A 72,089-nucleotide genomic window follows, 5' to 3' on the forward strand; every position below is an offset into this window, starting at 1 on the left:
TCTTTGCTGAGAGGCAAACGGATCTTCATGAGCCTCTTGCTGATGCCCACAGGCAAGTCTGGCAGCTGTTTGAGCAAACTGGTCTTGATGACCAGGCCAACACCGTGGATTCTGTCTTCATTTGAGGCTCTACCTTTCCAGAAGAAGGTGTATCCAGTGGTGGGTTCACTGAGTGATCCCTCTTCTGGTAAGTGTGTTTCACTTAAGGCTGCAATGTCGATGTTATATCGCGCCAGTTCTTTACCGATTAGAGCTGTTCTTCTCTCAGGTCTTGGGGTATTCTCTCTATCAAGTAATGTCCTGATGTTCCATGCTCCTAGTAGGCATTTCTTTGTATTTTTTCTTTGATTTAAACCTCTTAAAGGGGATGACCCGCCAGCCGCGGTGTGCTGACCAGGTGTTTGTAGGGCAGGCAATGTTTGGGACACCTTTTCTAGTCCCCTCCCTTGATTAGGGTGAGCAGTGCTGTCCTAGAGAGGGCTGCTCAGTCGCCCAGGATGCTGCCGAACATCCCTGCTGCCCACAGGGCCGAGCGACCACTGGTCCGTGGGCCACCTACATGCAGGATCGTGACTACAACTGCCAGTGGTCACCTCTACCTGTTGCGTCGTCACTCCCCCATCACCGTAGGTCTTGAAGAGGGTGGACAGGGTTAGGATAGATGAGTGTGCACAAAGATACTTGTGCGTGAAAGAGATTTAAGTGGAAAAGCCGATGCACAGAGACAGTCCCACTCTCTCGGCTTTGGAAGCCTGTGTCCAGTGGCACAAAAAATTGTTCGTCTGGAGACATAAGTAAGAGTAAGTAACTCTTACTAAGGTTACCAATTCTCCCAATTAGGAACCTTTTGTCCCATGTAAACAACATAACATGGCGAAAAGTGTTGAACTTAGAGACAGGAAGGCCCAGGTTTAAATATTTCCTTTGACTGACTATGTGAACCTGGATGAGCCACAAAAATGTGGGTTCCAATTGTGGAAAGGAAACTAGACTAACAGTTTGTTTATTACAGACTGTTGCCAGTTCTGTTCCTTCTTCTTTCTTTGTAGATTGTTCCACTGTTCCAAAAATTTTCTCTTTAATCTCTGTTACATCATTATCTAATTGGATTTCTTCTTCCATCTGTTCCTTAGTTTTATTTTGTGCTTTTGGAACACCAAGTTCTATTTGCATGCAGTATCCTTCCTTTGCATTTTTCCTTTTTCCTTTCCCATTTTTCCCTTTTGATGTTACCCCATACACCTGGCTTCATAACTGACTTTGTTTGGCAGCACCTGAGACTACTTGCGAATAACGTGGCTTCACTCTTTGTTGGATGTATCTCTCCATGGTTTCTAAATTTGGTGCTTGCAATGAATTCTTGCAATTACAATCACAACATTTTGCATTTGTTTGTGTATTATTGCTGCGATACTTTACATTGCTTCTCCAAGATCTTGGTTTGTTATTAGCTTGGAATAATTGTGCCTTTAAATAACAGTCTCGAACCATGTGACCCATTTTTCACAGAGGAAACATCTGGGTAAATTTCTCCTTTGATTGCTTTGAGTGTAATTTCTTGTGGATTTGTATGACTGGAGAGTGGCTAGATTTTTTATTTCTTCAATTTCTTTATATTTACTTGAGTTATTTGCCTCCTTGTGCTTGGCTTTAAGGTCTTTTATTATTTCATCCTTTTCCTCTAGCATTTCTTTATGACCTGAAAATATGTAAGTTGCCATTTTTCTTAAATCTTCCAGACTTAGTGTTTCCCAATCTGGGCACTGAAGTTTAAAATATGATCTAATAGGTGTGTTACTGCCTTTCACAAATTGTCTCCTTATGTGTTGGAGATTTTGTTCAGTTAAATTTTCAAATCCAAGCACATTCTCTGCTACTTCAATCACTCTATCAAGGAACTTTGATGGATGTTCCTCACTTTCCTGTCTCAATCTCTCAAATTTTCCCCAAGTATCTGGTCTTTTTGAAAAACTTTTCATTGTCTCTAATAAATCTTCTCTGGCCTTTCTTAGGTAATGTAGATTTTCATTATTAGATAACTCTAAGTCTGTTCCTTCCTCTGGCCATGATGTTAAATTTGGATTTTTTTTTGTTTCATCAATGAATTGTTGTTTTTCCCTTTTTGAAAATAATTCTGAGAGAAAAATTTCAGTGTCTTGGAAATCTGGATCATAAAGCCTAATTTCTTGTTTAGATTTTTTTAAACATCTCATTGGTTCAGAAAACCAGGAAGGCATCCTTCTTTTCAGACTTTCAAGGTCAGCTGTTGTAAATGGTTTATGTGTATTAATATGAATTATGCCGCTATCTGGTTGTAGGCTTGTTTGATCTCTTAATGGCAATATTGGTATTCCACCTTCAGCCCCATCTGTATTTTCTTGCTGAACTACATTGTTATTTTTAGGTATGTCTTTTTGTGTGTTAATACCTTTGCCACATTGCTTCTCTTCAGTCAATTGCTTCATAATTTCCTTTATTTGCATTATCTCCTCCTTCATGGCTAAAATCGTCACAGCCATTTCATTATCTTTTGCTTTTTTCCCAAAAATTAGATGCACACCTATTTTTAGGGCATAGTATAATTTGGTTACTAAGAATAATGCTCCAGCATATGTTGGAATGAATGAAATCAAGCGATACATACTTATATTCAGCCATTGCAAAGTTTCATAGATGCTAAGCAGAAAATAAATATAATCTGGAATCGTGACAAAAAATAAGTCATAAAACATATACAAGAAATATGCAATTCAGGCTAGATTATCCATGATAAGTAATAGTTTCTTTGCTGTCTTGTATCTTGAAAAGCCTTTTGCAACAGAAAAAAAAATTTAAGTCTGGCCCTTTAAGAGTCGCCTCCTCCCTTCTGGAGGAGTGGTTACTTTTGGGTGTGGTATTACTAGGCAGATTAGTTGCACTCAGCGATGCTCTCAAAATGGTTACTTTTCACAGTCACACAGGCTTTTGAAATGTATGCAGGCCCAACTTCTCAAATTCTTGACAAAACAGGTTGGAAAACCTAGCTGGCTCTGCTAAAAACTGTAATATTTATTGGGAAAGGAAATAGGATTGGGGAAAATGGGGATAAATGGGAGGTTTCTATGGGGTATTTTTTTTTGCAAATAATATAATATGAGGCTGTACAACTTCCCAAGGAAGTGTCAATAATCCACTGTAGATCACACACAGGGGCTAATGATCGTGTGTCTTTAGGAAACCATAGAGCTGACATTACAGCAAAATTTGGAGCTAGAGAAGGACCTTTTTATTTATTGAATTTCTCAATAGTTGAGCAGGACAATCTAACTGATGCCTATAATGAGCAGGAAATTCAATCGTGAATAAAGAACTTAGGAGCAAAACAAATAAGAGGAATATGGTTTTCGCGACTAGGCAAGCCCATCCTACCTAAAAATGTATTTTATCACGTGTGCAATGCAATACATGCACAAGGACACTGTGGAACCCAAGCTGTGATCGATTCAGTGAGACAATTTTGGACTGCACCAGGAATATCCTCATATGCCATAAGAATTGTCAAAAATGTAAAATTTGTATGCAATTCAATCAGGGAGTTTATAAGACCAAAGGCTTAGGAGGTCATCCCTTAGCATATACTCCATTTGAATGCATACAGATAGATTTTATCAATATGCCAAAAGACAAAGAGTTTAAGTATTGCCTTGTCATCATAGACAGACTGACTAGATGGCCAGAAGTTTTTCCTTCCAAAGAGAACAACGCAGCATTTATGGTCAAAATCCTATTAAAAGAAATCATACCTAGATTTGGGATTCCCTCAAAATTTGACTCAGACCATGGAAGTCACTTTACTCAGTCAATATTAAATGAAATTTATAAAAATCTAGGAATACAAGCAACATACCACACACCATATGATCCCCCAAAGTTCAGGACAAGTGGAAAGATTAAATAAAGTCATTAAAACATTGATAGGAAAATTTTGTTCAGAAACACACCAAAAATGGACAAACATTCTGCCATTAGTTCTGTTCCATCTTAGAACACGACCCAGTGGAGATTTACACATCTCTCCATTTGAGATGCTATATGGACACGCAATTTGGCAAGGAAGGACTTGTAAACCAACTTACATTGCCATGATAGGTGGAGATTGTCAATTAACAAAATATATACAAGCTTTACAGACAAGAATAGCAGAATTGCATGAAATGGGCTTGATACAACAAACAGTACCCCTGGATTACAATTTGCACAACATCAAACCAGGAGACATAGTATACTTAAAAAAATTTCAATAGAAAATTCGCTACAGACAAAAAATGGACTGGACCACATGAAGTATTGCTTACTACCCCAACAGCTATAAAAGTTGCAGGGAAAGACTCATGGTTTCACTATTCCCACGTGAAACCAGAAAAAGTTCAACACCACTGTAATAGACATCGAAGATAATTAGACAGCAGATAGGGAAGAGAAATGGAAACAAGAACTGATTAACATAAAAAGTACACCACAAAAAAAAAATAATAGTGGAACATAATGTTCGAGACAACTTTCCAACCCAGAGGAAAAGCACCCCAGAGGAAAAGCATCAAGAAAAGATTGTAGAGACAAGAAACAAAGAGGAAAATCTGGAATGGACAGCTAAGACTTTGAACTTGTAAATTTGTTTAAATTAGAGGACAGGTGGAAAACGAGACTTATAAGTAAGATTGAGTGTGTTGAAATAATAAAACAAAAGTAATTTCACATATTAGGGAAATAGCATGCATCACTACATAACATGGAAGAAAGAAGAGATCCATCAGTCAACATGAGAAGTGGAAATCTGAAGAAACTTGATAAGTATTAATTCAACACAACACTATTAGACACAAAACACAAAATCACTAACATATTGAGAGACCTTGTTTATATAAACAAGTGTCTGAAATTGTATTTATGCAAAATGTAAATATGTATATAGTTAGTTCCATAAGGTCTTAGGCAAATAGAAAGATCAATAGATATTTCTATTTGACTGACATCGTGATGTGGAACAATGTGTATTGTTGTATTATATGTAAATAATTTTTTGTAAATAAGATATTAGTTTTAGTTAACTTAGAGTAAGTAGTATTAGCACTAAGATTCAATTTCTTGTAATGGTTTTGTTCGACATTTTTGTATTGAATTTAATGTAAAACCCCAAAATTACCCTTACCCTTACTTTCCCGCAAAGAATCCTTAGAGTAGTTTGTGTGGGGGAGGGCCAACTGGGAGTGGCAGTTGGGTCTTGTGACTAGCACTTCCCTCCAGCCGGGGGAAGCCAGGGGTCCTGGTGTTGGAGGAGAGAGGAGCTTGTTCAGCCCAGTCTGGAGTGGCATGCTCTTCTTGGTTCAGCCCAAAGACACAGGCTTCTAAAGGTTAGAATTGTCCTTGTTTGCTTTCTGTCTACTGCTAAGATTCTGAATTAGAACAACAAGAGTAGACAGGAGTGGGACAAACTCTCCACCAGCCTCTAGGGCCTGGCCCTATACTCTGAAGCTAAGGAAAAACTCCAATTCCAACTGGATTATTAAACTTTATATTTTGAATTCGCAGTCAGATAAGTGGACTATCTTTTCTGATCATAGAGGGAGCTGAACTTCAGCTCAATCATTCCAGGACAAAGAGTCCTTATCGGACCCCTGCTGTTTCCTCTCAGCAGGGGGCATCTCCATCCCTTGCCTCACCAAGCAATATTGCCTCTCTCCCCTCTCTCCTTCATATCCCCATACAAACTTCCCCATTTATCCCGTTTTCCAATCTTCCTATTTCCTTTCCCAACAAATATTTCACAATTCTGCCTTAAACACTTTTTTAAATATATCACCCTGGACAAGTCTCTTAGTCTCTTTGGACTTCACTTTCTTCATCTGAAAAATGAAAGGGATGGACTTGATGGCTTACAAAATCCCTAAATATATGATATACAAATTTATATGAGACTCAGTTTCCTCATCTATAAATGTGGTTAATAATAGTACCTACCTCATAGAGCTCTTTGGAGAAGGAAATGGCAAACCACTCCAATATCTTTGCCAAGAAACCCCCAAATGGGATCACAAAGAGTTGGATTGGACTGAAATAACTAAAAAATAACAACATAGTGCTGTTGGAAGGATCAATTGAGTAAAATGCTTTATCATACTTAAAAGCCTAGATAAATATGTGGCTGTTATCATTATGTATGCTGAAACAGAATCTGGAAGAGGAAAGAAAAAAAGACAAGGAATATAAACATACCCGTTCTTCATTAAAATAAAGGGAATTGTAACTTAAGTATTCAATCATTCAGTTTTATCTAGAGATCCATTTGCCTATCTTTTGGGAACAGGCATTAGGCAAACATAACATTTAAGACTCTTCCACTTTATGTTAAATGTATTTGTAAGGGGTCAGGTGTGGTGGAGAGCTCAGCTCTTTTAAGAAACCAAGATTTTCAGTGGGTAGAAAAGAGATCTCATAAAAAAGAAGCTTAAATCTGCTGGGAGTTAGAAGGGTCTGCTTTAATCAAGCAACCTAGAATTTATCCAAAATAGGAGCTTTACATAACAGAAATGCAAGCATCTAGGCAATGATGGCCTGATTGAAGAAAATTAGCATAAAATTTTAAAGGGCATGTAAGAAAGGGATAGTCTCTGTTATGTTCAGCTTGGGAGAGTAAAGATAAAAGAAAGACAATTTGAAACTTTTCCTGAAATCTAGCAATTTCATAGACTCAAACCTGAACATGTTAGATGACAGATTCAGGACCCCAAAACGTTTTGTTGAGATAGAAGAATGAGCCAAATCTATTAGGAGAGAGAAAAAGGAAGGAAGGAAGGAAGGAAGGAAGGAAGGAAGGAAGGAAGGAAGGAAGGAAGGAAGGAAGGAAGGAAGGAAGGAAGGAAGGAAGGAAGGAAGGAAGGAAGGAAGGAAGGAAGGAAGGAAGGAAGGAAGAGAGAGAGAGAGAGAGAGAGAGAAAGTGAGAGAGAGAGAGAGAGAGAAAGAGAGAGAGAGAAAAAAAGAAAGCAAAAGAGAAAGCAAAAGAGTGAAAGGAAGGAAGGAAGGAAGGAAGGAAGGAAGGAAGGAAGGAAGGAAGGAAGGAAGGAAGGAAGGAAAGAAGGAAGAGAACTAAGAAACTAAGAAATAAATCTAAAGTCCTACAATTGGGTTCAAAAAATAAATTTCACAAGTACAAGACAAGGAGACATAGTTAGACATCTTAGGGTTCTTGAGGTTTGTATATGAATCAGCAGTACAACATGGCAGTAGCCAATGAAACCTTCAATGATCTTAAGGAAGAGCATCCAGAATGCACAAATAGATTATCATCTTATACTTTACCGTGGTCATTTGAAGAATTGTGTTCTGTTCTCTGCACCATATTTTAGGAAAGATATAGACAAACTTGAGGGCATTCTAAGAAAGGTGGCCAAATTGTTAAGAGCACTAGAAAAATATGCAAAGATCAATTGAAATAATTGGAAATGTTCAATGTAGTGAAAAAGAGACAGCATAATAGCTGTATTTTAGTATCTAAAAGTTTGTCAACCTCTATATTGAAAATCCCTTGCCCCCTGACCTAGCTATTTTCACACCTGACCAGGTCCCATCACTGAATTACTTTCACCATCCAAGCTTCTTTCCATAACTCATGTGCTACTCTATCAAGACAAGAAGATCCACTAAAAATGCATTACCTAATTTGAAGTGGACCTAGTCTAAAGTTGGCAATCTTTCTGTTCTTTGCTAATTTATTCTCTGTCTCATTGCCCAGAATGGATTTTCTTTTTTTTATCTACCATACGACTTCTTCTCCCTACCCTCTCAACTAAGAACCTTGCTTGATATTTTACTGAAAATAGAGAAAGCTTTCATTATGATCTCCATTTTCCTACTTCTCTACAATTCAGATATTCTTGCTATCATGTCCTAATCCCTCCTTTTTTAATCTAGTCTTCTTGCCAAGCCTTTCCCCTCTCTATATACTATTTTTTAAATCGCTTACCTTCTATCCTGGAATCAATACTAAGTACAAGGCAGAAGGATGGTAAGTAATAGGTAAATAGGGTTGAGTGAAAGGGTTACAAAGCTAGGAAGCTAAATTTGAGACTAGGTTTGAACCCAGGATCTCCTATCTCTAGGTTTCACTTTCAATTCACTGAGCCACCTAGTTTGCACCCCACCCCCATGTATTCTTGATCCCATACCTTTCTATTTAGTCTAGCAAATTGACTCTAAGGTAATCCCTTTTTCTTTCATCTTCAATCTCTCCCTATCTATTGATTCTTTCTTTCCCTACTACCTACAAACAAATCCACTTCCCTATCTTTAAAAACACTTCCTTAGACTTGGCTATCTCCTCAAGTTTTCAGTTTATATCTCTTCCTCCTTTTATATCCAAACTCCTAGGAAAATAAAAAAAGTTACATTTTCTACATTTACTTTCCTTTCTTCCTTTTTTTCAATCCTGTGCAATCTGATTTTTGATCTTACCACTCAACTAAAACCTCTATTTCTGAAGTTGCTAAAAATCTCTTACTTGCTAAAAGTCTTGGCCTTTTTTTCAATATTCCTCCTTCTCAACCTCTCTTTTTAATTTGATATTGTTTGACACCTTCACATCCTAAATATTCTCTCCTTTTGGAATTCTTAGCATACTGTTCTCACTTGGTTCTCCTATGTTTCTGATTACTCCTTATGTTTCTTATTTCTTGGTTCTTCATTCATTTCATACCCCATAACTGCAGGTTAGGTGTATGTCCAAGATCTAACCTGAGCTCTTTTCTCTTGTTCTTCTATACACTCTCACTTAGTGGCCTCACTCTCTTCCATAGGCACAATTATTATTATTTCTACACAGATGACTATAGATCTAGCCTGTCTGTCCCATGCATCTTCAACTATTTATTGTATATTTGAAAGTGTATTCCTCCTAAGTATCTCAAATTTCATGTGACCAAAATAATATCCATTATCTTTTCCAGAAAAAATTCACCCTTCTTCTGAATCCTCTTCTTCCAAAATCTGGATGGCACTATCTTCTATACAGTAGACAGGTTCAAAATTCATTATCTTCAACTTCTCACTTTCTTATATCATATATCCAATCAATTACCAAATCTTCTAACTTCTAGCACTACACCTCTCATGTCTTTCCCCTTTTTCCTACCCATACAGTTACTGTCTTAGTCTAGGCTCCCATCACACACTAAATTTCAATAGCCTTCAAAGTCTCATTCTATTCCAATCCATTTTCCATTCAACTACTAACATAATTTTCTTAAATTTCAGATCTGGTCAAGTCATCAAAGTAATAACAATAACAGCTAACATTTATATAGTAAATATTTAGAGAGCAAAGAACTTTTATATCTTAAATTTTTATAGTTAAAGAGCTAAATAAGCTAAAGAGCTTTACAAATATTTACTATATATGTACTGTCCTATTGTAAAGCAAAATATAGGAGAAATTTGTAAAGCAAAGAAGGGCAAGTCCTTGTAGCCTCAGCATTTAAAACAGTGTCTGCTGTATAGTGAGAGTCTAATAAATGATTATTGATTGATTAGTTGGTTGTTTGATTGATTGAAGAAGGGATTGGGATAAAGCGGGTGAGTGTTGCAGAAGCAAAATTAGGTTTCACGTTAGAAAATCTTCCTAAAGAACTCTTCAAAAATGAAACAAACATACTACCTCAGGAGACAATGGATTTTCCCCCATTAGAAGTCTTCAAGCAAAAAACTGGATAACCTTCTTAAGAATGTTGTTAGGGGGATTCTTGAATACATGTTGGATTAAAAGGCCTCTAAACCTCATTCTGAGGTTCTACAGATAGGAATGTATATTGGAGTCTAGCCCAGCCACTTTGTATTACAGTAAAGAAACCAAGGAATAAATAGAATTTTACTTGTCCACAGTCACATAGATAGTGAATAATAGTTATGACTAAAATTATGTCTGCTAGCTCTAAGTCAATTGTTTTTTCTATTGCCTTTTACTACCTTAGTTAGAAATGAGCAGTGACTGACAGAAAAAGTCATGAGTCAGCAACAATTGACTCTTTGAAAGGGCACAAAACAAGTTCAATGGTATCATGTCCAAGATAGGAAGCAAGTCAAAGGAATGTAGCTGATGAGAACCCCTACCTCTGGAAAGTAAATCGGAATATGGTTTCAGCCAATATTTCTGCTCAGTAGCAATTTAAATTCATTAGTATGCCACATAGTATATATTTCTTTAAACCTTGCTATAAATAGATTTCTTTTAATACTGATACTTAGTTAAAATACTTTGCGATATAAATTCTTAACTAACAATACCCATCTTTTTTTTTTTCTTCCAGATATGTCTTCAGCAAATTTTAACACATTTATATTGTCTTCATCCATTTCCTCCTTCATGGAGAATTTTCTTTCCCTAAAGAGAGTAAAAGGAAATTTAATGATTAAAAAGAAATTAAACATAGGATAAGCAAGAACTTAGTAAGTTGAGTATTTGGCTATCTAAATCTGAATCCAGATTCAGAAGAATTTCATGTCAGCTTATGAAGAGAGGAAAAAAATGTTTATATAACTGCAGAACCACTGTAGGTATCCTTTTAGGAATTGTAAAGAATGAAAGTGATGCCAGTAGTCTGGAGATAGTCAATTGCTTCAACTTCTAAATATGGGAAAACGGTGATTTCCAGAAACTACAGATCAATAAGCTTTACTTTGACCTCTGGCAAAATGCCAGCACAAATTATTAGATAGATGATTTGTGAGTATTTTAAAAGAAAGCAGTTATCACTAGAAGCCAGTATGTGTTTAGAAAGAACAAATTGTGAGAGGCTGCTCCTATTCTATTTTTAAATAGTGTTATTAGAATGGTAAATCAAAATAATAGTAAAACTGTAGTACCAATGGTTTCAGTGAAGTATTTCATGGTCTTTTATGATATCCTTGTGAAATAGTAATGTATAGTTATATGTATTGGTAGACAGTTGAAGCAAAGTAATCTTTATTGATAGTTCAATATCAATTTAGAATGATGTCTCTAGTGGAAGGCCACAGGACTCTTTCCACGTAACCAAATCAGACTGAACGTTTTTAATAATAACTTGAGTGAAGATGTATAATGCATATTTAATAAATTTCTTAATAAAATAAATAGGAAGAAAAAAGCTGGCTAATGAACCAAATATGGGTAATTTAGTGGATAAAAAAATTCAAATATCTAGATAGACAAGACTAAAAGAAATCTAACAAGATGAAATATAGAAGGAAATAATTTAAAAGTCTTATAGTTTGATATTTTTTTCAAAGTCATTTGTACAAATACAGGTTGGAAATACCAGACTAAGTAATAGATCATTTTTAAAAGACCAAGGAATTTCAACTGGCCTCAAGCCCTCATGTCAGGTAAACAAGACATACTATAAAAAAAATGTGGTCATAGAATTAAGAGATCAAGGTTGTGGTCCTGGCTCTGTCCCTAGCTATGTGTCACCTTCAAAATGTCACTTAGCCTCTCTGGGTCTCAATTGCTCTATATGTAAAATAGTGGAGGTAGATTAATTTTATTTGAATGTCCCTTCTAGGATCCTAGATGTTTCAGTGTCTAGGATAAAGGAGGTAAGAGTCTCACTGCCTTTGGCATCAGTTAGATTACAGCTTTGGTACGGTGTTCCATTTGGGACACCGTATGGTCAGAATGGTGGAGGGATTAAAAACCACATGCCATGAGGAACACTTGGAAATCTGGAGACATTTAGCTTGGGGAAGATGTAAGAAGAGGTCATGGTAATAGTTTTCAAATATTTGAAAGTTTCTCATGGGGAAGAGAGGCAGATCTAATTCTATGTTTCTGTTAATGGAATAACCACCATTAGGTGGGAATTATTGGAAGATGGATTCTATCTCAATAATAGAAAGGCTTTACTAATGTTAGTTATTGCTCAGTCATTTTCCAGTTATGTTTAATTCTTTGTAATTCCAGTTGGTTTGCTTTTTTTTTCACTAAGATACTAGAGTTGCTTGCCATTTCCTTCTCCAGCTCATTTTATAGAGGAGAAACTGAGGCAAACAAGGTTAAGTGACTTGCTCAGCTCTGCCCTTCCTAATGATTAGAGCTGTCTAAAAATTTTTTTTTAAATGCTGAGTTCCCCACTACTGGAAGTGTTCAAGCATATCAAGATAACCATCTGTCAGGAATATTAGAATGGAATATTAGAATTCAGAATATTAGAAAGGACTTTTTTGCATTGAATGGAAGGTTGGAATAGATCATCTCTAAGCTTCTTTCCAACCCTGACCTTTGGCTGATTAGGACTTCCTACCTATATACATATATATAAGCTATCTCAAGGTAGCCCCTCCTTTTACTGTCCTCAAAACTTGCTTATCCTGTGTCCCCTTCCCCTCAGACTATATGACTGTGAAACTAATCCCAGGCCAGATGTTAATGGCTGATAATGACTTCACAAGCCCCTCTGTGGGATGGATGACACATTTGGCAGCTGCCTGTCTAGGCCTTGCCCCCCAAGAGTGATTGTGTCTGGAATGTGGGATGCAGGGGCAGGCAGGTGAGGGATAAAAGCTGGAGGAAGGAGATTCTTCCTGCCTAACCTTCTAGGCACACAGGGGTAGCCAGCTACCTGTCCTGCCCATGATCACGCCTTAGACTAATGTGGCAAAGAGGGAGTGGGGAGGGATGCAGGAAGAAAAATACAGGAAGCATATGGGCCCTGAGATAGAGCATATGGATGGAGTCCTCGAGTACATGGCCACCCATATGCTCTGGAGCCTGGCTTATGCAGCCTCCTTCTCCATGCCCCCTCCCCTGCATTTGGGGCCTGATTCAGGCAGCTTCTTTTCTTTTCTTCCCTCCCAGCCTGGCTCCTGCAGACCCCCTCTCCTCCTTGCCTCTGGCTGGTTCATATATCAGATGCTTCCCACCATCCAGGGGAACTGAGCCCATCCATGTGTGATTAATACATTGAACTTCCCTGCTGCCCAGAGAGACACCAGGTACAGGTGGATAAAGACGGAGCTTAATTGGCATAGAGGGGGAGGGAGCAATTGCCTTAGCTCGGCTCTATCTTTAGACTCCTATTTTCTTCATTTTATTATCAGCTTTCCTCTGAAGATAGCTCTCACCTGACAGATTTGACCTTTAAGACCAAAGTGGGACCCTGCCCCTCCTCCCCAGAACGTTCGCAAGCTGCTCAGTGACCTTGGGCAAGTCAGCTCAGTTTTTTTCCCCTATAAAAATGTGGGAGTTGGATCAGATCCCCTCGCAGGTCCCTTCCAACAGAATATATGTGAGGTGGATTAGAATGTCTCAGTCCCAAAGAGCAGAACTAAAAGGAAGGCGGAGAAGAAAAAAGAGGCAGATTGTCACTGCATAGAAGGGAGAATTTCTAAAAATTAGACCAATCCAAATGTAGGATGAACTACCATGAGAGGAAGCAGGTCCTTTCTCAATGATGATCTTCAAGCAAAGGCCTTATGGCCACTTATTGGATGTTGAAGGGAGATTCTTGGTCAGTTCTGGGTCCCTGCTCTGAAATTCTCACTCTTATGCTAACTTTTGCTGCAGCATCAGAGAGGGGTTTTCCTGGGGCCTGGCTTTCCCCCCACAGAGGTCAGGGTTCAGAAACGTGTTTCCTAGGTTTTCTGTGCTCTCTGACAAGGGCTAAGCAAGACTGAAATGACAAGAATGGGATAAAATGACAGAATATTGGAGCTGTAATGGTCTGTGGGGATGAACTAGTCTAGACCTCGCTTTTAAATACAAGGCAGCCTAGGCCCCAAGAGGTAGAGTGGCAGTTAATTCCCATAAAGACAAAAGCTAGGTATGTCTTACCTAAACTTAGAATCAAAGGTTGAGAGTTGCAAAGGACCTTATGGGAAGACATGGAGACCACCTTCACTTTTCTCTTTCTAGTACCCAGCATAGTCTTTTGCATATAACAGGGTGTCTCAATGGATAGAATTTTCAGTTTTAGGTTAAGAAGACTCATTTTTCAGAGTTCAAATCTGACCTCAGACACTTACTAGCTAGCTGTGTGACCCTGGCTAATTCGTTTAAATTTGTTTGCCTCAGTTTCCTCATCTGTAAAATGAGCTGGTAAAGAAAATGGCAAACCACTCCAGTACCTTTGCAAAAAAAAAAATCCTCAAATGGGGTTAAGAAGAGTTGGACACAATTGAAAAACACTGAACAATAGCAATTTGTTGAAATGAAGTTAGCTAAAAAAGTATAGCTAGTAAGTGGCAGAATCAAGATTTGAACCCAAGTCCTCCGAGTCCACATCCAGATATTACCACTGAATAAGGAGAGGATGAGAAAGAATAGGTTTAGATCTAAAACCTTCTAAGATGCATTCAAATCATTTTCTGATACAAATGAAATTCAAAACACAAATAACCCCAAAGATATCTAGTAATCGAAGTAAAAGTAAAAAAGTAAAAACCAAAGTAAAGTAGTAAAAGTAGTAAAAGAAGAAAAGTTTGAAAAGAACAAAGAAACAGCAATTATTTCTTCCATACTTTGATAGATTTTTATCTCATTGATTATTTAATCAATCAGTAATCATTTATTTTTCTAAAACCCTTACCTTCCATCTTAGAATCAATATTGTATATTGGTTCCAAGGCAGAAGAGTGGTAAGAGCTAGGCAATGGAGATTAAGTGACTTGCCTAGGGTCACACAGGTAGGGAGTTTCTGAGGTCAAATTTGAACCCAGGACCTCCCATCTCTAGACCTGACTCTTCATTCACTGAGCCACCCAGCTGCTCCCCCCAATCATTTATTAATCACTATGTGCTAGATGCTAGGGAAACAGACAAAAAAGTGAAATAGTTCTTGCCCTCAAAGAGTTTACACTCTGTATAGATGAGGGTACTCCCTCCAACAGTGCAAAATGTAATCCATCCATGCCTTCTCTTCTGGTGCAACTTTTGTCTATGTGCCGCCATAACTGTCACTGAGGGAGTGGGGAAAGGGAAGGTAGATCTTTCCAACATGCAAGATGCTCTCCTCTAATTCTCCTCCCTTTGCACAAATAGCCTTGAAGCGGATGACTCTTCTATTATTTGCCCTTCTGAAATGGATGGGGTCCCATACCTCTCTCAGTGAGGGCAATAACAGAACCAGTCAGCCCATCAGAAGACCAGAATGTAAGTGCAACGTGCAAATTAAGTATTAAAGAATTTCCGCAAAATCCCACAACACACTCACACATGATCAGGTTTCAATGGGCCAATAAGATGACAAGATTCATCTGTACCCTGATCTTTTCATCAGATTTGAGCTCTTCTCTAACTGAGTCAATGAAATAATAGCATGCGATTGGTTGAGAGATTTGATCATAGCTCTTGGCTCTATCAATAAAAACAGCAAACTAATTCAGAAATTAAAGCCATCCCACAGTAGGAGTACTTTATGGAGACAGACCCCTTTACCTGTACCAGAAGAAATCCCAGGTCAGAGGTGGGGGTCCGCAGGAGGAAAGGCCAAGGCTCATGCCTCACATTAATATAGCACAATTTTTCAGATGTATGAAAATGCAGCTTTTTATTTAATGTAATCATAATTATTTATTTTACATTTTGTAATTTTTTCTAACTCTTGCTTGGTCTTGAAATCTTTCCCAAAGATCTGACATGTATACTATTCTGTATTCACCTGATTTACTTATAGTTTCCTTCATTATATTCAAGTCATTCACCCATTCTGAGCTTATCTTGGTATAGGGTGTGAGGTGTTGATCTAAATCTAATCTGAATGATAACCTCTTGAAGGCAGAGACTTTTTGTTTTTGGTTTTGTTTTTTGTTTTGTTGGATGGGTCTAGAAACTTTTTTTTTACTCCAAAATTTTTAAAACCAAATAAAATAAGCATTTCCATATTGAAAGAAAAGTAAACTTGCACATAAATGAATTACACATCTCATAACTTTAGCTTATTTTTCTTTATACCCACTTAATAAATCCTGTCTACAAATGTTTCAGTTCCTCCCCAGCCTCCCCACATTGCAGAAGATATTGTCCAGGAGACTGACATGTTTGTAAAAATTAAATCTTTCAAGTTTTCACCTTTCCATACCCACTCTGTAGGTAAATGTCACCATTTATTCATCCAGTGGCTGTGTATAATATTCTCTTGGTTCTACTCATTTCATTGTTCATTATCCTATTTAGTTCTTTCAAAGTTTTTTTTTCTTTTTTTAAATAACACTTATTTTCTACCTTAGAATCAATACTGTATATTGGTTCCAAGGCAGAAAAGTGGTAAGGGCTAGGCTATAGGGATTAAGTGACTTGCCCAGGGCCACACAGAAGTGTGGCTCAATACATTGAGCTACCCAGCTGCCTCCCCGAGTTTTTTTTTTCAATCAGCCTGCTTATCACTTCTTATGACACAGTAATATTCTATCACAATCATATATCCCAATTTGTTTAACCACTACCCAATTGATGAGTATCCCCTCAATTTCCAATTTTTTGCCAGTACAAAGAGAGCTGCTATAGATATTTTGGAAAACAGATTCTTTTCCTTTTTCCCTACATGTTTCTCCTCCCCCATTTTTGTACCCATTACTCAGCACAATGTGTGGCACATAGTAGGTCCTTAATAAATGGTTGCTGCCTGCTATCTGAAGCATATAATAAATACTGGAACTTCAAGATAATTGACACAGCTCTGATTTCTAGAAGAAGGGATCAATGAGACTTTAAAGAACAATGGAAAGAAATGTGTTTGTTCTCATTTTCAAGAGAATGCTAACCACATTGGAAAGAATGCTACCTATTTATATTTGAACAGGATAGAAGTGAGTGGAATTTAGTCATCCTACCTTAGCTAGGAATTGGGCTTGAGGAACTTCCGTAGATGTGGGACAAGTCAAAGAAGGCTTATAGCTGCCTACTGTAACCGCCAAAACGTGGTTGCCAAAACTGTAAATGTTAAAACCTATAAATGCCAAACTCTAAAGGTTTTGGTCACACTGGTAAAGATAATTTTTAGTGTTTTGACTTAAAAAAAAATCTAAAAATAAGTGGTTGCCATGGGAAATTCCCAAATATGAAAATACCCAAGTCAGCTGGGATTTATGAAGATTTTAATTAATATAAATGAAGGAATTAAGGGAAGGAGAGAGAGAGAGAGAGAGAGAGAGAGAGAGAGAGAGAGAGAGAGAGAGAGAGAGAGAGAGAGAGAGAGAGAGAGAGAGAGAGAGAATAGCCAAGCAGTAGAAAAGGGGGCTAGGCCAAAATGGCCTAGGCCTGAGACTAAGGGAGAATGAGTCAGTCTTTATCACTCACCACAAGATCATCTCCAAGCTGGGTTCTTTCAATCTGAACTCCAACTAACTGACTTCCAAACCAAACTGAATTCAAATTGTAACTGAATTCAATTGCCCCTCACTACAACTCCAAACTCCAACTAACTCCATTACCTGAACTGCCTTCTCCTTTTAAAGAAATTTTCTCTTATGTCACCTCCCCTAAATTTTCACATCTACCAATCACAGTGGATGCTTTTTCCCATGACTGCCCATTCTTAGTTCTCATCTTCTTTTGTTCTCACCTTCTCTGGTTAGATTAAATCCTCTGAGTACTTCACACCTCTTCTGTTAAGCTTGCCTTTTGTAAGTTGCTTGACCTTTTAGGTACTCATTTAACCTTTATAGGTACTTAGCATCTTTTTGTATTAGATCTAAAAATAGACCTAGTTTAAGCTTCTAGTTTTACTATAAGATATGAGTTAGGGACTTTTCATTGTTTAATTAAGAGTTTTCAACTTTATATAATGTATAAATATATAATATATATATATATATATATATATATATATAAGCCCTAAGGCACTGTCTGAGTAGGGTGGAGTAATTTTAAAAGTTCTCAATACATTCCTGATCAAGTACCTCCATTGTTACAATAGGGGAAAAACTTAAGCAAATCTTCTAAGGTACAGTCTGAGCAGTTTTTAAGATTCACACTCCATAGATACTGTTGGACTCTATGAGAAGAGAGATAAATATGTGTTGATCAGTCCAAGTCATATGGCTTGGACAGTCTGATTTGTACCTATTATATGTATATGTGTATGAATATATGTCTGTGTATATATATATATGTATATATATATACGTATATATATACATATATATATATATAATGTGCGTATTGTTAAATTTAACTGTGGTTGGACTCTGAATATATAATATGTGGTCGCCAGGGATTTAAATTTCTGAATTTCAAATGAATTACTAAAGTAAAATGAATTTATGGTAGTTTATTTACAATAGAGGGAAGATATTAAGGAGAGAGAAAGAGAGAAAACTCTGGCTTCCTCTAAGCCAATTAGAAATTTCTAAGCCCCTGCCAGAGGAAGAGAGTCTCAATATGATGGGCCTTTTCCTGGAGGCTTCACGCCTCCAGAAAGGAGGGGTCACTAAGTCAGCCTTTCACTCACCAAGGATAACTGTCTTAATGAAAAGAAGTCTGAGTGTCTGTCTTCTGGTGGCTCCTCAAGTGTCTGTCTCCAGTTGCTCCTCCGAGTCCATCTCTGACTCAGAGATCCTTCATCCAACTCAAAACTTGAATCGAATATATCTCCTCTTCTGGCCTTTCGTCCTCTTTTTAAAGAATTTTTTTCTCTTGTGTCCCCTAAATTTCATGTCTACCAATCATAGCAGACACTTTTCTCCAGGACTATCCACTCTTCAGTTCTCACCTTCTTTGGTTAGATTATATCTTTTGGCGTTACTTAACACCTTTTTTGGTAAGTTCACTTTTTGTAGTTATTTAACACCTTTTTGTGGTTAAAATGGGTAGGTGTACTTAAAATACTGAGTTATCACCTTTTTGTAGATTAAAATCTAAATATAGATTGTGGATTACAATTCTAGCTTCACTATAAAGGAAGAGCTAAGTACATTCATTGTTACAATCAGGAGATAGCTAAATCCAATCTTCACAGTATACATACATATTTTTATGTGTATGCCTACACATGTATACATGTGCATCAGAGGCAGGACTAGGGGTGACCACAGTAAAATCAGGGCAATCTCAGTGGACGCAATCTAAAAAGTTAGAACAGTGGCAAAGAAGGGCAGTAAGCATCCACAGAGAGCAACATCTCAAGTGGCACTATAGAACTGTATGTCATCTAAGCTGTGAGTTTCTCAGTCTCAATGGACATGCCTTGGGGGCAGAGCCCAGAAGAAGTGGGATCCCTAGACAAGACCAAGCTGCTATGGGAAGCAGAGACATAGGCATTCAAATAGGGAGTACTTTTCAAGACATGATATCAAGCAGATGGCGCCGAGGATTTCACTGAGACCAAAACTCTTCTTGAATTTGGGATGTGAGTTGTCCAGGGAAGCTTGTACATTTCCAGTAGGATTTGAGTATATGGAAGTCTGAAGAACTGTGGAGAAAAAGTGTCAGACTGCATTGGCAAAGGGAATTCTCTCATCTGGGAGTTTCCTATGCCAGTGAAATCATAGGTCAAATCACTCCCCTATGTCTTAGCCTAAATGTAGTTTACTGGTACAAAGTTTCAGGAGCCACAACTCTATTCATGCATCTAAGAAAGCATACCCATAAGAGTATATTTGGTACCTAAATGGTGCAGTGGATAAAGTGCCAGGCCTGCAATCAGGAACACACATCTCCCTGAGTTAAAATCTAGCCTCAGACACTTACTAGCTGTGTGATCCTGGGCAAATCACTTAACCCTGCTTGCCTCAGTTTCCTCATATGTAAAATGAACTAGAAAAAGAAATGACAAAGCATTCAGTATCTTTGATAAGCAAAACCTAGATAGGATCACAGAGTCAAATACAACTGAACAAGAATATGTATGCTGATGATAAATAATTCCTCTGCTTTATTTACTTTGTTATCCTATCTTAATTAAGCACTACTGTTTAATTCCAAGTTACTGCCTGATCTGTTAGTAAAACATGTGCTGGAGAGAGGCATGAGCTGAATATCACCCCTAATTAAGTCCAAATAGAGGTTTGATATCAGAAATACGGAATAACTGTTAAAGCTTTATGAAAATTTAAGGAAGAAAAATGACTTACACCTGGGGAAGGAAAGGTCAGGTAAATCTTTATAAAGGAGGTGGCATCTGAGTTGGTCTTGAATCAAAAAGGGACTTCAGAATAAATGGAGATAGAAAAGGAAGAGGAGAAGAGAGAATGATATGATCCAAGTAAGGGAGATGGAAGAGGGCAGGATTAGAAAAGAGCAGTGGAATAACAGCATATTTGACAAGTTTGACAAACAGATTGGAGTCAGACTTTGGAAGCACTTAAATGCTAAAGCCAAGAGCTTATGCTTAATTTTGAAAGCAATAGAGTGCCAATAAAAGTGTTTGGTTTGTTATGTTTTTGTTTTTGTTTGGTGGTTGTTTTTTTTTTAGTAGAAGAGTGACATGATGGTAATGATGTATTCAGGACATTAATTGGCTAGGCTGTGGAGGAGGAATTAAAGATAGGATAGAGTAGAAGGAAAAAGAGTAGGAGACTTACCATAGTCAAGGAAAAAAGAGGGGAGGACCTAAACCAGAGGACGGGGAAGTCATTGGAGGAGTAGAAGAGAACTAGATACAAGAGTATTAGTAGAGGTCTTTTGAGGTCTAGATTTAGCAATTGTAACCTGTTCAGGCTGAGAGACAAAAGACTCAAGGATGACTCTAAATTTAGAAGCTTGGAGGTCTGGAAGGATGGTAGAGCCATGAACTTAAATGGAGAAGTAGTCACTTTGCCTATACAGTGGTCACTGTCCTCATCTGTCAAATAATGGGACTGAACTAATGTTTGTTGTTGTTCATTCATGTCTGACTCTTTGTATCCCATTTGGGAATTTCATGGCAAAGAGTGGGTTTGTCATTTTCTTCTCAAGCTCATTTTATGGAGGAGGAAGTAAGGTAAAAAGGTTAAGTGACTTTCCCAGGGTCACACAGGTAGTAAGTGTTGGAGGCCAGATTTAAATTTAGGAAGATCAGTCTTCCTGATTGCTATCCCAGTGATCTATCAATCCAAGGAGCCACCTTACCTTTAAGGTCCCTTAGAGCCCTAAACCTCTAATCTTATGATGATAGTCTGACAGAAAAGGAGACAAGTATAAGGTGTTGGGATGGGAAAGATAGAAGGAGAAGAGCTTTGCTTGTCACACCCTTCTCACCAGCTGTCATGAATGCTGTCTGCCCAGAGCCCACCGACAGACTGTCTTTCATATTAGTGGGTTTCCTCCTAATGGGTCACTCAACTGGACTAAGTGGGAAGTCTATTGGAGTCTTTCAAACTGGTATCATTTGATAAAATGCCAATTCTGTGTGGTCTTAACAATACTCTCACCCTACCTCCACCCTACCTCAATTCTCTAGAATAGTTCTCTGCTTGAATGCTAACCAATCTCTGAAAAGAGTGCTCCTAACAATGGAAATGAAATATTCAGCAAGATATAGAGATACATATAAAGAACCCAATAAAGACTATGTAAACAAACTCTTGATTCCCAGCCTATCTGTGCTGGGTGAGTTAGGGAAGGGAGGTGGTGAGTGTCTGGAGCAAGTCTTGTTAGGAGAAGTCCCTGGTTAAAAGCCAGGCCTGAATTATCACAAACAGATAGAGAATGAGTTTCTAAATCGGTCCCGGTGCCAGCTCAGCATTTCTTAGTTACCACTGAGCTCCAGTGGTTCTTTCTGCCCTAGACGGCACAAACTCAATCAGCTTTCATTGTTTACAAAGTAAATGACTTTACTTCTTTTCTTAAAAAGGTAAAACAAAGGTTTTTTTCTTCATTACTTTTGAGAGGTGACCCTGGAACAATCCAAAATGCAGGCAAAAAGAGCATTAGATATAGTCAAAAGAATTCTCTGACTTTCTATTATGGAAAAATCATTGAACTTGGTCAAAGGAATAGAGTTGTAGTCCAGTAAGTCCCACTTACTATCTCTCTTCATTTTTGTCATCTTTGAGATCAAAGACATCTCTGGGCCTCAATTTCCTCACCTGTTTAAAAAAAAAAAAAGATGTTGGACTAGTTGGCTATCAAGTTATCTTCCAGTTGTAAACAATGAATTTGTGATCCTGCCTGAGTTTCAAAACCAATTCAAGGTCTGCATGACTTAAAGAAAGTTATTTTCCTTCTCTGAGACTTAGTTTCCTTTCTGTAAAAATGAAGGAAATGAATTAGTTCTCTTACAGCTCTAAAACCTAGGAGTTAATCAATCAAAAAGTATGTGTTTTCTTTTTTTAAACCCTTTGCTTCTGTCTTAGAATCAATACTGAGTATCAGTTTCAACACAGAAGAATGGTAAGAGCTAGGCAATAGGGGTTCAGTGACTTGCCCAGGGTCATAATAGCTGAGTCCAGATTTGAACCCCAAGATTTCCCATCTCCAGGTCTGGTCCCTATCCACTGAACCACCTAGCTACCTCAAACAACGTTTACTACAAGTACGAGGCACTGCAGTCCAAACTAGTCCCTCTTCCCAGGTGCTACATGATTTTCTCCCATCAAATGGCCTGGTAAAAGAGCAGCATTTCCCTGTGTTTTATATAATACCTAGCCTCCACAAGCAGCTGGTTTAAAAGAATCCTAATTCTGCACTTGAAAAGAAGGGCAAGTGTAACTACAAGGGAAGCCAGTCTGTGATGATCCATTCCTTGTTGGGGAGAGCAAACCTAAAAAGTCTGAGAATTAGAATCCCCCTTTCCATGCCAGTTGCCCATCACATTTAGGCTTCCCCCTGCATGTGGGATATACGCACACAGGACTTATTCGTTGTCTGCTATCACAGTCTGTTATCTGCAAAGGACTCTTGTTTAAATAAGGGAGAGTGGTGATGATAACTGATTATCCAGGAATTCCGAGCTGCAAAATAAGAACCTGATCAAAGATATTGAGACAATTTGCACGGTATTTAATCTTTCCATTGCAGTTCATTACATGATCTCAGTTTCTGTAACTGGCAGAGGAATGTGCTTTGGGGGTAAAAAATAAATGATGTTATCTTGCTAAAATCATCCCTGAGGAAAGGTGAGAGGAGGAGAGCTCAAGTAGTTTAGGGCTTCTCCTGGAAAGAAGTTACACTTCCAAAGGAAGTATCTTAATGACTCCCCAAAGCTCATGAAACTATGTCTCTCTTATCATTTAAATAATTCCTGAAAGCTCACTCTTGCCAAGAATCATTCCTGGAATGAAAAGAATAGAACCCTCAGCTGCCCTGAACAACACCCATTCTGCTCAGGGGGCCTTCTCACTAAGGCAACTCTAGATGTTAAATCAGCCAACCTACATTTGATTCCCAGCTCCAATCCGGACACAGTGTGGCAACAGATTTGGGGCTAGTGAGTTCACATCACAGTTCCTAAGTGAAACAGGTAATGAATGGCCAACCTAGAGTGTCATTGTGATGGGAGTACTCTGCAAACCTTGAAGTACCAGAGAAACAGGAGCTACTGTAATGTGAAGTAATTTCTACCCTAACTGGATACTCATAAAAGGCATTACGATGAAGCAGAAGGATCATTGGCCTTCTCAAGACAGGAAGACCACATTTTGAGGTCTGCCTTTGTCACACATTAGCTAGATGAAGCTGGGCACCAGAAAGACTCTCAAACAGCAAGAATCGGAGTAGCTAGACTACATGGAGGGTTTCCCCTCACCAAGAGTTCCAGAACAGAAAAAGAATGAATCTCATCCTTTGCATATTTAACACTTTTTCAAAAAATCCTTTTATGTGTGAAGCATGAGGTTAGGCTCTTGGGATATGAAGTTGAAAAATGATCACTGTCCTTCCCTTAAGGAGCTGACAATCAATTGAAGGTTAGGGAGAAAGGATATAAAACATGAAAGCAAAGAAATGTTATCACCCATAAGCTCTGAGCACTACTCCGGGACTCTGGGCTCACAGGGAGCCAGTGGGTCTCACAGAAGGGTTTTTTTTTTATCTTTAACTAGATTTGCCTCTACATGGATTTCTCAGGAAAATATCTGAAATGTAATTTGGCTACAGCTTTGCATCTAGCTTTCCCCAAATACAAGCAATAGGATCCTCTTACTCAGAGGAACTCAGTGTGTGATATGAGGATCAAATATAGGAGACCTTTTTATTTCTCCCTCCAGAGAGTCTATCAAATGCAAAAGATATTAATATAGCAATAAAGCACACTGAAGCTGCTCATTAGATTTTCCTCAGAAGACGACTGAGCGAGTGCTAGATGGATCTTTCTCATTCACTTGAACCTACATCATCTGAGCAATTCACAGCAAAATCCCAGAGTTTATCAGCCAGATCCAGATCATCTGACCCCTCATAGCATGACTGTAGGATTCCAGCTGCCCAAAATCAAAAATCGATGTAATCAAGCATCTATGGAGAGATGATTCCATTAAGACAAGACCTCATAACTAAGGTTCCAGAAACTTAGCCAATTCAGGAAATAGGAAAGATTGGCCTGATTTGGTACTTGAAAACTTACTTCTGATTGGATAAATGCACAATATCCCATAGCCCTTAGGCAGCAAGTTACTGCTGACCCATAGAGAGAGGCAAAACTGAAGGATACAATGACATGTGGCTTACTTGGGCCTAAAGGATTAAATTTATTAACATATACAAATTTTTGTATCTTAGTAAACTTTTCATATGCAATGTCTTCCTTTTGCTATAGCCACTTATTTTACATGATTTTGAACTGAATTCAAAAGTTTTCAACTAACAAATTCTATAATAAAAAAAAACACTTTTATCACTTTAGATATCAAATATACCTTCAACAAAGAGTCCAGGTTTTCAAGTCTGGCCTTGATTACAGCTCACAGATTTTTAATAGGGTTTAAATTAGCCAAGTTCCCAGGCCACTGAAACATGTTTATCTCTATCTCTTAGATAAATTTCTTAATTTTTTATGACATATGGCATGATATAAAATCATACTATAGTATTCCATCTCTATTTGGAAATTTCCATAATCTTGGCATAATATTGCTTTTTATACATAAATACATTTATCAGACTTCATTATTCCCTTAATGGAGATAAGATTTCTAAGTCAAATTCTCCTCTTAATAAATGGTTAGGGCACTTTTTCACAGTGTGATAAAGATGTCCAGATCCTATAGGATTATGTTCTATTATTCTTCTAACAATGATATTGGTATAGTCTTAACCAAAACTGTGACTTTTTTTGGAGAAAGAATTTTTCCTGTTTTCATTAGTCCATTCTTTGTATAGTTTTTTCTAAGACAAACAGTTTTCCTCTTCACAGCCAAAGTTAACAATTATTTTTTTACTGGTCTTCTCATTGTTCTTTCAACTTCAATTCTTCTAGTTCCCAAATCCCTCTGAAGGTCTTCAATTGTTTGATAAGAATTAATTAAGCTCTTCCTTAGCAATAGTGTGTGATTTCTGGGAATTATTGTTCATTTTCTTTTTTTTTAAAACCCGTACCTTCTCTCTTAGAATTAATACTGTGTATTGGTTCCAAGACAGAAGAGTGGTAAGGACTAGGCAAGGGGGGTAAAATGGCTTGCCCAGGGTCACACAGGTAGGAAGTGTCTGAGGCAAGATTTGAACCTAGGACCTTCCATCTCTAGGCCTGGCTCTCAATCCACTGAGCTACCCAGCTGTCCTCTTATTGTTCATTTTCAACTGCATTCTCCTCTATGCTTTGGTATGACAGACCCGGATTTATTGTGGGATTGAATGATTCTTGAAATACTTGACTATACTACCACAAAAGCCTACAATATCTCAGAGTCACTAATGTGTGCTCTCTAAGAGCTAAAACTTTTGTCCACTTCTTTGGGGTAATATCAAAATATGAAAACTACAGAATTAAAAATTCAAAAGAAAGTAATAAAATGCAAGTTTATGACATGAAATCTAGAATTTAATTGATATAGAACTAACTAAAGATGCGACAGCCAGTTCCATGATTTCATCTAGTCAAGGTTAGATGTTCCATGTCAATCTAGTGTTAGTAGAAATGTACATAAGTTACAATTGATATCATAAAATTATACCTTATCAAAACTATTGCTTGGCCCAAATAATTCACATACCACTAAAGAAACTCATTTCCTCTGTGAGAATTATAGAGAGCTTGAAACTTTATCAACATTTCTCTTTTTTTAAGAATTTAAGTTTATTCATTTAATTAATTAATTTGGAATATTTTTCCATGACTACATGAATCATGTTCTTTCTTTCTCCTCCTCCCACCCCCTTCCCATAGCCAACAAGCAATTCTACTGTGTTTTACATGTGTCATTATCAGCATTTCTGAATGAAGGAATGAATGAGATTTATTGAGTGCTTACTGTGTGCAAAGCACTGGGTATAAAAATAGGAAAATAAGACAATCTCTGCTCTCAAGGAGTTCTGCAGCAAGTCAGCTGGGAAGATCCAATGTTCCTTAAGATCTAGTAGTAAAGTATACAATTCAGTTCAATAAACATTTATTAAGCACTTACTATGTACCAGACCCCAGGGTAAGCACTGAGGATAGAAATAAGAAAAAGAAAGATAGTGCCTGTCTGTCATCTTAATTGATAAAATCATATCAGTTTGTGATGATGAACCATTTAACATTGGGCAGGAGCATTGGTATTCCAAGGTCTCTTGGGTTCAGGATCCTGGGCTGCCTCCACTAAAGTCTGAGGGGAGATGGTAGTCAAGGTAACAATTTCACTCAGCTGGCACATGCTGCCTCAAGTTGCTTTGCTGCTTCTATAAGATTGATTTGCCTTTCCTATGGGTGATGGCCAGCTGGCAGTTGGTGGCAATGGCTGTCCTTGGTCTATGGGAGTTGCCTCCTCAATCAGTATGATGTCTGAGTTAGAAATAGGACTGGTCTTCTGAAGGGTCAGGTCTTTCCAGAGGATGTAATCCTCCACTCTTCACAATTGTTGGCTAGAAGTTGTTGATCATGATGAGGAAAGTGGCCATCTCCCCACAATGATTTTGCCCCTCAATGATGCAAGCAGAGGGGAGGCCAGGCTAGAAGCAGATTTGGTGGCTTGGTGCACATTCCTAATCCCAAGGCTCTTGAATTCAGGACCCTGGACTGTGTCCATCAGAGTATGATGCCTATAACTTGCAGCATGAGCATGAAGTTTAACTTCAAATAAACTCTTTGGCTACATCACTCAGACACTCAACAAACATTTATTAAACAGAGAAACCTATTAGAAAGCTAGGTGAGAAATAATGAGGGCCTGTACAAAGGTGGTGGCTAGATGAGTGGAAGGAATGGAATGTATAAAGTAGATGTGGTAAAGGTTAAAAAATTATAAAATTTGACAAAGATTAGGTATGTGAGGAGAATGTGACCAAGTAGTCAATGATGATACCAAAATCTGACTGGGAAGATGGTGGTAACCTCAATAGTAGTAAGAGAATTTAAGAAAATTCTAATTTGGATATTTTGAGTTTGAGATGGAAAGAAGACAGAAGACTGAAAGACAGTTGGAGATGCATGATCATAGCCCAGTGGAGAGACTAGGGTTGGATATAGAAATGTGGAAATTATCTATACAGATATAGAAATTGAATTTATAGGAACTGAGAGATCAACAACTGGTATATGGCTACAGTTTTTAGCCAAACCTATTTTCAACTGGACTGTGTTCTCATTCTTCCATCATTGTTGTTGAATCTAGAGTCCTTATCCTGTAGGGAAGTTCTTGGGTTTATCAAAGAGTATGCTCAGTTGTTTCTGGATATTGCTTGCCTATTTATGACCCACTAGTTTTGAAAATGTGTAATCAGTAGCAAATTGTCCTAATGATTATTGCTTTATAGAATATATCTAGAATTATTAGACACTCTTCATTCCTATTTTTATTTATTATTCTTCTTTAGACTTGACATTTATTTTTTATATAAATGTTGTGATTTTGTCTAGTTCTATAAGAAATTCCCTTGATAGTTTGATTGGTATATTAGTAAATTAATTTAATTTAGATTGTGTTATTATTACATTATCATGACCCAGCCATAATTAAATAAATTTTATATAAAACATGGTTCTCATGAAAGGGGAAAGTAGCAAGCATTTATTAATCATCTACTCTGTGCCAAATGCTATGCAAAGTACTTTACAAAAATTATTTCATTTTATATTCACAATAACCCTGGAAGGTAGATGCCATCATTGTTCCCATTTAATAGTTGCAGAAACTGAGGCAGAGGCTGAGTGACTTGCTCAGGGTCACATAGCCAGTATTTATTCAAATTCATGTCTTCCTGATTCCAAGGCATTGTTCTACCTACTGTAATTGCCTAGATATTCTATGGTTTATTATAGTATATTAACCACAAATAGTCTTACATCTTAAGGTAATAGAATTCTCACTCACAAATAGTAGCTCTTCCTTCTATTTGTTTGGAAATTACCTTTTTTTCTCATATCGAACACTAAAGTGAGGGGATATAATACTAGTTCCAAAATTAAGGAATTTTGTGAATTTTCACCCTATCCTATCCATGCTTTATCATTCCTTCACCATGTCATTACCCATACATATTCCAACTCTACTATCCATTACTCTAAAATTCCTCTGATTACAACTTCTAATCATCTTTTTCTTCATCCCACCTAAATCTATCCTTTATCCTCCCTATGAACTTGTCATTTCACCTCTCTCTGTTTTCCATTTTTTCTACAAAATATTGACTATTGTTAATTAATTCAATTTTACACAATCCTCTATCCTTCAATTCCTCCTATTGTTATCCTGTTGTGAATCATCCTTTTCCCAACACAAGTCCTGAAATGGTTCTACCACCCTCCTTTTCCCCTCCTGCACATGGTGTTGACTTCTGGAGAAAGTCACACAATTAAAAGTCCTACAAATCCATGTTATAAAATCTCAACTGAGTTTTCCTTGCTGCTGCATGCCAATTATTTTATTCTTTCTTAATTAATACTTTAAACCATTTCATTCAGTATCCATTAAAAACTTTTCTTTTTTTCTTAAGACACTTTCATGGTCCCCTCCCCACTTCCTTTCACCAGAAGATATCACCTAAAAGTCCTGAAAAAAACTGAGACCACAAAGAAGTCCCTCTACTCTCCAATTTTATACTCCAAACCACTTCAACATCACTTCCCATTCTCCCCACTTTACTTTCAAACATTTGTACTATTTGTACCCTTGATCCTTTTCTACCCGGTCTTCATTCCCTTTGGAAGCTCTTTGATAATTCACCTCTTTTCTAATTTTCAGTCTTACGTTATCTACTGATTTTTTCTCACTGCTTATAAACCTATCCATATCTCATGCATCCCTTTAAAATCTTCACTTGATTGAATTGTCCCCCTCCAAAACTTCTATTTCTCTTCTTCCTTTTTATAGCCAAGCTCTTAGGAAGCTGTGTAAATCCACTGTTTCCATTTCCTGCCTCCCTGCTCCATCACAGGCTGGTTTATGTTTTCATCATTCAAATGAAATTGTTCTCTCCAAGGATACAAATGATCTATTCATTGCCAAATCTGGTGGCCTTTTCTCAATTATAGTTCTTTTGATGTGCTAACTATCCCCTCCTCCTAAATAACCTCTCTTCTCTGGAATCTTCTGACACCTCTCTCTGGGTCCTCCTCCTACCCATCTGGCGACTTTTTCACTCTTCTTTGCTGAATCATCATCTTTGATCCAGCCTCTGTGGGGGTATACTATAGAATTCTTTCCTGAGACCTCTTCTTTTTTCATAAGACACTCTCTGCATGCTCTCATTAGCTCCCAGAATGAAAAAAAAATCATGTCTATGCACATGACTCCTAGATCTTCACATCTAGGTTCAATCTCCCTTCTGAACTCCAATCCAGCATCATCAGTTACCTACAGACACTTTTACTTAGATGTTCTTTGGGAATCTAAAACTCATTGTGTCCAAAATATAATATATTATCTTTCCCCCCAAACACCTTCCTCTTCTGAATTTCTGCATTTCTGTTGAAAGCATCACCATCCTCCCACTTGCCCAGATTCATAACTTTGGAGTCATTCCTGGCACTTCCCTCTTTCTTACCCCTTCCAACTAATCATCTCTTTTTCCCTGATCACCTTAAGAAACAAACCTAATAGTGGTATTTCTGGATCAAAAGATATATACTGTTTTATAACTCTTTGGACATAATTCCATATTGCTCTCCAAAATGGTTGAATCAGGTCACAGTACCACCAACAGTGTATTGATGCCCAATTGTCATTCTTCGTCCATTCATTGGATCCAACATTGTCATTCTTCCATTTTATCATTTTAGCTAATCTGATAGGTGTGAAATGATATATCAGAGTCCTTTTGATTTGCATTTCTCTAATTAATAATTATCTTTAGTGGAGTTTTTCATATAGTTTTGGTGATCCAAAGTCTTTGCACTATTTATCGACTGAGGAATGGTTCATATTCTTATAAACTTGACAAAGTTCTCTATATATTTTAGATATGACAACTCTCTGCAAGAAACTGTCTGTAAAATCCCCCCCCCAATTTTCTGTTATCCCTTCTAGTCTCAGCTACATTATTTTTAATTTAATAAAAATGTATTTAATCATAATTATCCATTTTACATCTCATAATGCTTTCAATCTCTTGTTTATTCATAAGTTCTTACTGCAACAAACAAATAAATGCACTTTAAAATAAAAAGTATTATTATCTCAATGTGTCTTGCATTCAATTCAGCCAGTCAACAATCATATATTAAACACTTACCAGGAGCAAGACATTGTGCAAAGCATAAATACAAGTAAAAAAATCCATGACCACATCAAAGAATTTACTTTCCAATAGTGGAAAACAACATGTAAAGGATGCTAAAGAAGAAAGGGGCAGGAGGCAGAGGCATGGTAGAGAAAGTCTGCGTTGAAACCTAGAGAGAAATGAGATTTAGCCAGCCTGATAGACCTCCTTAAATGGAGGTTCTGAGAGGAACCACTTACGGGTGAGACCCCAAGGTCTGAAAGTACTTCTAATGTATGAATTCTGAGATGGAGCAAGGCTTCAGGATGAAGAGCTCGGCCATGTTCGAGGAGGTCCAGAGTATAGCCTACAGAACTATGCATCTATTCTCCTCTTTCCATTATACTTAAGGTGGAGCAAGACATGTCTAAGGTACCTTAACTACACTAGTAATCACTTCAGTTATGAATGATCTGCCACACACACACACATCTGCACACTCATACACACATATAAATATATATAAAGTGGGGAAGATGATACATAACATTAAGCACTTACTGAGTGTGAGCACTGCTACATGCTGAGGATTTTTTTGTAGTTGTTCATTACTTTCAACCATATCCAACTCTTTGTGACCCCATTTGGGATTTTCTTGGCAAAGATACTAGAGTGGTTACCCATTTCCTTTTCCAGATCATTTTACAGATGAGGAAACTGAGGCAAATAGGATTAAGTGACTTGCCTAGGATTGCACAGATAGTAATTATCTGGGTCTGGATTTGAACTTAGGTCTTCCTGACTCCAAAGCTGGTATTCTATCTACTCTGCCACTTCAATGCTCCTATGCTGCAGATCCAAAAATAAAATGGAACAGCCCCTATGCTTTATAAATGTTATCTCATTTAATATAGATATATATGTAAATGCTTTTGTATTCTATATTAATATACCATATACAATGTAATTATGCAGAGAGCATAAGTCTTCTATGAAAACTCCCTCCTCAAATTTCATCTTTCCCAACTAAAAGAAACCCTCCTATTCTGCCCATCCAAGGGGCCCTTCTCTAGAAGTCCCCTACCTGGATGAGTCTTTTTTGAGGAGCAATCCTTAAATCTGCCCGATGACAATATTATAGGACTGATGTGCCATGATTGGGTATGAAAAGCTCATCTGTATAGGACTGGCACTTCCCAGTCTGTATTCCACAGAAGCATGTGGCAGAAAACAGTGTCTGGGTGGTATTAGATATTAGAGTGATCTTGGATAACTGGATGCAGGAAGGATCTCTGAACAAACATGAGGGCTCTTAAAAAGCCCTTTGGAACATAAAATATTAGAGACAGAAAGGATCTTAGTATATTGAGAGAAATTCTTGAATGTTCAATGTCAAACCTCTAAGTGTCTTTTAAAAGAATATGAAGGGGACACCTTGCTGGTTCAGTGGATTCAGAACCAGGACTAGAAACACAGAAGGTCCTGGGTTCAACTTTGGACTCAGATACCTCCTAGCTCTGTGACCCTGGGCAAGTCACTTAACCTCCATTGCCTGGCCCTTATCACTCTTCTGCCTTGGAATCATTGATTCCAAGATGAAAGGTAAGGATTTATTTTTAAAAAATAAAATGAACATTAAAACTGGAAAAAAGCTATAGAATATCTACTGTCAGAACTAGAATAAACTTTAGAACACAAAATGGCAGGGTTTTCAATTGACAGAAGAAGAAACTGAGATTTATAATAAGGAAAACTAGCATCTTCTTTCCCAGAGCACCCAATTATTTTAAAAATACACCAAGGAGGAGGCGGGAGAGACAGCTAGGTAGCACAGCGGATAGAAGGCCAGGTCTGGAGTTTCAAATTTGGCCCCAGATACTTCTTAGTTGTATGACCCTGGGCACTTGACCCTGATTGCCTAATGCTTCCTGCTCCTCTGTCTTCAAAAGAACACTAAGACAAAAGGTAAGGTTATTGTTGTTGTTGTTTAATAAAATAAACCAAGGGCATAATGAAGCATATTCAGAATTGTAGGAAATTTTCCATCCTCCCACCTCTAGCCCCTTCATCTTTCATGGAACGTCAGTCACAATTTCATGGAATGTAGAAGATGTTAGAGACTGTCTAGCACAACTGATTTTACAGATGAAGAAACAGGGTCAGAGCAAGATAGTAATTTGTCTAAGGCAGTGAAGTTAGTAACAGAGTTGAGATCTGAACCCAGGTGTTCTGACTCCTGATCCACTCTAGAATAAGAGTTGTCCAAAAGTCAAACAGGTAGAAAATCATGAATGTCCCATCCGTGATATCTTGGAGCAGAAGCTGTAGAGTCACTGTCAGGGATGATAGAGAGATGTTTCTGCTCAGGTGGAGATTGGACCCAATGACCTCTAAGTTCCCCTTTTGGTCTTGAGATTCTAGGATTTTCAGCCTTGGTGATTCATCATGTTATCCCTCCCCCTGGACTGAGGGGAGGAGGTGCCCAGGTAGAGCTGTCAGCAGCACCAGCTGGGATCTCTGAGCTGAGTGGGCAGTGTGTGCCCAGGACGGATGAGGTGTGAAATGAGGTCTGTCAGGTCTGTGCCCCCTGAAGCTGACTTGGCAGGCCTTGTTTTCACCCTGGGTGAAGCAGATTGAGCTTTTTCGGGTGTTTTCCCAGCACTACTCAGGGAGCAAGAGTGGAATTTGGATTTTCCCATTGTGCAAAATTGTCAAAAATAAGCAAAACTAAATAAACATAATGGAGGATAGGTGTGCATTGGGAGGGATAAGGCAGGAAGGAATAAAGAGGGGGATGGAGAAGAGAAGAGGAATGACCACCTAAGCCCCGGCCACTTTTAGCAGATCCTAATGAGTAAGCTGGCAGAGAAGGTCCCTCAGCAGGAAGCCTGCATTATTAACGTTGGCACCAAACACAACCTGACTGCAATCTGAGAGAACGGCTGCTGAGCTGGCACGACACAGACCCCATTCTTGGCGGAGGCATCAGAACAGATGTCTAAAGAGGGATTTTTTTTTTGCATGTGGATTTTTTTTTTTTGCAACATTACATGACCTTATGCCAGAGCCTGTTTGTGCCAAGGTAAAGGTTGTTAATGGGTCAAGGAAACAGACTCACTGGCTTTGCCTAGCATCAAATGGTGCTTGAGTGGGCGCTCCAGGGTAAAAGGTGGGGAAGAAATGTCAGGAAGGGCTTAATTACACCAGTGGAATTTTTAAAAGCAACAAAAAGAAGTCCAGCCCCCTCCTCTCTTTTGGTCCAGAGGAACTTGAGATTTTTGTCCACGGACCAGTCATAGAGAGGAAGGCTACAAGGATGGCTGATGTGCATCAGCTAATTATGAAAGTCTGACATTAATGGCACCCTTTCCAAGTGAAACTGGGTACACTTTGAATACTTATGACAGTTCATGTGTGTGTAGGTGTGTGTGTGGGTGTGTATGTGTAATACCTTGGATTCACAGAGGATCTTTTTTTTTATTTTTCCCCTGAAGTTCAAAGTATTTGTGTTTATGATTTCATTAGCCTTGTGCCTTCTCTGAGGAGTAAATAAATAACATTAATAACAATGCACATTCTTACAAGGTTTTTTTTTATACTGTAAAATTCTTTTCATCAGATCACCATCAAGAGGTAGATGGTATGAGTAGTATTATCCCCATTTAACAAATGGAAAAATTGAGACGACAAGTGGGTTAGGTGGTGGAGACAAAGATAAAAGACTAAAGTCTTTACCTCCAAGGCTCTTACAATCCATTTTGAAGAATATGACATGTGTGCAAATAAGTCCAAAGTAGAGTGTGAACAGGGCATAAGAGATATCTGAGCAAGGCAGCAAGGAAAATCTGGAAGTGGAAAGAGTAGTTTTAAATGGGGGGGATCAGGGAAGACTTCCTGAAGGAGGTGAAATCTAAGGTGAGTCTTAAATGAGGAGAAGGATTTCAATAGACAGAGGAGAGAAAAGAATGTATTCTAGGCAGTGGGGCTGGCCTTTGATAATGCACTGAGGCAGGAGAAGACCTAATGAGATTAAGGAACTTTTGATGGTCTAATTAGCCTGGAATATAGAGTACTTGTGAAGGGGAATAATATGAAATAAAGAAAGCAAAGGTATATAGGAATTAAATCGTGTCAAGCCTTGTAAATTCTAGAAAATTCTAGAAATTCTAGAAAAAAGAAAACTTACCCTAAGTAATAAATAGGGATCTACTAAAGACTTTTAAGCAGGTGAGAGGATGATTATTTTTGAAGGGAGAAATGGAGAGGGAGATGAGCAAAGAGGCTACTTGAAACACCCAGACAAGAAGTGATGAGACCTTGAACTACAGTGACAGCCACAGAAGTGAAAAGGAAGAGGCAGATGTAAGAGATACTGTAGAAGCAGTACGTCAAATTGGCATTAAACCTTTTACAATAGAAACTAACAGAAAAATGATCTGTGTGTCTTTTTTTTTCAGAATCAGGATCCCAGGATGAGTCTAAGTGATAAGAATACACTCAACCAAATGCTATATCAACCATATCAACAGCAAAATGATGACACATCACCAGATTGACTGAATTGGCAAGAAGTCTCAGTGCCATTGAGAGATCTTGGTAAGTGAGTGTTCTTATAACAAAAAGTCCCAATGGACTCTCTGTTCTTCACTCCCCTCTCTCTTGATCCCCAACAGATTTACAAGAAACCAGATAGTATTTACATATGCTATACTAAGAAATCAGGTGAGAGACTCCACACAGACATGCGCTGAGTTGTCTAAAGAGATAGGCCTGAGAATCCATATGGCACCCTAGGAAGATATGTTACCTTCCAGGGAACCATGAGCAAATTGATGTCAGAGAGACACCAAAGGAAGAGTGAGGAGCAAAGCCTTCTCAAGGGAGAGAACTGTCCAAGCTTGAGAGATCCTTCCAATAGGAAAGGAACCCCAATATTCACAATGGTCCTCTTGAGGAGACAACAGAGAGAAAAGGAGTCATGACCAGACAGGGATGTTGTAGGAGAGAAGGTGTGATTAACAGACAGAGTTATGGAAGGAAAGAAGAAGCCAGTGCCATGTGGAAGGGAAAAAAAAAGAGAAAAAAATCAGCAGAGAACCATAGTGTAAAGAAGCAAGCCAGACCAAGACCTTCATTAGTACTCTTAGATATATACTATGCAGGTTCCAAAGGAAGGTGGAATTTACCAGAGGGAAGGTTTCTAGACTCCTTAGCAGTTGTAAAGTCCACTCCACACCACAATTTGAAGGATGTCCCCTAGGGAACATGCATCATCATCGGAGACATAGAAGGGGAGGTATCTTGCCTATTATAGTCTTGGATTATGTCCTTTACATTTTAGGGGAGGGGAGAGAAGAGAGTGAATGTCCTGTTAGCCTGAGAGCTTGCAATGGAACTGTGCACCCTTTTATGATAGTGTGCCTATGTGTGCTAAAGTGTGCTAAATGATAGTGTGCCTAAGAGAAATTCTGGGTGGTTTGATAGACTCCCAAGATTTATCATTGCCAGTGTGAGTCCAGAGCCATTTGACTGAGTTGATATGGATCATAAATGAAAACTTAGTAACAATCAGAGCCCTACAAAAATGAAATTATTTTCCTAGTGGGTTTTGATCACCAGAGGTCTTCAGTCAAAGGTTGAATGATCACTTGTCAAGAATGGTGTATAAAGGATTAATCTTCAGTTTAGAGGAAAGGTCAAAGGCCTAAGAGGTTCCATCAAACTCTAAACCTATGATTACTTCTCTAGGCCTCAGTTTCTTAATTTACTAAGTTGAGTAGAGTCTAGATTAAATGATTTCTAAGGTATCTTCTAACTATAAGCCTATTTTGTGACTTCTGTGGTTAAAGCATCATGGACAGTCGAGGGGAACACCCATACATACAGACACAACCTACACCCCAATAAAATTGGTGCCAACGGCTTCAAAATCATTGTAAAGATGGCAGCGGGGCATCTAGCTCAACTTTCAGAAATGGACAGAGTCATAGAGAGAAGAGTCAGGCAGTCAACTGGCAATCCGTCAACTAGCATTTTCTTAAATATCTAATATGTGCTAGGCACTGTGCTAAGCACTTGATGAGAGGAGGTAGCAAGAGACCTTCATAAAACACAAAGTGACCTAAATGTTTTCTCCCCATTTCCCAAAACTACTTAGCTCCTTAAGACTATCTGTACTATTCTATCACCCGGACTTGACATCCTTAATCCCAACACCTCCCAATTTAGTATCATCGGCAAACTTCTTATCGAGCTTGTTACCTCCCCTGGAATAATCCTGCAACATACAGGCTCTATCAAGGCAATAAAGAGGCAGGAGCTTCCACCTCCCCCACTGCAACCTAGCATGGATTGGGTGTTGGGAGGAGCGTGGAGGGGGGATGGTGTTGGAAGCATCTGTCGGTGCTGGGCTGACTTTTAATAAACATCCATGTGGAGGAGGAGATCATGGGCTCAAGTGGAATTTGCTTCAAAGTAGGGCTGGCACAGGGGGCTCCAGTTATCCACAGGAAAAGAAGGGTTTGTGTTTATGCCAAGTTTATCACTCCATCATCAATCAAAGAGAAAGAAAAACACATCTTCTCTGCCCTCTCCTCCTCCTCCTCTCCCCTACCCCCCCCCCCCCACTAATGGTTTCCAGCCTCACCAGCGGAATGTTTTGTTTAAGGAAAAAGTCATTTGACATAATTAGTAATTCAAATACAGCAATATATCTTTATCTAAATAAACACAACTCTCTCTCTCCCTCCATGAGAGATTATGTGTGTGGAGAGGAGGGAAAGATCCATAGTGAGTCACTGGAGCAGGAATGGTGGGAAGCCTATACACACCCCAGCACTGCTGATAGCATCCTCCTAGGCAAGTGTTCTCCTGTGAGTGGTGTTATCAGAGGTTGAGAAATCGAGGCTGCTTTTCCTCAGACCCCCACCCGCAACTTCCACCAAGCAAGAACACAGTGTTCTCTGAGGATTTGGGAACCTCCCTCCTTTCCCTGGACAGGGATGGGGGTGAGAAGAGGGCAGCATCCTTCTCCTCTTTTATCACACCCACTCCATAGCTTTCTGGAAACTCAAAGACAGTCTGTAAGCAGCTGGAGCAGGGCTTGGTCTGCCTTATCCCCTATCCTCAAAACTGCTCCCAGACCACAGTCATGGATGGAAAGGAGCACCAAGCCCAGTAAGAAGGCCATCAGAGACAAGCTGGGTCCCTGATTTCTCTTAAAAATAAGATCCTTAATAAAAAGCCATCCAGTGAGTGTGTGTAAAAAGGAATCTCTGAGCAGGAAGAGACCTCAGAAGCCTTCAACTATAACCCAAATCTAAACCAAATTTCTCACCATAATATCCCTAACAAGTAGTAGTCCAACCTTTTCTTGAAGAACCCTCATTGGAGGGGAGCCACAAAGTCCCATGGCTACTCATTCTATTTTAGACATCTTTTACCATTAAGAAATGTTTCCTTCTATCAAGTCTAAACCTGTCTCTCTTTAACTTCCCACCATGGCTCCCTAAGAACAGAAACACTAAGGCTATGGAGCACTAGGTTTGGAGTCAGGGAAAACCCAGGCTCAAATTATGTTTGTGACACTTTATGATCCATGGATAAATCATATAGCGTTGAGAGGGACCTCAGAGGCCATGTAGTCCAACCCCTTTGTTTTACACATGAGGAAATTAAGACACTAAAAAGTCAAGGAACTTGTCCAAGGTCACTCATGTAGTGAGTGACAGTCAAAATTAGAACCTGATTCACCAGACTCCAAACCAGCATTTTCCCACAATACCTCAATGCCTCAGTTTTTGCATCTTTAAAGTAAGAATAATAGATGTGATAAGAAGTTTTAATGAAGATCCCTGAAAGGATCAAATGAGAGAGATGGCATATAGAAAGTGCTTCAAGAAATTTAGCAAAGTGTTATTTTCATTCATTAATTCAAATTTCTCAAATATTATTTTTGCATGCTGTTGACCTATAGTTTTATCAATGTAGGCAGTCCTTTCAATCAATGCAAATAAGGAAACTTCTCTTCACTGTACAGCTTTAGGGAGTTGCTTAGTATACTCAGTAGAGATGTAGGCACTGAGAGGCTGAAAAACTTGCCTAGAATTACATAAACATATACCTCAGAGACCTGACTTGAAGTTGGGCTTTCCCAACTCCACAACTGGTCATCTATCCCCATACTATACTGTCTCTCATCATAAAATCGTACATTTTTGTTGTTTGTTTTTATTACAATTTGGCCATTACAGGTATGAAGTTAGAATTCTTCCTTCCTCAAGGTCATGGGACCAAGAAATCTTGCAGTGACAGGTGAATTCTCAATCATATATATATATATATATATATATATATATATATATATATATTTATGTATATATATATATATATAAAATAAACTATATCTTGTATATCTTATATATCTTATCTATATTATATAGTATATATCCTATAATTTTATATAATATATAAATATAATTTTATATGTAAATTATATATAATATAAATAATTTATGTGTGTGTATCTGAAAAAGCATTTTGAAAAAGTACTCAAACTATCTCCAGTGTGATTGCTATAGAGAGCCAGTCAAACCAGACAGTTGCCTGACCTGGGCTGCTGAGGGCGGAACGGATGCTAAATGCTTCCTAGTGGTCATCGCTCTCAGAGCGAAGGAGCCAAAAGTGACCCTCCTGATTCACAGCAACAAGAGGAATGCATTAGTGTCATCAACAGTGAGGAAATCCAACAGGTACACCAATTCAAATAAGAATTAGAAGATCCAATGGAAAGTCTTTTAAACTTGGCTCTCTTGCATCTAAACATCAAGATGAAATATGAAAAATTCAGTCAGTCATCCAGATGTTCAGTTTACCTGATGCCAAACACCTGTATAGATGAAAATGCTCTTATTTCATATAAAGAAGTACAATATCATATGCATACAATTTCTATTCCCCACTTTTAAAGTTCTATAGGCATGAAAGTTGTTGTTACTGCTTGATCATTTTTAAGTTGTATCTGACTCTTTGTGACCCCATTTGGGGTTTTCTTGGCAATGATACTGGAGTACTTTCCCAATTTCTTCTCTGGAACATTTTACAGATGAGAAAACTGAGACAACAGGATTAAGTGACTTGGCTAGGGTCACATAGCTAGTAAGTGTCCAAGGTCAGATTTGAACTCAGGAAGATGACTTCAGGACTAGCACTCTATCCACTGCCCACCTGGCTGCCCTTGACATGCTTATAGGTGTGAAAATCTACTTTCTAAAAAGGTTAGTTCAGGGAAGGCGATCCACCTCCACAGAAAGAACTATTGGGGTTGTCTTTCACATCAGTGTATTTAGGGTTTTATTTTGGGGTTTTGGTTATGTATGAGTGTGCTCTTACAATAATGATCTAGATGGAATTGTGTTTTGCATGACAATAAAAATGGAAAAATGGTCAGTCGATGTCTTAGGATCATAGATTTAAGGGACATAGAGAAATGGGGATAGATAGATCCATAAGGGATAGAAAGGTACCACAGCATAATGGAGAATGTACTGATTTTAGTGGCACAAAGACCTGAATTTAAGTCTCTTATCTGGCACATAGTGGCTATATGACCTGGGCAAGTCATTTAACCTCTTATTGCCCTAAATGTATAATTACCAATCTGCATTGTAGTTGTACTAATAATAGCAGCAGCAGCAGTAGTAGTACCAGTAGTGATTGTAGTAACACTTAATAACTGCTATGTGCTTTACAAATATGATCTCATTTGATCCTCATAACAAGATAGATGTTATTATTATCCCTATTTTGCAGTTGAGGAAACAGAGGCGGACAGATCTTAAGTGACTTGTCCAGGGTTCCCCAAGTAGTGTCTAATGAGGAACAACACTGGGAGAGAAAGTTTTCTTCACTGGAAGGTCCCAACATCACTGATTCCCAACATTTGTTGCTCCACAAACCCTTTTGAAACCTCCAGTCACTTAATATACTACTCATAACATATCTTTAGATTTCATTCAAAGCTTACAATAACGAATTCCAAAATTCTAAATGCATATGGAGGGCAAAAAAAATTTGTAAATAATTGGATAATAATTCACTCTTTAAGGCACCATTAAAGAACTTTTAGCATGAACAACTTGGATCATTGTTGTTCTTCTGTTCACTAAATGAGAGTCACTGCCCTACACCAGTGAAATCAGAAGTCAAGACTCACCACCCTTCCCCAAAAGGAAGGACATTAGAGTTGGAATTTGAACTCAAATCCTTTTACTCAAGTTCAGGGCTCTTTCTATTAACTCCTGATATCTTGCTTTATTTTAAGTCAAATTAGTTCACTAGAATCAATTTGGAATAAAGACCACAAAGAGGTTTCTGACTAAGCCTAACCACTTACAAATGAATTCATAAAAGACACTGTCATAAAATTTCCTTTGAAATATTGTTCATTTTGGTAGAGTCTATTTTTTAAGAGCTGAATTCACAAACACAAGTCCATAAAGTGAAAAAATCAAAGTCTTTGGAAGCTTTGGGAGTCCCCATGGAACTCCCTGAGCTGGGAGTTCCTTTTCCTGAGGATCATAGGAATCTCATCTCCCCTAGGCTCCTGTCTAGCTCACGGAAAAACAAGCAGGTGTGGACTAGAGTTCAAGGTCCCTAAAAAGGCAAGTTCACTGGCTTTCTTCCCTCTCTAGGTCCTTTCAGAGGATGAGGTGGGTGGTGCTTTCAGAAGGAATGGAATTAGAAGCAGAGGCAGGTTTGGCAGTCCTTGGAAAGAATATGAGACCTTCCCACTCCTCTCTTAGAAATGAATGGCCCTCTGTCTTTTCATTGAGGGTTTGCAGGGCCTTTGGGGATCATTGCTGTGCTATAACATTTGATCCAGACTGGAACTTGGCTTGTGATATAAGGCCTTGGCCCCAGGGGGGAAAATTCTTTTTAAAATCAAAACTGAAATCATTTGGCTATTTTACAGGGGGAGGGGAATAAGCAACAAGATTAGGGCTGAAGGGTAAGTTTCAAATATTCTCCATGTTTGAATAATAACCAGTGATTTTCGCCCCCAAGACCTTCAGGCTGAACAGTAGTGTTGGCTGGAAACTGAGTATTTGATGAAAGCAACCACTTGGTGCTGGCTGGACTCCAGGTGATGCTCTTGGGATCTTCATGTCCTATAGACCCTCCAGACCACCTCGTGGCCCCATATTCTCCTCAGCATTAGCTGTTATTAGAATTGGACAGAATGGACTATATGGAAGAAATATGGCCCTATGACAAAATCAACACAGAGTTCCAGTAGAAACTTTAGTTGAACTCAAGGGAGTGATACTGGTAAGATGGTGAGGGAGAGCACATGCATCCCTACACATAAAAAGGTTGCAGAGGGACTCTGTGCTTCTGAGGAGGGCTAGACCAAGTCTCTTCTGGGGTCTCTCCCTACTCTAAGAGTCCACTACTAAAGCTGTATATAGCTATAAATGGTACTCCTTCTCATTTATTCCCACCCTCTAATTAATTGTTTTAAGTCAGTGGCACCTACAGGATCATACAATCTCCAGAAGAAGAAGCCTCAGAGAGTAACTTTCCAACCTCTCTCTGAACACAAATCCCCTCCACATCATCCTTGGTCGATCATGTACTCAAAGACCTCCAGTGAAAAAGAAATTGTAGACTATTCTACTTCTGAATGGCCCTCAATGGTTAGAAAAGTTTCCCTTAAATTAATCCCATGAGCAGTGATCTACCTCCTCACCCCATCATTCCTAATTCTACCCTCTGGGACCAAGCAGAATAAGTCTAATACCTCTTTGATATAAAAGCCCATCAGATAACAATCATTTCTAGCCCTGGTCAAGTCTATTCTTCAGGCTAAACATCCCCAGTTCCTGACAGAAGATTCACACATGAAACCTGAATGTAGCACCTACATATCACTGATTTGGAGCCTTTCTTGGCCTGGGGATGCCTTTTGGGGGCAAGATAAGCCACAGTCTATTGACCCCATCTAACTCTGTTCCCCACTGCAGAGAAGTGAGTGGATGGGCCAGCTAGAGAAGGACCCATTTGAGTTTGGAGTAAATTCAGTCATAACGTAATATTATAAGCCTATCAAGTTCATAGTAATAAAAGAATTTTTAATAGAGACATGCTTAGATATTACTATACCAGGATTAAATATTGTTTTCTGAATAATTACTAACTTCAGGCTTAAAAATAAGTGGGAACAAATGGAAAGTCTGGATTAGAAATAAAGAATATATATTTTTAATCCAAGATCAGATGTAGGACCCCACATGGAGAATTAGTGGCCTAGAGAAGAAATCATGTGACCTTATGTCCCTTTGCTGTATTCAGATGGATGTGACTTCTTAGGATTACACTAAGTGGAGGAAGATAAAAATTAATTATTTTTCCTAGCCATAAATTATATTAATTAGCCTTCAGCCAAAATAGGAAAAATGGCATCAGTGCTCATATTCATATTTGTGTTTCTTATGAAAAATAACTTTCTCTCAGACTCATATTTTTGCCGTTTTATTTTGTTTATCCCCTCAGTTCTGTCATCTAATTCCATGGCTCTGGTATGCATTTTAGTATTCCATGGTTACCTCAGCTTTGGCAATTAGATTCCTCGACCCCTCAAAATCCTGGGCACCATATGATATGGCACTTTAGTATGGAGGGGTGACTTTAGGTTAGCAAGATTTTTTTAAAGGGTGTGGTATAATAGATTCAGAATGAATTTTTTAAGAATTTCAATTATAATTTTCTACTTACTATCTGTGTGGCCTTGGGCAATTTTCTTGGCCTATCAAGACTTTATTTTCATAAACTATAAAGGAGATTGGGAAACAGTGGAGAGGAGTTATAAAGAATGGAAGAAATCAGACTTAATAAAATATATGATATGAAATAATAAAAAAAAAGAGCTGAATTTGAAGTCAGGACATGGGATTGAATTCAGGCTCTATCATCTTCTACTTGTATGATCCTGGGCAAGGTATTTAACCTGTCTTGGCCTGTTTCCTTATCTGAAAAACAAAAAACAGACAAACACTAAGGACTCTTTCAATTCAACTTATGATCTAAGTTGAACTAACAATTAACTATGATATAACTTTTCAACTTGAAATTTTGGTTTTGACCTTTGACCAGTTTAAGATGTAAGTATCTGATCTCTACCTCTTATATAGGCAACTTCTGGACATCCATGATGAGGGAGGCTTGAGGAGGAAGTCTGGAAAAGTCCTTGTATGTCATCCATTGCAGCCTTTGACATTCCACTAGCGAGGTCTCTACAAATGCAAAAAAGTGAATAATTCAGCCAGGTCAACTAAATTAACATATTATAGAATCATAATGTCTCTCAGATGGAAAGGACCATCCAAATGGAGGGACCAATCTAGGCCAAATCTGTAGGAAGGCATTGTGATATTACTATATCACAATGGGCATTGGACTAGTTGTTAGGAGCCTCCGGTTTGATCCCAGGCCTTGCATTTGAGGCCCAGCTGGACACAGAGTGCCAGCAGTGCGACCCTAGGGAATTTCACTCTGCAATTTCATCCTGAGTTCCTTTTTTATATAGTGATAGAGATTGGACTAGATGATCTCTAAGGGCCCAGCTAACTCCAACTATTTATTAAGTGTCTGGACAATAATGTCTTATAAAATGACTTCCTAAAGTGAGTAACCCTCCTCTGCCTGAAGACTTCTCTTTACCTCCAGAATCAACCTAGTTTCCAAGAACCTTTCATTCAGTTCTTCCTAAGGACTAAAAAAGAAAAAAAAATCAAAGACACAGTCTCATATTGATTGGCCAGAACAATGAGCCATATTTTCTGAAGTCTGTTGCACACAACCTCTGAGAAAAGTAGAGAGTCCCTGTGTAGTCTGGCCATGGACAGGAGACAAGCCAGTGTTTTAGCACCTTCATGTCTAATCTTAGCAACTAAAGTTGGGAAACAATCAGAGAAAGTAGATGAAAAGGCAAAAGGGATTACTTAAGGGAACAATAAGCCTTTAATGCCTTGGGAGAAATGTAGCAGCGCCATTTTCTGGGCCAAGCTGCCCCCACTCTTGCTAACAGGCTGTGATAGGACCAAAATTAGGTATTATTAGGCCTGGGGTAATCTAGTAGCTTAATCCAGGCATGGGATAAATGATCAAGGTCATAACTAGCTAGCAACTGGGAAGAGCACAATGCTTGATGTCAGAGGACCTGAGTTCAGATCCTGGTTGGGATACTTCTTCCCTTGTGAGCTTGAATGAGTCACTTCCTCTCTCTAAAACTCAAATACCTCATTTTTTTTTAAGTGAAGAGATAGGACCAGGTAAACTGAGATATCTTCTAGCTTGAAGGCTCTGATCTTAATGCTGTTTCATTCAGGGGGAGAGGAGGAAGGAGCAGGGTACAGGGGGAGACACAGCATAATATATACCTATCACAATTGCTAAGATGAATTCAGCTGAAATGAGGATTAATTTCAGAGAAAAACTTTAAACCTTGGTCCAAAAGAGCCCATGGGAAAAATGTCCTGGGGCACTAACTACCCTTCGAGGACAGGGAGAGAGATGATAGGGACCTAGGAAGACCCTGCTAAGGAGGCCCTTGACTGGCAAGAAAGAAAAGTGGGGCAGGACCACGAAAATCTTGCCTGAGATAAAAGGTCCAGGGGACCAGGGAGCTTGAAAAGCATGCTAGATCACGTATTTCCATTTTAATTGATTATCTTGTCAACAAGGTGCTCATATCAGATGTTTCCATCTAATAAAAGAGCACACATGCCATCCTCTAAATTCTATCACCCCAGGACAAGGTCCTGCTTACCTTCCCTTATTTATGACTGACAGCGGGACTGGAGTCCTTACCACCAAATTAGACCTGGCTAGGAGATTCCTCGGGCTACTAAAGATGGAGGTCAGGAAGGATTTTTAGTTTGCTTTGGTTTTTGTTTGCTTTTATTTTTAATGGGACCAGTACTGGGACAGGGGCTGGAAGGATAGCTCTGATGGATCTGGGGGGAGGAGATTCAGAAATCTGGAAGGGAAATATCACAAAGGAAAAGTCAGGGGAAGGAAGCCCCAAAGGCTCATTTTGTCTAACTCCAAATTTTGGCCAAAATGTATCCAGTGTGTACCTGATTACTTTTCCTCACAGAAAAATAAGCATGCCATTCATTGCTCAGCTATGCACATAGCATAAGCACCCAGATTTCCCCCCACCCATCCCCTGCCAACAAAAGGACCCCATTTCCCATAGCACAAGGGGAATAAAAAGTCAAGAAACTTTTGAAATAGAGTAGCCTGAGTCTTATTTTCAGCTAAAGAGGCATTTTTGACCAAGGGACTTGGCCTTTTTTACCTATCAGCCCAGCCCACCCAGGGGAAGACCTTCTCTCTAAAACTAGGCGTATGGTACTTAGTCAGGATGTGTTACCAGCAACATATGCCAAGCAATTAATAAAAAATATCAAGTACGTTCTTCTGTCTGTGTTTGTAAGTGCTTTAGGGAACCTGGGCCAAGGGCTGGGCCCAGACCAGCTGCCGCCTGTGATGTCAGCCATTATCCAGAAGGATGCCTACCCTACAGTCATGACTACCAAGTGTACAGAGCACCTCTCAACAACCCAGCTGTTGTTCCAACAACGAGAAGGCTCAGCTTCTAGAAAAAGACTCCCCTTTGTCCTTCCACTGCTCTGGGGGAATCTCAAGAGTCAGTTAGTACAGGTTCTCTTCCTCTGGAACAGCAGAGTGTAAGACTTTCAGTCAGAAGACCTGGGTTTGAATGCCAAACCCGAGGCTGACTGGCTGCTTGACTCACCTTCTCTGAGCATGTTTTCTTTAGAGTAAAATGGGAAAATCATTTTTTGCACTATCTTCTTTATGGATATTATAAACAAAGTGTTTTGCAAGCCTTAAGGTGCTGTAGAAAATGTATGGCCAGCTAGGAGAGTCCTAGGACCAGAGTTAGGAAGACTTGAATTCAAATTTAACTTTAGACACTTACTAGATCTGTGTCATTTAATCTCTGTCTGCCTCAGTTTCCTCGTCTGTAAAGTAGGGATCATAATAGCATCTACCTCACAGGGATGGTGGGCAGAGAAAATGAAACAATATTTGTAAGGGCTTTGTAAACCTTATAGCACTATCTAAATGCTAGCTATTTTTAAGGGCTCAATCAATGTTCCATCAAATTGAATTGCATATATATGGAAGAACATATTTTCTTATAAATATGAGTATAATCAAGAGAAAATATATTTGACTCATGAAATCAGTTGATTGACGTGTATGATATATTTTTTAAAACTCTTACCTTCCATTTAGGATCAATACTGTGTATTGGTTCCTAGGCAAAAGAATGATGGTTAGGTAAAAAGGCTTAAGTGATTTGCCCAGGGTCACACAGCTAGAAAGTGACTAAGGCCAGATTTTTTTTTTCTGAGGGAAGATTTGAATCCACAACTTTCTGTCTCTAGACCTAGCTCTCGATCTACTGAACCACCTATCTATCTCATTTGTCAGATTCCTAGTATCTCTGAGTATATAAATATGTCCCCTGCTCTCAGTCTAGCCCTTGGGTAGTGGTATCAAGCTGCAGAAACTTAAAGAGATCTCATTGGAGGAGCAGTATGGGATGATGATAGAGTACTAGACTTAGAATCAAAAGACTTGGTTGATGCTTACTAGTTCTTTGATCATGGCCAAATCAGTCCATCTCTCTGTGCCTTTACTCTTCCTTTGGTAAAATGGGGGAAATGATACTTGCATTGCCTCCCTCAAAGGGTTGATGTGAAGAAAGGGTTTAAAAAAAAACCTTAAATTCATAGGCATGTAAGCTAGACATAGTCTGAAAGGCAAGGGAGGACCCAACTCATGGTAATAGAAGATAACTACCTTAAAGTAAAATTTAACTTATTTAAAAGTCCCTCCTACCACCCACAACAGTGTGATGGCTTGACCTTCCTGGTTTGAAATCGCTTTATCAGTGCTTCCGATTGTCTTCCATGAACTCTATTTATCATATATATATATATGGAGAGAGAGAGTTTATATATATATATATATACATATATATATATAATATATTCTATATATATTCTCACAATGTCTCCTCTATTAGAATTTTAACTCCTTCAGGGCAGGGATGGTTTTTGTAAGAATTTGTGTTCATAACACTTAGTTCAGTGCCTGATACATAGTAAGTGCTTAGTAAGTTTGTTGCCTGGACAACTGGTGGGATATACTACAAGGGTGAGGACACTGTCTCCCAAAGGCCAGTGTTAAAATGCATGCATGACTTGGGACAAATAGCTTGAGTTTCTTTATCAGAATGGACCAAGGAGGGAAGGGGTCTGGAACTGTGATTCAGAAGGGGCATGAGCAGTAACGAGTCCCAAGTGGATCGTGGACAGCACATAGGCCAGAGAAAGTAGAACATGGGTGATAATATATCTGAGAGTAATAACCAAAAGGGGACAGCACCTCTGGCTGCGTAGTATAGTTAAAAAGGTATGGAATATTATTTACAGGGAACTGATCATCCAGTGGACGTTACATTCTTCCTCTTTCTGCCTGACTCCTCTCAAGAAAAGTTCAGGATCTCTCGGGTACTCTTGCCTCATTATTAAAGAGAATTCTAGGACAAAACTCCTTATAACAGGAACTTTGTCTGGATTTCTAGAATGATATTTCCCTGCTACCATGTCTGCTGTCCAGTCATTTCAGTTGTGTCTAGTTTTTTGTGGCCCGGGGGTTTTTGTGGCAAAGATATTGGAGTGGTTTGCCATGTCCTTCTTCAGTTCATTTTATGCATGAAGAACTAGGTAAACAGGGTTAAGCTGCCTGCCCAAGGTATCATAAACATAGTAAGTGTCTGATTCCAGATTTGAACTAAAGATGTGTCTTCCTGACTCTAGGCCTGGTACTCTATCCCCAGTGCCACCTAGCTTGTCTCTGCTACCATGTAAGCCTCCATAATTGACCACAAGGCCAAAGACAGAACACGAAGTCCAAGGAAGAACATGAGGATCCATGTGGGCGTTCTAAGGAGACATCATCACTCCCTATGCCATGCCCTCCTTTGAATTCTAACTTCATCCAGATAATTCTCTAGAATTCAGAATCTGATACGAATATGAAGCTTTTGAATCGAAGGACAAGGCCAGATGGAGAGCTAGTCTGGAACTGTCAGGGTCTCAAAATACAGACCGTTTGCATGTCAGAAACTTATAGAAGGAGTTTATGCTTCCAACTGGAGCATCAGCTTAGATGAACACTGAGAATTTCTGATTCTGTAAGATAGCAAATATGACAGCTTTGCTGCAGCATAAAGCATCCATGGAAAGCACGAGATAAGGTTGGGTAAAGGTGGGGTGGATCCAGATTGTAGAGTTGCTTGAAGGTTAAACTAAGTGGCCTAGATATCATTCAGTAAGAGGGAGCTATTTAAGGTTTTTGAGCAGTAGAGGGACTATTTTGAGCAGCATACAGGATGTCCACAAAAAGATAAGAGATTTTAAAAAATTAAAAAGCTAGATTGGTTACACGGCAAGAGTCAGCCCACATTTTCCAGCAGCATCTTTAAGACATCAAGAGAAATGAAGTAAATTCCTTAGCATTTCAGGTATCTGCCCAACCCCTGTGACAAACTTTGGGGAATACATAAACAAGAATCTCCTAGAATGACCCAGGGTAAAGGAGTTGCTATTTCTATCAGTGAAAAATGCACCCACACAGGGGGCAGCTGGGTAGCTCAGTGGATTGAGAGCCAGGCCTAGAGATGGGAGGTCCTAGGTTCAAATCTGGTCTCAGACACTTCCTAGCTGTGTGACCCTGGACAAGTCACTTGACCCCCATTGCCTAGCCCTTGCCACTCTTCTGCCTCGGAACCAATACACAGTATTGATTCCAAGACAGAAGGTAAGGGTTTAAAAAAAATACACCCACATCAATGAGATCACTGATCCCTTTGGAGACTGTGAAAGATGGGTTGCAACCAGCAGATATTTAGAATACAGAAGAACAATTGGGAGCCTATTGCAATTAGGATGCCTACCTGACAATCTGGATTTGTGGGAATGAGGGTCTCCATGACAGTGATGCTGATTGGGATAAAAGAGAACTGAATGAATTGAATGGAATTCTCCTACTTGATCAGAATAGTCAAATTGTGTTTTTCTGCCAGTCCTTGAGAAGTAGTCAATTTGGTGGCAAAGTAGAAAGACTGCTAAATTTGGAAGCAGGGGATCTGGACTCAACTCTTACTTCTCTCACTTGCTACTGATAAGACCTTGGCTAAGTCTGCCATTCTCTTGGATCTTCAGTTTCTTCATCTCTAAAATGAGAGACTTGACCCAGAATTTCTAAGATCTATTCCAACTACACTGCTGAAGAATTCTAAATTCCTTCCCTTTTTCAATGTTGCAGACTAAGTTATACCAAATGGCACTTGATTCCTGTATTTTTAAAGCACCCAAACTAACATTGCAAGAGACAAGAGCTAGCTCCTTGGTTGGAACCCTTTTCAGAGAGTGAGTAGTTAGCCAATTGAGCCAAAGGATAAACCATTATACACCAAGTGACCCAGGGCCTGTAGCCAAGAGCAAGAGAATTTCAGGCCAGATCCAGGCTCTTGAGACAAACCACTCTCCTCTGATCTGCTCTGAAGCCTTTCTACTCCCACTGAGGCTGGGATGAATTTTTAACTCATTATTGATCAGGCAATTTTAAAATCAATTTTAATTAAATGAAAGATTTCTATCAGGATTGCTTCTTTCTGGACACTAAATTGGACCTTGTAATAATACTTGCACTTGGACATCTCTCATCCATAGTATGGAATGGACATCATAAATAAATAAACAGCCTTCTGCTCATTGCACATTTGGGAGAAACCGAGGTAAGGACTTTCCTTGGAGGTTAAGTTAAATGAGGTATCAGGAGAGAGAGAATAAGACCTAGGCTTTCAAAGAAGCATAACATAGCCCAAAACATGCTGGACTGGGCTCAGAGGTCCTGTGTTTATATTCCAGCTCTGCTACTTCCTGGCAAGTTACTGCCCCCTCTCTTGGCCTCAATTTCTTCATCTGCAAATACAGCTTTTGACTAGACCAATCACTTAAAGTATTGATTAAATGTTTGCTATGTGCCAGGCACTGTGCTAAGTTTTGAGGGAACAGGAATACCTTATTTTATTGAGCTTTGCAGATACTGTTTGTATGTGTGTGTTCTTAAATTGAAAGTTTGTGACAACTCAAGTCGAGCAAGTCTATCTGCACCATTTTTCCAACAGCATCTGCTCACATCATGTCTGTATGTCACATTTTGGTAATTCTTACAATATTGAAAACTGTTGTGGTGATCTGTGATCAGTGATCTTTGATGTTACTCTTGTAATTGTTTTGGGCCACCACAGACCATGCCCATATATAACATAGCAAACTTAATCGATAAATGTTATGTGTGTTCCAACTACTCTACTGATCTGCCAGACCCCACCTTGTCTCTGTCTCTCTCTGTCTCTCTCTGTCTCGTCTCTGTCTCTCTGTCTCTCTGTCTCTCTGTCTCTCTCTCTCTCTCTCTCTGTCTCTCTCTCTCTCTCTCTCTCTGTGTCTCTTTCTCTCTCTGTCTGTCTGTCTCTGTCTGTCTGTCTGTCTCTCTCTCTCCCTCCCTTTCTCTCTCTCCTTTCCCTCCCTCCTTCCCATCCTCTCTCCTCAGGCATCCCTGTTTCCTGAGACACAACAACATAGAAATTAGACTGATTAATAACCCTACATTATCCTCTAAGTGTTCAAAAGAAGAGTCACTCAAGGCAGCAAGCTTCATTGTTGTCTTATTTGAAGAATTCATCAGGGCCACACCAATGTTCAGTGACCTCCATCCCGAGCATTCAACAGCCATTGACATCAAGACAAAAAGATTATGATTCAAAAAAAAAAAACAACTCAGATGAAGGTAGGCATTTTTTAGAGATAGAGTATTTTTAATTAAGGTATGTACATTATTTTTAAAAATATAATAATATTACATACTTAATAAGCTATAGCATAGTGTACACATAAATTGGAAAACCAAAAAATTCACATAACTCACTATATTGCAATATTTGCTTTACTGTGGTAGTCTGGAACTGAACCAACAATATCTCCAAGGTACACCTATACAAAGGAAAAAAGCAAAATCAGTCCCTGCCATAAAGGAGTTTATATTCTAATAGATCCCTGGAGTTTCTTTTTATCTCTAAATATAAGAACCTATGATCCTATGACCTTAGGAAAGTCACTTCCCCTCTCTAGACCTCAGTTTCCTCACCTGAAAAATGAAGAAGACAAAAAAATGTTCTCTAGTGTTCATTTCATCCCTAAATACTATTATATCCACTGGTGCTGCTGTCTCCCAACAGTGCCATGTCATGCCGACTGGTGACTCAGCTCAAGTCTGCTGAGAGAAATAAGGAAACCAAGTGGTATTTACTGACACAAGCTGCTTGTCCCACACGTGCCATTTGGTCATGGAAAAGCATTTTATTAAGAGCTGTCCCAGGAGGGAGAGTTGTCTCTTAAAGCATCATTTCATTCTTAGGAAATAAAAAAGATGGCTGAGTCAAGATCCAAAAAGATATTGACAGAACGATGCCTAAATCCAATAAGATGAAATTTAATAAGGATAATTATAAAGGTCTACACTTGGGTTAAAAGGGAGGAGGGGGAGTAAGAGGATTAATTGCATAAGCAGAGAATGGGCAGGCAAGGAGGGATAATAGTTTGGACAAAAAGGTACTTCTGGGAGGTTTAGTGGACAATAAGCTCAATATAAGTTAATAGTGTGATATGGCAGCCAGAGAAGGGGGTGCCCTCTTAGGCCCTATTAAAGGACACATAATGTCCAGATCATGAAGGGATGAAAGCAACTCTGTAGTATGCCTTGGTTAAAGTAAATCTAACTTCTCCCTCATGTTTTAATTTAGAGCATGGCCTTTTAGGAAGACTATGAACAAGCTAGAGCATACCCAAAGAGGGATGTCAATACAGTACAAGGACTAGAAACTCTACCAAAGAGAGATCAATTAAAGGAATTGAGGATGGACATATCCATCATACATCATATAGCATATATCCTAAATTTGGGGAGAAATACTTAGGTAATTGGGCATGTACATATATACACTTAATTACATACATGTACATATATTGATCAAACATGTGATGCATCCAGCACTTGTGTGCCTGCACATGTGCATCTTTGTATCCTTCTACATATGCATATATTTGTATTTTTGCATCTGTAGATGTATATATGTAGAGAGAGTTTTGTTTCTGACTCTTTGTGTCCTGAAAGAAAATAGGAAATTTATCAATATTTATGTTGTATCAATTTATCTAATCAAGAGCAATAAGCCCAGGGCAATAGACCAAGAATGGATAGTTGAAGGATGATAAGGAAGGTGCCAAGACCATGGTTCCTATAGCACGAGTACATGATTAATCATTATTGGTATTATTGTTCAGAAAAAAACCTTTATTTCATTTCCTACCCTTAAGAAAAAAGAAAGAAGAGAGATAGTAGAAAGGGAGAGAGAAAGAAAGGTTGGAGGGAGCCAGAGAAACAGAGACTGAGAAACAGAAAAGAGAGACAAAATCAGGGAGCATCGAAGCAGTATCTGATTTTTTCCCCTAAATAGAACCTTTGCCAGATCTGCTCTGGTACAGCTGTGAAAATGTGGCAGGTACGTCAGACAATGGTCAATGGCAACCAAAGACTTAGAGCCTCCAGTTTCTTCCCCCTCCATGAGTCCAGCATGAGTTTTAACTATAATTAAATGACTGACATTGACTATTATCAGGGAAGTGTATATAGCTTTTAAGAACAAGAATAGTATTTCATTTCATCTTGGGTCTATTGATTCTCATTGGACAGCAGAATATCTCTTTAGTACCCAGCTAACAACTAGAATTTACATAGCACTTTAAGGTTTACAAATATTATTTCAATTTATCCTCACACCAACCCTGGGTGGTAAGTACTATTATTCTCATTTTATGGATGAGGAACCTGAGACAGAGGTTAAGTGACTTGCCCAGGATCACACAATTAGTAGGTATCTGAGGTAGGATTTGAACTCTAATCTTCCTTATCCAAGTCTAACATTCTATTAACTATGCTTCTTGGCTATACTAATCCCATTTTATACATGATTGTGTAATTAAATTGTAAAAAAAAAGTGTTTAATAAGTGCTTGTTTTGTGGTGGGTAGAAAAAGAACAATGAAGAGGCAATGTAGTAGAATAAAAGATACATGATATTTAGAGGCAAAAGTCCTGGGTTTAAAACCAGCCTCTGCTCTTTGTTAGCTGTGTGGCCTCAGATTAGTCATTTCCTTTCTCTAGGTCTCAATTTCTTCTTCTAAAACATGAAGAAGTTAAAATGGATGTCTTCAAAGGTCCTTTCTAGCTCTAAGTCCTATCTATGATCCCCCAATAATGAATGTGTTCTTGCCTCACTGTCTTGGGACCAGTTTTGTTATATTTCTTTTTTAGAATTCTATGGTGCCTTGAGGAGTTTGGAGTGACTTTTTCTGCCATTGTCAAGAAACTCTACTGGTTGTGTTCCCCCATTTTAAGGACCCAATGACTAGCACCCCAATTCCATTTAACTACTTAATTAAATTAATTAATGACTAAATTAATTAAACTACTAAAAAAAGCTACACATAGTTTTACAAAGGGTTATTTACTTCACAGATAGAGCAGGAAAAAAAAACCTCACAAACATTTCCCCCAATACCATGGGGATAAAATCCCACCTAAACATCCTAAGTCATGAATTAGGAACAGGAAATTAGGTTCATAACTTAACTTAGTTCCAATTTAGCACTCATCCCACTGAATTCACATCCAAAAGTCCTGTGAAGATCACTGCTTGCTCCTTAGAGCATTGATGTCTCCATGCAATGCAACAGTCTGGTTTTTACAGTCAGGATCCCTCTGGATCTTTTGATCTTATAAGCTCATAGGTTCTACTTTTTTCATGAATCATGAAGTTCCCCAGAAGCACAAAAGCCAAAAGAAGGAAGATAAAGCTGAAAGTATTTTTTAAAACGACTCCATAGCCAAAGAACATCCTTTTCAGCACTTGAAAAGCCAAACAAAATTAGTTACAGAATAATTACACATTTTTTGCAATTTGATTCTCCGAGACACTTCCCTTATATGTCATTTAATTTTCTAGGAAGCAGCTCTGTTACATCCCTTACATGAAGAGATACTGTCTTCTCTCTCATTTCTTCCATGTGGAGATACCATCTGAGCACTCTGGCCATATAAGGGACTCTCCAGGATCATGGGAAATTTGATCAAGAAAAGAAATACCTGAATAGAAGAAATATGATTCTATTCGGAAGGAAAGACTTCATTCAACAAAGATCAGAGTCAGAAGAACCCCAGTGATTTAAATCCCCATGGCCATGATCTAAGGGAAGTGACTTTGAGTACTCTGTGATAGGGAGAGGGGACTCAGATGAGGTAATGCTTTGCCAGGTCTCAAAGAGCCCCCTTTCACCAAACCAAAGGTCACTATAACACCTACCAGTCATCCCAGGAGCCTATTGAGACTATAGTCTCTGAAGCTACTTTTACACATTCTTGGATTATCCAATCTGTTCTCAGCTAGAACAGACCAACCATTAAACCTAGAGTTCAGGCTGCTCAGAAGACTTTAGGCCATCCTAGGGGGGAAAAAAGGAACAAACAAATGAACACACAAAAGGAGGGAGGAAGGAAGGAAGGAAGGAAGGAAGGAAGGAAGGAAGGAAGGAAGGAAGGAAGGAAGGAAGGAAGGAAGGAAGGAAGGAAGGAAGGAAGGAAGGAAGGAAGGAAGGAAGGAAGGAAGGAAGGAAGGAAGGAAGGAAGGAAGGAAGGAGGGAGAGAGGGAGGGAGAGAGGGAGGGAGGGAGGGAGAAAAGGAGAAAGGGATTTATTTTCTTCATATTTACTCTGCAAATATGTGTTCATGTTGTCTTTCTTAAAAAAAATTAAGTTCCTTGAGAGGAGTGATTGTTTCAGTCTTTGAATTTGCATCGCCAACACCTAGCATAGACACGGAACATAGTAAATTCTTAATAAATGCTTGTTGATATATTTAATGATTGATTAATTGATTATGTAACCTTGAATAGGATATTCTCTGGCCCGCAGATCCATAATCTCTAATAAATGGAGAGTGAACTTCAATATTTCTGAGGCTCCTTCTAGCTCTAAGTCCTATAATTCCCTATACACAGATACATTTTCAAAATTACTCTTCGTGCACAATTTTTGCACGTACTATTGTTTGAGAGTGCAAAATTGTACAAACGGACAGATCAGCCCACAAATGGCTAATTGCTTAGGCAATCATCCCCTGGCTCCTTCCAAATGTGGTAGGAGCTGCTAATTGTGCTCACAATTGGCTGATTGAGCTCACAATCAGTAAATTGCCACTGCAACAGTTCGTGCATACAATTTTGCAGCTGGGAGTAATTGCAGGCGATGGGGTCTAACACACTTTGAAAGAACATTAGACAGCAGCAGACAACCCACTACCAGGGAGCCATTGCCATTGAAAGCCTTCAGGGTCCAGTTCAAATGTCACCTTTTCCATGAAGTTGCCTGCTACCAATGCATTCTTGAAGAGCTAGGTTTGGAATCAGAAGACCAAAGTTCAAATGGTGCCATTATAACTTATTGCCTATGACCTTAGGAAACTTCCTTATCCTCTCTTGGGCTCAACTTCTTAACTTAAAAGGTTTTTTTAACCTTCTGTCAGTATCAATTCTAAGAAACATGAACTATAAGGGCTAGGCTATTGGGGTTAAGTAACTTGCCCAGGGTCACTCAGTTAGGAAGTATCAACTTCCTAACTTTAAAGTGAGGTGATTGAGCCAGACGATCTCTAAGGCCATTTCCAAATCCAAATCCTATGATGCTAAGGTTTCCCTGATCCCCTTCAGAAGGTCATGATTTTTCCCTTCTTTAATAACTTATAGCATTTGTTTACATTGCTATGCATTCAACACTTAAAAGCCTGTCCAATTTACCTTTCTAGGTTTATTATACCCCTTCATGAACTCAATGGTCCAGGCCAACTGGCCTTGCTATTCCTCACCCATAGCATTGGATCATCCATTCCCCTTTCTTTCATTGAAACCTTAGAATCATAGGATTTGGATTAAATCATGAATCCACAAACATTTGTGCCTCCTATAGGACCTTGGCTGGAATGTACTCTGTCATCACCTCTACCTCTAAGAACCTCTGATTTCTTTCAAAACTCCCTTCAGATGCCACCTTCTATTGAAGACCTTTTCTTATTTCTCCAGCTGCTGGTGTAATTATATTGCTGCCACAATTATATTATGTTGATTTTGTATAGCTTTTGCATACACTTGTATACGTGCATGTTTTCTCCCCAGTGGAATGTATGCCTCTTGAGGACAGAATCCCTATAATGTTTATCTTTGTATTTCAAGCACCTAGCATAGTGCCTGACATAGAAGGCACAAATGTTTGTTCATTTATGAATTAATTAAAGTCATGATTATGTATTTATTCATCTTATTTTTCTTACTAAGTCATTAGCTACTTTAAGAACATGGACTTTGTCTTATTTTCATGTTATAGATATTTAGTAAATACTTATTGAACTAAAAAAAAACCCTCATAAACCTGTATTTAGAGTTGAGAGGGACTTTGAAGAACATCTAGTAGAATTATCTTATTTTGCAGAAGATGAAATCAAGGGTCATTGGTTAAATGACTTACCAAGGTCATGCTTATAAGAAGTGTCATTGACAGACTTTTTAATATAGGTCTTCTATAATGAATTCCTCTCCCCCAGATTGATATTTTTCAGAGCTGTCTTTTTAAATAATCTTCTGTCTCCTTGAAGTGGAAGAAAATATCCAAACAGATGGACTCCGGCTGGGAGGAATAGAGAAAATCCACCCACAGGATCCTGTTTTCCCTCCCAAGAGGAAGGAAGAAGAGAATCCACCTTTATTCTTATCCCTTCTCTATTCATTGTTACCTTCCATGTCCTGGCCCTCTTATTTAACTGAGGAAATCCTCCTCCCTTCTGGAAAAAAATCTTTGTGTGTGGGGAGAGGATGGGTCAATTTCCAGGAAATCTTCTCATTTTCCATTTCAATCCTGATTAACATATCTGTATATCTGACTGATCTAATCCCTACCCTAGCTGGCTCAGCCCTTGTTCTTTCAAAGATATCCATTAACACATGCCCTGGCTCTCTGCCAAAAGTAATACAATAGTCCACAAGTCACTGGCCTAAGACCCTTCCTATATTCTTGTAAGAACTTGGTTTTGTTTCCATAGATTAGAGTTAAAAAGAATTTTAGATATCATCCCCTCATTTTATAGAAAGGAAGTAAAGGTCAGAAGTTCAAGTGACTTGCCCAAGGTCTCACAGATGACTAGTGTTAGAATCACAGAAATGTAAACTTGGAAGGGACCTCAGAGGGAGTCTAGTCTAAGCAGTATTTGACTGAAGATCCACTTAACAATACCACTCACAAGTGACTTTCCAGACTTTACTTGACTCCTAGTAAGAGTCCATTACTAACTACAAACATCCCCCATTCCACTTTTGAACAGTTCTGATTGATGGGAAGTTTTTTTTTTTCTCCCATTGCCAATTAACCCCTTTACAAATTCAGCTCATTTCTACTCTTTGAGATAAAGCAAAATTCAGTACTACAAGTGTTGATTAAGTTCCCATGGTATGCCAAGTACCATGCTAGGCACTGGGGAATCAAAGACAAAAATCAAATAGCTCTTGCCCCCAGGGGGCTTATGTTGAGAAGTAAATCTATAAATTGGGTGATAGAAAGCTTTAAAGATTGGAGTAACCAAAAAAGGACTCCTGTAGAAGGTTCTACTCAAGCTGGTCCTTAAGGAGAGCTAGGGATGTCAAGAGGGAAAGATGAGGAGAGAGAGCAACCTGGTCAAAGTGATAGAGGGAGGAGGTGGAATACCATGTACCTCCAGTGAGGCAGGTAAACTGAAACATAGACTGTGTGATGGGTAGTAAAGTGTAATCAGGCTACAAAGACAGATTGGAGCTAGGTTGCAAAGAGCTATAAATGGCAAACAATGGAATCTATATTTTATTCTAGATAGATTGAGGAGATGGTAGGAGAAAGAAACAGAGAGACAGACCAAGAGAAAGCATTTATTAAGTAATTATTATGTGCCAGGTACTGTGCACATAAATAAAAATAAACAAGTCATGATCCTTGAGGAGCTTACATTCTAATAAGGGAAACCAGCATAGAAAGAGGAACGGGGCACCCACATATAAGGAAAAGGATGCTATCAACAAAGTGACCAGAGAGTGAGTTGAGCTGGCAATGAGGTGAGCAGGTCCCAGTAGGAAGGCTTCTCTGAGAAAGGCAAGGGGGATATTTATTGAGACGGAAAAGTCCAGAGAAGGAGTTGATCTGGGAGGAAATAAAATGTTAGCCCAGGGAAAGGACTTACTAATCAAAAAAGCAATCCCCAGAGCAGAGACATCTTAGAGGCCCTTGGAAATTAGTAATTAATCTTGGGCAGGGACCAACATAGTCAGAGCTGCAGATTATCAATTTGGCACAGCATTGAAGACAGATTGGAGAAGGAAAATCCTGGGAACAGGGAAACAAATATGGATATCACCCTATCATAGTCCATGCTGTGGATAATAAGGGCCTGAATGAAGGTGGTAGTCATATAAGTGAAGTGAAAGGGACAGATATGAGAGAATATGTTGAATAGGGCTGGTAAAACATAGCAATTGATTGACTATGGGCTTGGGGAAAGTGAAATGTCAAGGATGACTCTGAAGCCACGACCTTAGATGTCTAGAAAATGTGTGATTCCTTCCACTGAAATGAGAAAATGAAGAAGTATAAGTTTCAAGGGGAATATAATGAATTCTACTTTGCTCATATTAAATCTGAGCTGTATTTTGAACACTCAGGTGCAAATGCCCAGCAGAGAGCTGGTTATGCAGGACTAGAGGCAAAGAGGAAGATGGAGATCCAGTGTGTAGGTATAAGAATTACATGGAAAAGACATAGGAATTGAATGGATTAGATTATCCACAGAGAGAAAAAAAGAACCTTTGCCCAGTTTGGTGTCCTGGGCTACACTGTGGACAGAAAAGTGGGTAGAAGAACATGAGAGAGAAACATCATGGCAATCAATGCAAGAGAATGTCCAAGAGGAAGGAGTGGTAGACATTGTCTAAAACTGTTAAAAAGCCAAAAGAATGAGTAGTGAGAAAAGAACATTAAATAAATAAAAGTTAAGAAACAATGAGTAGGGGCATTGTGGTAACTTGGTGACAGGATGACCTGGGTTCAAATCTGGCCTCAGATACTTCCTAGCCATGTGACCCTGGCCAAGTCACCTAATCCCCATTGCCTAGCCCTTACCATTCTTCTGCCTTGGAATCAATACAGAGTATTGATTCCAAGACAGAAGGTAAGGGTTTAAAAAAAAAAAAAAGATACAAATCACAATAAACAGTTCAGTCAAATAATATCATTGGAGTCCAGATTACAAAGCATTAAAAAGTGAATGGGAAGCAAGGAAATTGAGCAACTCATTTTAGGAGTCTGGCTGATAAAGGGAAAAGAGATATAGGATGATACCATGATGAAATGGTAGGGTAAAGAGAAAAATATGTCGCTGCTGTTGTTTGTCATTGTTTTCTTAAGGATTCAAGAGACTTGGTCACAGGGGTTTGTTGGAGCCAATCCAGGCTTGATTTATTAGGGTTTTGTTGTGGTGGTAATTTAGGTTTAAGAAAGTGATAAAGAAGATGTTAATTATGGGACTTCCGGGTAAACATGGCTGCAAACTAGACGCGAATCGCTTCCTCTCCCCAGCACCGAACGAAATAGACTACCTCAAAAGAGCATAAAAATCACCTTTGGAAGAACGGAGGGACTCTCCAGTACCCCACAGAAATGAAGGTACATGGGGTTTGAACATTTACACACTATAAGAAGGAGGAAAAGCTTGCACAAAAATGTGAACTGAGCCTCCCTTCCCCCCCCCACCGCCCCCACCAAACCAGAGTAAGGTATCAGAGCACTCACTGGGACAGCAAGTGAGTGAGGAACATCTCTGTCTGGGGGGGCACACCAGGGTCCTTGGAATCTAAAGACTGCTAGGAAATGACCTCTCAAGGCGGTTTCATGGGAGAATCCTGCACTGAGCACAGGGGTGGCCATGCTGAATACAAGGGCAGTTGCGCTGAGCACAGGGGCGGCTGCGCTGAGCAGAGGGGTGGCCAAGCTAAACACAGGAGAGGTTGCGCTGAGCACAGGGGCCTTCACTCTAAGAAACCTCGGAGGCTGGGAAGAACTAGTCTGAGGCAACCTAAATTCACAGAAAACCCGCCCATACCACCCAGACACCAGACCAAAAAGGAAAGGGGAATAAAACCACCAAAGGAATGGCTCACACAGCCCAAAATCAAGACTCCAAGAAGAAAGGGAAAAAAGTGACTATTGAAAACTTTTATGGTGGGAGTACCCAAGGAAAAGAAGAGAAAGAGGATGAAATCCAAACAAAATCAAATCATGCCTCCCAAAATGGAAATTATCCACAAACTCTGGAAGAACGCAAATTGGAGCTTATCCAAAACATGGAAACCTTCTGGAAAGAAAAATGTGAGAAAGAGATCAGCAGTCTGATAGACAAGACTTCACAATTGGAGAAAGAGCTGGAAGCATCTAAAGGAAGGGCAGACAAAGCTGAAAAGCAAAACCAGTCCCTAACGACCAGAATTAAGCAAGTGGAAGACAGTGAGCTTGCAAAACAGCAAGAATTAATAAAGCAAAGCCAAAAAAATTAATGAATTAGAAGAAAACATAAAATATCTCACTGAAAAGGTCACAGACCAGGAAAACAGAGGAAGAAGAGACAATGTGAGAATTATTGGTCTGCCAAAAAAAACAGAGATAAAAAAAAAAACCTTGATGCTATACTACGGGAGATTATAGAAGAAAATTGCCCACATGTTCTGGAGCAAGGGGGCAAAATAGAAATAGAAAGGGTTCATAGAACACCCTCTATACTAAATCCCCAAAAGACAACCCACAGGAATGTAATCACCAAATTCAAGAGCTTCCAAGAAAAGGAGAAAATCCTACAAGAAGCCAAGAAGAGGAGCTTCAGATATAGGGGGGCTCCCATAAGGATCACACATGACTTAGTGGCTAACACACTAAGAGACCACAAAGCATGGAACATGATATTTAGAAAGGCAAGACAGCTGGGTCTCCAACCAAGAATCAACTACCCAGCAAAACTGACTATGGGCATTCAACAAAATAGAAGATTTCCAAGCATTTGCTAAGAAAAGACCAGAACTTAGTGGAAATTTTGATATCCAATCACAGAAAGCAAGAGAAACATGAAAAGGTAAATATGAAAGAAAGGAAAAAGGAGATAAATCTTATCTTTTTCTTTAAGTCAAACTCTCTTCTATAAGGACTACATTTACATCAAATTATATATATTAATATGTTGGGAAAATGTTTTGTGTAATGCTCAAAAATTATATGCATCATAAGAGTAGTTAGAAGAAACATGCATAGGGAAAGATTGGGGCATCAAGAAGATTTGATGAAAGTGGGGGCAAAGAAAGGAAAAGGGAGGGGGAATCATAGATAATACTAAGATTTAATTCAAGAAATGGGGGGACTAAATAGAATAATCTTTCCCATATAAAGATACACATGGGAAGGGGAGGGGAAGAACTCTCATATGAGAAGGAGAGGAAGAGAGCATGAAGTGGAATTACTTAAACCTTACTTTCAGTGAAATCAACTCTGAGAGGGAAGAACATCTAGATCCAGTGGGATCCTGAATTCTATCTTATCCAACAGAGTAAGAAAGAAAGGAAAATTAAGGAGGGGGAGGGGGGAGGGAGTATAAAAAAGGAGGGAAGGAGAGGGGGAGGGGAAGGAAGCATATCAAGGGAGGGGACTAGGGGGACTGACCTAAAGTAAATCATTGGTTCAAAAGGATATAGCTAAAGAAGAAAGGTCAGAACTAGGGGAAGATATCAAAATGCTAGGGAATCCACAAGTGACAATCATAACTTTGAATGTGAATGGGATGAACTCGCCCATAAAACATAGACAAATAGCAGATTGGATTAGAACCCAAAACCCTACCATATGTTGTCTTCAAGAAACACATATGAGGCAGGTTGATACTCAAAAGGTTAGAATTAAAGGATGGAGTAAGACCTTTTGAGCCTCAACTGATAGAAAGAAGGCAGGAGTTGCAATCATAATATCTGACAAATCCAAAGCACAAATAGACCTGATCAAAAGGGATAGGGAAGGTAAATATATTCTGTTTAAAGGGAGTATAGACAATGAGGAAATATCACTAGTCAACATGTATGAACCAAATGGTATAGCATCCAAATTTCTAATGGAGAAACTAGGAGAACTGAAGGAGGAAATAGACAGTAAAACCATATTAGTTGGAGACTTGAACCAACCACTATCAAATTTATATAAATCAAACCAAAAAATAAATAAGAAAGAGGTAAAAGAGGTGAATGAAATCTTAGAAAAATTAGAGTTAATAGACATATGGAGAAAAATAAATAGGGACAAAAAGGAATACATCTTCTCAGCTCCACATGGCATATTCACAAAAATAGATCATACACTAGGTCACAGAAACATGGCACTTAAATGCAGAAAAGCAGAAATAATAAATGCAACCTTTTCAGATCATAAAGCAATATTGATCAGTAAGGGTACATGGATAGCCAAATCAAAAATTAATTGGAAATTAAATAATATGATACTCCAAAATCGGTTAGAGAAGGAATCATAGAAACATTTAATAATTCCATTGAGAAAAATGACAATAGTGAGACATCCTTTCAAACCTTATAGGATACAGCCAAAGCAGTACTTAGAGGAAAATTCATATCCATGACTGCATATATTAACAAATTAGTGAGGGCAGAGATCAATGAATTGGAAATGCAAATCAAAAAACTTGAGAACAAACAAATTAAAAATCCCCAGAAGAAAACTAAACTAGAGATCCTAAAAATTAAGGGAGAAATTAATAAAATCAAAAGTGATAGAACTATTGAACTAATAAACAAGATTAGAAGCTGGTACTTTGAAAAAACAGACAAAATAAACAAAGTACTGGTCAATCTAGTTAAAAAAAGGAAAGAAGGCAGAGACTATGCCAAGAGATCTTCTGTTAAAGCTCCAAGAGGGGAGACTGATAGAAATCCCCAAAAAACAAAAAAATGAAAGGAACAAGAGCACAGACAAATATGGGGAGTAAAGAAGGGGTGAATTTGAGCAAACAACAGAAAAAGAAGAAAGAAACTACAATAGACAGCTACTACTCAGCAAATGGAACACAGGGGGAGAGTTCAGCAAACAATAAACCAGAAATCCCAGCGAATTGGATACAGGCTGTGGAAGAACTCAAAACACAACTAAGACAGGCTGAAGACAATTAGGGAAAGAACTTAAAAATTAAGATAAGTCATCTAGAAACAGAGGCACTTGAACTAAAAAGAGAAAATAGTGTCTTGAAAGCCAAAATCAACCAGCTGGAAAAGTAGGCAAAGGAGATGAAAGATGAGGCAAAGCAGACGAAAGACAAGGTAAAGAGGATGAAAGACGATCTTCAAAGAAAATCAGACCAGAAGGAAAAAGACGACCAAAAAGCCAGAGATGAAATCCAATCTTTAAGAACCAGAATAAAACAACTAGAATCAAGTGACCTCACAAGGCAGCAGGACACTATAAAACAAAACAAAAAGAATGAAAAAATTGAGGAAAATGTGAAGCATCTCATTCACAAAACAGACGATTTAGAAAATCGTTCAAGAAGAGACAGTTTAAGAATAATTGGACTACCAGAAGACCATGACAAAAGAAAAAGCCTGGACATAATACTAGAGGAAATTATGCAGGAAAATTGTCCCAAGATCCTAGAACAAGAGGGGAAAGTGGAGATTGAAAGAATCCACAGATCACCCCCTGTATTTAATCCCCAACTGACATCACCAAAAAATGTTATAGCCAAATTCAAAAACAATCAGATGAAAGAAAAGATATTACAAGCTGACAAGAAGAAGCCATTCAGATACCATGGAAACATGGTGAGGTTAACACAGGATCTGGCTGCATCCACACTGAAAGACCGAAAGGCATGGAATACAATATTCTGGAAAGCAAGGGACCTAGGTCTACAACAAAGAATAAAATACCCATCAAAACTGACTATATTCTTACAGGGGAAAGTATGGTCAGTCAACACAACAGAAGAGTTCCAAGCATTCATGAATAAAAGACCAGACTTGCACAGAAAATTTGATGTCCAATCACAGAACTCAAGAGAATCATCAAAAGGGAAAGAAGCTTGCTAACTCCTTGAATCTAGAGAATGAACTGTTTGGAGGAAGATGCCTGCAGTAACCTACACTGCATCAAGAAGATCCAGAATGAACTTTGGGGTGCAATTGATTGAACTAAAGGGTATTGAACATTTATTTTAAATGTAAACTTTTATGCCAAAGGGGACTACCACATAATTGGCTTTTTGTCAATGCGCCTAGCAATCATTGGTTTGCATTCTCTCTCTTCTATTTCCCTCTTATCTCTAAATATGTAGTTTCTTCTTAGAAGGTGCAATATTGTATACACCTGTCGTTAGAAAATTTTTAGGGGTACAAGATGATTATGTCAAATGATAAATAGAGGAGACTAGTCTCCCAAATGATCATAGAGGGGGTTGGAAAGATTAAATTATTTCTCCCCTGCCCATTTTTATATTTAATCACCAGAAGTGTATACACCCCATTTACACTTGCGTAGGGGAGGCCTGTGACCTGTATGTGCAATAGTGGGTGATGAATTATTATTGACTGACTGCCCCCTGGTCAGTCCTAAGCAAAGCTTTAGCTATAATTGGTACACATAAAATGGAAGGAAGTAATAGGAAGTGATGAAAAAGAATGACCTTTTAAAATGCCAAGAACTTTCTGTCTTTTGTCTTCAACTTGACTTTGGAGGAGCTCTGACTGAGGACCTTGGACTTATTTTCATTAGAACTACCATGTGGGGTGAGTGAAAAAGGCTGACTCCTTTCCTGGATTTTCAGAAGAGACTAGCCTCATGATAGACCTACTGTCTTGAGAGAGGCTTCCTGCACCCCCAGGTCCTCAGCTCAAGGCTGAGGCCCCTCCAGCTATATCTTACCCTATCCTCTCTGATTTTCTTACTTTCACTCTTTCTATATTTTATAAATAAATTGCTTAAAATCCCCCCCAAAAAAAAGGAAAGAAGAAAGGCAAATTAGCAGCATCAAGGATGAAAAGGGGGACCTCACCTCCAATGAAGAGGAAATTAAGGCAATCATTAAAAACTACTTTGCCCAACTATATGGCAATAAATATACCACCCTAGGTGATATGGATGAATATTTACAAAAATATAAATTGCCTAGACTAACAGAAGAAGAAATAGATTTCTTAAATAGTCCCATATCAGAAAAAGAAATCCAACAGGCCATCAAAGAACTTCCTAAGAAAAAATCCCTAGGCCTGATGGATTCACCAGTGAATTCTATCAAATATTCAAAGAACAGCTAACCCCAAATACTATACAAACTATTTGACGTAATAAGCAAAGAGGGAGTTCTTCCAAATTCCTTTCATGACACAAACATGGTATGGATCCCAAAGCCAGGCAGGCCAAAAACAGAGAAAGAAAATTATAGACCAATCTCCCTAATGAATATAGATGCAAAAATCTTAAATAGGATACTAGCAAAAAGACTCCAGCAAGTGATCAGAAGAGTCATCCACCATGATCAAGTAGGATTTATACCAGGGATGCAGGGCTGTTTCAATATTAGGAAAACCATCCACATAATTGACCATATCAACAAGTAAACCAACAAAAATCACATGATTATTTCAATAGACGCAGAAAAAGCCTTTGATAAAATACAACACCCATTCCTATTAAAAACACTAGAAAGCATAGGAATAGAAGGGTCATTCCTAAAAATAATAAACAGTATATATCTAAAACCATCAACTAATATCATCTGCAATGAGGATAAACTAGACGCATTCCCAATAAGATCAGGAGTGAAACAAGGATGCCCATTATCACCTCTATTATTTGACATTGTACTAGAAACACTAGCAGTAGCAATTAGAGAAGGAAAAGAAATTGAAGGCATCAAAATAGGCAAGGAGGAGACCAAGTTATCACTCTTTGCGGATGACATGATGGTCTACTTAAACAATCCTAGAGATTCAACCAAAAAGTTAATCGAAATAATCAAGAACGTTAGCAAAGTTGCAGGATACAAAATAAACCCGCAGAAGTCATCAGCATTTCTATATATCTCCAACACAACTCAGCAGCAAGAACTAGAAAGAGAAATCCCATTCAAAATTACCTTAGACAAAATAAAATTCTTAGGAATCTATCTCCCGAGATAAACACAGGAACTATATGAACACAACTACAAAATACTCTCCACACAACTAAAACTAGACCTGAACAATTGGAAAAACATTAATTGCTCATGGGTAGGACGAGTCAATATAATAAAAATGACCATCCTACCCAACCTCATTTATCTATTTAGTTCCATACCCATTGAACTTCCAAAATAATTTTTTACTAATTTAGAAAAAACCATAACAAAGTTCATTTGGAAGAACAAAGGATCAACGATATCCAGGGAAAAAATGAAAAAAAAATACAAAGGAAGGGGGCCTTGCAGTCCCAGGTCTCAGACTATATTATAAAGCAGTGGTCATCAAAACAATTTGGTACTGGCTAAGTGACAGGAATAAGGATCAGTGGAATAGACTCAGGGTAAGTGACCTCAGCAGGACAGTATACTACAAATCCAGAGAACCCAGCTTTTGGGACAAAAATCCACTATTTCATAAAAACTACTGGGAAAATTGGAGGTCAGTGTGGGAAAGATTAGGTTTAGATCAATACCTCACACCCTACACCCAAATAAATTCAAAATGAGTGAATGACTTGAACATAAAAAAGGAAACTATAAGAAAATTAGGCTAACACAGAATAGTATATATGTCAGACCTTTGGGAAGGGAAAGATTTTAAAACCAAGCAAGACTTAGAAAGAGGCACAAAATGCAAAATAAATAATTTGGAATATATCAAATTAAAAAGTTTTTGTACAAACAAAACCAATGTAACTAAAATCAGAAGGGAAACAACAAATTGGGAAGCAATCTTCATAAAAACCTCTGACAAAGGTTTAATTACTCAAATTTACAAAGAGCTAAATCAATTGTACAAAAAATCAAGCCATTCTCCAATTGATAAATGGGCAAGGGACATGAACAGGCAGTTCTCAGCCAAAGAAATCAAAACTATTAATAAGCACATGAAAAAGTGCTCTAAATCTCTTATAATCAGAGAGATGCAAATCAAAACAACCCTGAGGTATCACCTCACACCTATCAGATTGGCTAACATGACAGCTATGGAAAGTAATGAATGCTGGAGGGAATGCAACAAAGTAGGGACACTAATTCATTGCTGGTGGAGTTGTGAATTGATCCAACCATTCTGGAGGGCAATTTGGAACTATGCCCAAAGGGCGATAAAAGACTTTCTGCCCTTTGATCCAGCCATAGCACTGCTGGGCTTGTACCCCAAAGAGATAATAAGGAAAAAGCCTTGTACAAGAATATTCATAGCTGCGCTCTTTGTGGTGGCCAAAAATTGGAAAATGAGGGGATGCCCTTCAATTGGGGAATGGCTGAACAAATTGTGGTATATGCTGGCGATGGAATACTATTGTGCTCAAAGGAATAATAAAGTGGAGGAATTCCATGGAGACTGGAACAACCTCCAGGAAGTGATGCAGAGCGAAAGGAGCAGAAGCAAAAAAACATTGTACACAGAGACTGATACATTGTGGTACAGTGGAAGGTAATGGACTTCTCCATTAGTGGCAATGTAATGTCTCTGAACAATCTGCAGGGATCTAAAAATACTACCCACAAGCAGAGGATAAACTGTGGGAGCAAAAACACCGATGAAAAGCAACTGCTTGACTACAGGGGTGGAGGGGATATGACTGAGGAGAGACTCTAAATGAACACTCTAATGCAAATACCAACAACACGGAAATGGGTTTGAATCAAGAACACATGTGATACCCAGTGGAATCATGCGTCGGCTATGGGAGAGATGGGGGGGAGGAAAAGAAAATGATCTTTGTTTCCAATGAATAATGTTTGGAAATGACCAAATAAAATAATGTTTTTTTTTAAAAAGATGTTAATTATGAAGAGTAAGCTTTAAAAATGTATCATGGGCACATTGGGGTACGTGGGCATGGGGAGTAGTAGGGGAAACAATTGCTAAACATTTACCAGCTAGACACTCTGGAGTCATGTGTGTAGGTAGGAAGAAAAGAACAGAACACTGAGGTTCTACCTCACATTCCAATGTAATGGAAAGGTACCTTGGGAAAACTTGTAAGAACTGATGCAGAGTAAAATGAGCAGGACAACAATGACAAATATATATTAACAAAAGTGTGAAGAAAAACAATCTTAATAACATAAACTCATGATCAATGAAATGACCAACCACAAGATTTTGTATTTTTATTTCATTTTTTAAAATATTGCTGGTGGAAGGATGATTAGATAAGGTGTAGCATAACTGATGATAGGACAAGGGGACAAGAGAATCAAGGGCAGTTGTTAGTATAATGTTGAACTGGTCATTCATAGGATCAATATTGTGAAGAGAGGGAAAAGAGGTCAGAACATTATTAATGGATTAAGAGGAAAAGAAAGATTGGAGAAATGGGAAGTTCATAATGTGTATAAAGAATAAGTTCAGGAGGGACAGGTAGATGGCTCAGTGGATAAACAACCAGACCTTGAGATAAGAGCTCCTGGGTTCAAATCTAGCTTCAGATTCTTCCTAGCTATGTGACCCTGGGCAAGTCACTTAACCCCGATTGCCTAACTCTTACCACTCTTCTGCCTTGGAACCAATATACATTAGTGAATCTAAGACAGAAGATAAGATTTAAAAATTAAAGAATAAGTTTGAGAGGGATGAGATAGAAGGAGATATTGAAAAACAGGATGTGGTCAAATGGAAGATCTTCAGAGTTCTGAATCATGTAAAGTAGAATAGTTTTTTTTTCTTTTTTCTTTTTTAAATTTTAATATTATTTTATTTGGTCGTTTTCATACATTATTAACTGGAAACAAAGATCGTTTTCTTTTCCTCCCCTCCCCTCCCCCCCCGCCTTTCCCTCTCCCATAGCCGACGCATGATTCCACTGGTTATCACATGTGTTCTTGACTCGAACCCATTTCCCTGTTGTTGGAGTTTGCATTATAGTGTTCATTTAGAGTCTCTCCTCAGTCTTATCTCCTCCAACCCTGTAGTCAAGCAGTTGCTTTTCAGCGGTGTTTTTACTCCCACAGTTTATCCTCTGCTTGTGGGTAGTATTTTTTTTTTAGATCCCTGCAGATTTTTCAGGGATTGCATTGATACTAATGGAGAAGTCCATCACCTTGGATTGTACCACAATGTATCAGTCTCTGTGTACAATGTTTTCCTGGTTCTGCTCCTCTCGCTCTGCATTACTTCCTGGTGGTTGTTCCAGTCTCCATGGAACTTCTCCACTTTATTATTCCTTTTAGCACAATAGTATTCCATCACCAACATATACCACAATTTGTTCAGCCATTCCCCAATTGAGGGGCATCCCCTCATTTTCCAATTTTTGGCCACCACAAAGAGCGCAGCTATGAATATTTTTGTACAAGTCTTTTTGTCCTTTATCTCTTTGGGGTACAAGCCCAGCAGTGCTATGGCTGGATCAAAGGGCAGACAGTCTTTTATCGCCCTTTGGACATAGTTCCATATTGCCCTCCAGAATGGTTGGATCAATTCACAACTCCACCAGCAATGAATTAATGTCCCCACTTTGCCACATCCCCTCCAGCATTCATTACTTTGCATAGCTGTCATGTTAGCCAATCTGCTAGGTGTGAGATGATACCTCAGAGTTGTTTTGATTTGCATCTCTCTGATTATAAGAGATGTAGAGCACTTTTTCATGTGCTTATTAATAGTTTTGATTTCTTTGGCTGAGAATTGCCTGTTCATGTCCCTTGCCCATTTGTCAATTGGAGGATGGCTTGATTTTGTGTACAATTGATTTAGTTCTTTATAAATTTTAGTAATTAAACCCTTGTCAGAGGTTTTTATGAAGATTGTTTCCCAATTTGTTGCTACCCTTCTGATTTTGGTTACATTGGTTTTGTTTGTACAAAAACTTTTTAATTTGATGTAATCCAGATTATTTATTTTGCATTTTGTAATTCTTTCTAATTCTTGCTTGGTTTTGAAGTATTTCCCTTCCCAAAGGTCTGACATGTATACTATTCTGTGTTCGCCTAATTTTCTTATAGTTTCCTTCTTTATGTTCAAGTCATTCATCCATTTTGAATTTATTTGGGTGTAGGGTGTGAGGTGTTGATCTAAGCCTAATCTTTCCCACACTGTCCTCCAATTTTCCCAACAGTTTTTATGAAATAGTGGATTTTTGTCCCAAAAGCTGGGATCTTTGGGTTTGTCATATACTGTCTTGCTGAGGTTGCTTGCCCCCAGTCTATTCCACTGATCCTCCTTTCTGTCTCTTAGCCAGTACCAAATTGTTTTGATGACCGCTGCTTTATAATATAGTCTGAGATCTGGGACTGCAAGACCCCCTTCCTTTGTATTTTTTTTCATTAATTCCCTGGATATCCTTGATCTTTTGTTCTTCCAAATGAACTTTGTTATGTTTTTTTCTAAATCAGTATCTCTAGTATGGTTTTCTTCTGGGGGTTTTTAATTTGTTCATTCTCAAGTTTTTTTATTTGCATTTCCAATTCCTTGGTCTCTGTCCTCCCTAATTTGTTAATATATGCACTCAGGGATATGAATTTTCCTCTAAGTACTGCCTTGGCTGCATCCCATAAGGTTTGAAAGGATGTTTCGCCGTTGTCATTTTCTTCAACGAAATTGTTAATTGTTTCTATGATTTCTTCTCTAACTATCCGATTTTGGAGTATCATGTTATTTAATTTCCAATTAATTTTTGATTTGGGTCTCCATGTACCCTTGCCGATCAATATTTTAATTGCCTTGTGATCTGAAAAGGCTGCAGTTAATATTTCTGCTTTTCTGCATTTAAGTGCCATGTTTCTATGACCTAGTGTATGATCTATTTTTGTGAATGTGCCATGTGGTGCTGAAAAGAAGGTGTATTCTT

General features: G+C 38.5%; 1 long non-coding RNA gene across 1 annotated transcript; it reads left to right on the plus strand.

Moving 5' to 3' along the window:
* Positions 1-12,511: 12,511 nt before the first annotated feature.
* On the plus strand, positions 12,512-35,780 carry LOC103105480 (uncharacterized). Its single transcript, XR_458027.3, has 3 exons — positions 12,512-12,554; positions 12,863-12,999; positions 35,149-35,780. It is a non-coding gene; the product is annotated as an uncharacterized LOC103105480 (long non-coding RNA).
* The last annotated feature ends 36,309 nt before the right edge of the window (positions 35,781-72,089 follow it).

The sequence above is a fragment of the Monodelphis domestica genome, chromosome 1 (assembly GCF_027887165.1).
Source record: "Monodelphis domestica isolate mMonDom1 chromosome 1, mMonDom1.pri, whole genome shotgun sequence".
NCBI classification, from domain to species: domain Eukaryota; kingdom Metazoa; phylum Chordata; class Mammalia; order Didelphimorphia; family Didelphidae; genus Monodelphis; species Monodelphis domestica.